A 72089-nucleotide genomic window follows, 5' to 3' on the forward strand; every position below is an offset into this window, starting at 1 on the left:
AAGCTAGGGCAACCATTTTGGGTGAAATTTACCTTACGTCGCCTTGCATGCTTCCCCAAACCTATCAATACATACCCACGATCAATGACAACCTACTGGACTTGGAATCGTCAAAAATAGATATCCCTAGATCCCAAAATCGAAGAAATAAAATGGGGGTCGGGACTGGTTCATGTGTGGTTTTAAATTAAAAGACCAGACACACAATGCATCGCAATCGCGGCCTTGGACCTCATGATCGTGAAGGTCATTGAACTATACATCATAACCACAACCACAAGACTCATGAAGGCGAAGGTCTGGGAGATAAGTCTTCACAATCACGACTCCCATGGATTGCAAATGCGATGAGCAATAGTACTTACACTAGCAAGTGTTGCACCAGCTCAAACTTGGAGCTTTGAAAAGCTCCGCCGGGGTTTTTAGGTTTCGTTTGGAACCCCATGTATGGAAAAGGACTATACGACCCCACTACATTTGATATTCTGAACTCAACAATGTAGTCAAAATTTTCATCAGAGGTCGTCCCTACAAAATGTGGGTCTCACAACTAAGCATAAATTTTGCCAATTTTATCGGGAGGCTCAAAATGAGATCGAAATCCTTGGTACACAAATGAAATGTCGTTTTAGATCAAACTTGATATTTTAGAGCAAACTGCACTGACGAAATTTCAATCCAAATGCGTTTACCAAGAATGTTGACCAAAGTCAACCTTAGGCTAAAGCTTGAAGGATAAAATGCCTAATGGCTCAAGCTTGTACCAAAAGGCTTGGGACTCGATTCGAGCATGCTCCTAGCCTAAAATGAGTATTCTATAGCTGACCGCGCTGACAACAATTCAATCTAAGTGAGTTAACAAAAAATATTGACCAAAGTCAACCTTAAGCCAAATTTCAAAGACTAAAGCACTAAATGGCTTCAAACTTGTATCGATTACCTTGATACTCATGCTGATCATGTTACTAGCCTAATTTAGCCATTTTAAAACTGATAAAATCATCAAAATTCCATTCTGAGGTCATTTTCCTAGAATTATACTGAAGTCACCCGTTTAAACTTTAAGATCTTCAGAATAGGGAATCGACCATAAAACTTAAATGAATGACCAGGCAATCAAACTGTAAGTGCCAGCAAGTCATAAATGATTTTGAGTCACCATAGAAAGGCTCTAAATGCTAAAAAGATTGGGAAAAAGATAAAAATGACCTTGAGGGTCATTATATATTGGCATTTGTAAACCTCTGTGGGGAACATAGTTATGGGATAGTGGGAGCTTCTACGTATCTCTTGCCTCAACTATGGGAGAGAATGCCTATTCGAAGGTCCACTCGATGCATAGTCATTATTCCAATAGAACTTTCATAAAACATCATAGGGAAAGATAGTAATAAATATCAGTCCATATTTATAAGATAGCATAAGAATAGCTCGTCTATCAACATCATAATAAAATCGTAGGATTAGCTCATGTATCATATAACTCATGTATTATAGGTGTAGGCCTTCCATCATTACATATCTTTTACTCATAAAATATCTTTAGGGTCTAACTTACCCTATCATTAACTTGCTTGGAACATCATAGAATTATCTTTCACAAACTTAATAACATAAAGCATGTTTAAACTCATTCATAAAGCTTTCACTCAAATAACTTAAAAATCATGATCATATCTGATAAATCATACTTGAAACTAGAACATAGCATGGGTCATTGAAATTCAAATTGAAATCTTGCAATATGATGTGAATTATGCATAATTAGGCTTATATCATTGAAGTATATCATAATTGAGAAGACCCAATATAAATCATGAAATTAGGGCTTTTAAATAAGGAAATCATAAGAGAATTTGGGAAGAAATCTTTGGGATTCTATGGGTGAAAGGTACCCATGAATGAAGTCTCATATACCTTGAACTTTGTGAGCCCTTAATTGAAGAGAATGAAAACTTGACCTTGAAGAAATCCTTTGAATTTCTTGGAGAAGAAGAACACCTTTTGAGAGAAAGCTTGGGAGAGAAGACTTTGGATTTGGGGAATTATGGTGATATGAGAGGGTTAGGGGAATTTAGGTTCGTTAATAAGTAGGAATCTTGCCTCAAAAATCGTCCACATTCATTAATAAAAAATAGAGAAATTACCAAAATAACCCCAACTTAAACTAAATCTGAAACCCGGGATGAACCATCACCATAGACTATTATGGACAATAGGTCTGTGGTACCCTCCGTGGTAAGGAACATAAAATTTTGGAAGAAGGAGTTTTGGAAGGTTGCCCATAGCGAGACCCACCATGGTTCACTATGGGCCCTACGACCCATGGTGGGCATCCCCGAGGATGTCCTTGTGCTAAAGTCTGAGGGTCTTTGGGGAGGTGTCCACCACAGAGGGCACTACGGCTCATGGTGAACATCTCTGGTCATCAACTGGTGCCAAAAGCTGCAATTTTCTGGAAATTCATCTTTTGAACCTCATTTTAGGACTTTCTAACTTTCGGAATCTTACAGTATTTTGCATGCTAAATTTTGATTTCCTTCATTATCGAATTTATGATACTATATGTTGTTTGATTTTTTGGAATTAGTGTTCATGCTTTTGATAACATGAACCATAGTTATTGATAATTTGATTTAAAATATGTGTGGAATTATTTTAATGCATTGATCTTGGAAATTTAAGTGACTTCACAAATACTTTTAAAGTCCCATTGAAAAGGATATTTACATAGTACAAATGATCCCAATCATATCATTTTGCATTGACAAAAGAAGTCTATTTTTAGAAGACCATAGATGGTTTTCAGAAAGCATTTAAATCAAGTAAATCTATGTAAATATCATATTTTCCTAAATAGGGATTTTTGAGTACTATCTCAGCAAAGACGTTACATGAGCATTATTGTTTATTGCATTATTTTAGGAGTAATATTGAGCACTGATTTGGGTAAGAATCATATAACTCTAAGCATAATAAACTATATATCCATAGTAGGATAGGATCGCACCGCACGACGAGCGACTCCTCATTGCCTCAGAGAAGGCCTATTAGATGGATCCATAAGTTAAAGTTGTTGTCCTATATCTTAGAAAGGAATAGGATGGCTCTGGAAATGTGGGTAAGACATTGTAGCATCAGGAGGCTCATAGTGATGGTTATAAGATAGAGAAACTCCCCAATAAAGTAAAGTTATCTTAATTTAATGTTTTGCGTCTACTGCATGTTTCATTCTAAAGTTTGAATAGTTTTTACCTAATGTGTTATGTATTATCTTAAGTTGAGTTATGTTCATCCTTTCTGTTCAGTTATCTGTTTTACTCAGTCATCTTACATATCATACTTTCCATGTATTGATGTGATTCGACACAGTATTTTTCAAGATGAAGCTATAGATATTAAGGACCATCAATAGGCGCATTATTGAGATCACTCATCCATTAGCTTTGATGAGACCTCCTTGCTCTGGTGGGACTCTTTTATGTTATTTTGAGTATTTTGAGCATTAGTTGTCACTAGGATTTGGTTGTAACTGGAGTTCTTGTTCTGGTACCAATAATCAGTTTATAGAGGCTTCATGGACACAGTTAGAGAGTCAGTTTAATGTTATCTTTTAAACTATTTTTGACATACTTTTCAGTATTATATCGGTTATTTTCGGACAATTATTTTATGTTCTCTTTAAATTTTTAAATGCTCATCTATTTTAGCTTTCGCGAGTTACATTAAGTTAATTATTCTGTAGTAGCCAGGCCAAGGGTTCGCTTGAGACCAAAAATAGTTTTTGAGTGCCGGCCACATCCAGGATGTAGACTCGGGGCGTGACAGTTATTATCTTTATTTAACCTTATTACATACCATATATTTTATGTACTGACATGGTGTAATACTTTATCATTTCATGATGCAGATACATATATTCAGGATCATCAACATGCTCTCCATTGAGATCACTTTTCATCAGCTGTTGGTGAGATTTCCTTACTTTCGGAGGACTACATTTTTTGTTATACTTTCAATTTTAGTAGTTCATTTTGAGGTAGTTGTGGGTATTGTCCTGGCGGCTATTCATAGTTAGTAGAGGCTTCATAAATAGAGTTGAGTTAGTTCAGCCTTTTTAAAGTTATGATTTGAGACATTATATTTTTATCATATTCAGCTTATTTCAGACAGATGCAGGAATGTTACTTAAAGTATTTAAAATTCTCATCCTTTAAAACTTTCGCATTAAGTTTATTGTTCCGCTTAGTAGTCAGCCAGGCCAAGAGTTCGCTTGGGACCAGCAATGGTTTTCAAGTGCAAGTGCCTAGGGTGTAGACTCAGGAAATAACACAAAAACTTTAAATTTGGAAAGAAAACTCACCCCAACACTCTCCCAACCACCTTGAGCAGTGTGTCATCCATCCCAACAAGTCAAAAGCACAACACAAAAGCTACGGAAATAGGCAAAAACAGTAAAAATACACAAATATAATCAAATGACCACGAGGGTCATTACAGAATTACTCCCTTCGGTATTATTCATATGTGAGGCTGCGACAATAATACTTAGATTTATCTCGGAAAAATAGTATTTGTTGCTCCCGATGATACATTACTTACTACAACAAGCGAAACTAGATAGATAATGTAAAAACTAATTACATTGACAATATTATTACTAAGAAAGCCATCACCGACTTAATCTTCGGGAAAATAAAGATTCTATAATATGCAAGAAATTCTAGTTAGTTGAAAGAAGAAGCTACGACTAAAAGTTTGAGTGAGAAGTCTAAAAAGAACAACTCCAAAAATAATTAGAGGTATAATTCTAGAAGAAAAAATGAAGTTAGAAATATTTTAGAAAAGAGTAGTAGTACTCAGATTAGATCTTTCCCTCATCAACTATTAATATGGGTGGTTCATTTTAGTTGTTGTTGTGCTAAAATAAGAAGTGCTCAAGTAAAGAGTGAATGCTCAATTATGCAAAAAAAATTGAGTCATTGGGTAAGAAATGCGAGAGCAAGTGAGAAATAATATAGAGAAATAAACAAGATTGCTAGAGTGTGGGTGAAACATAATATTGAATGTAGAGTCTTGTAACGCCAAAGTTAATACGGAATATTAAAATTCAAGTTGTGAGCAATAAATAGTGTCCAAAAATATTCAATACATTACTTAATTTGTGATGTGATCATTGTGAAGTAAATGATTAATCACTTAAAATTTGAAGAAAATCTCCATAGAGATTACCTCAAATATAATTGAGTGCAATAAAAAAGTGTATTACATTGATGTTAATGTACACCAAATATTATACTAAATTGAGATGCAATTGATCCCATAAATAATCGATATCACATATACTATTTGATCGGTCAATTAAAAGGTTACGTAATGCCATAATAAATGAATTTGATACTAAACAAAATGATAATCCCAAATAAAGAAAATAACGAAAGCATGCAATTTAATACTGATAATTAGATTCACATGGAAAGACAAAATAAAATACCAGTAGTTGCAACAACCCAAGTCATATGAAACAAAATATTCTCAAGAAAAAAATGTAATTTCCATGTGAGAAAACAACTTTGTAACTTCAAAAAGTCCTTATGAGAGTTGTCACTTATATTCTCGATAATATTGGATCATCATGTTGACGATTCATCAGAATAATTTGTTATTCTTGGAATCTTAACACTCAGAGGCGCTACCACCTGCATAGGTAGGTTTAAGGTAACTGTGAGATATTACATGTTTGAAAAAAAATACTTTCTTAAAAAATAAGTTGGTATTAAGTTATCGAATTATAATGTTAGGGAAAATATTTTTTATTTAAAAAAGTACAAAAATAATTTATTTCACTTTTAGGCCAAAGTTGGTTTGTTTCACAATTCCTAACTTCATAATACTGAAAAATTTCATCAAAATACTATTCGATTTGCCAAAGAGTCATTTGATTCAAAACAAGGATAAAGAGATTGTAATCCCAATGAAATACCAATAAAATGGAATTTAATCTCACATTATGTACGGATATAAAATTGAAAAAAAAATTGCATTAAATTTATATTGATTTTAGCTAATATCAATAATCAAACACAAAATAAATATTATATCAAACTCGATTGAAGCACTAACCTGATCATCAGAATAAACTTGATCAAACTCACTATCATATGAATTGGGTATGTTAGTACCTAGAGGTCCAAGATTTATGATCAGATAACCCATATTATTGAAATTGAAATATGCACCACAATCTTCCTCCTCATTTGAATCACTTCCTTCTATATCACTCTTATATGTTGTCACGCTAATATTGCTTGAAAAAGACATGTTTGGTTCAGCAATATGTTGCTAAAAATTAGAATTTATTGTTCCAAGTTCATTACTAGTCACATTTCCAACATCAATAGCAGACATCGTTGTGCCACTTGCATATGTGTTTACATTGTACGCAATGACATTCAAGTTGTAGCCATTAATTGTCATATTTCCAACACCCGTACGAGACATTATTTTGCTACCTGAATATGCTTTTTTGTGAGCCACATTTAGCTCCAAGTTGTACTCACTTTGAATATGACGATTTCAATTCTTAAATGCCGAGTCAGACCTATAACTAGTGTTTTCAATAATTGAGCCTTGTAGTCTTTGTGAACTGAACATTCCAAATAATGATCTATGTTGTTATTTTTGAAGCACACCACCATCATTATTTTGTACCGATAAAAATGGGTTGTTGAATGAATTGTCAATGTTGACGTAGTGGGGTTAAACCTAAATTGTGGAGGATAGAGTTTCTCTTGAATTGAACTCTCCCCTATAGCAAAAATATTGTTGGTATTGAGTGTTGGAAATGGAAACTCTAGTCCTCTTTGAATTTGATTAGGAATATTATTTTGAAGACAGGGCATTGTCCCAAATTTTCTGATGCTACATTTTTGTTGAGAACCACTTAAAGATCCTTGCCCTAATGGACGATGAGTATAATTACACTCTTCTGGAGGTCTCCAATTATTGACACGACATTTCTGAGTGATGTTAAAATAAAAAAATGAAAGGAGAGTTACACCATGGATATATTGAATTATCATGATAAATGACGGAAGTCATTTTTAATTAAAAAAAATATTGTTGTGTTTTGTAATTGTGAACTATAAAAGTCTTTTTGAAAAAAATAATTAAAGATTGATAGTAACATTATTTCATTGAATATTCACTAAAAATAATTAAATTAGCGATAAATAATTAACCTTTTTCATTATAACTAAGATCAATCGCTAATCCTCTTTAATTTGTGAGTTTTTGATAAAATATTTCAGTACCTAAGATTGATAATAATGTTTAAATAGTTGTAGACAAAAGTGATAGAAAATAAATTATTTTGTTCTTCTTCCAATATAAAATTATAATTAAGATAGTTGTGGAAAAAATAACTTCTTACACAAGTGTTTGATTAAAAAATTTTCCAAACAAAATACTTTCTACTAACCAAACATCAAAAAATAACTATAAAAAATAGGTTTTTTTGCCTAGTAACTTTTCACATACCAAACACACACATATAATACATAATTAACCACATAAATCTTTTTTAATGATATACGTTGTAAAAATTAAAATTATTTTGGATTTAAATTCGTAAATTAATTTGGACTATATTAAATTCAAGAAAATAGTCCAAATGATGTCGCAATCCAAGTCAAATAAATGATCCACTAAAAGCACACCATGTGTCAAAGTTATGTGGCAATTCAAGTCAAATTAAACGAGCCACTAAAATCACACCATGTGTCAAAATTATATGGAAATCCAAGTCAAATTAAATGAGCCATTAGAATCATGCCATGTGCCAAAATTATGTAGCAATTCAAGTCAAATTAAATAAGCTACTAAAATTGTCACGACCCAAGCCTAGGGCCTAGACGTGACATGGCGAATGAGGAACCCGAAAGTACCTCAAACAAGACTCTTAGCATTCTTTTAGCCTTTCATAGGTAATGATGATAAATAAACAAGCGGAAATCATAATAAATCTTCAACTTACATATGTCCAACAATACCTCTAACTATTAGATTTAACGGGGCTAAGACAAGTCCCTAGCTCACCCTCAATCATAATAGAAGAAATGCCATAGTAAAATATCTTAACATATCATAAACTAGAAAGACAAAGGAGTATTGTTCCCGGAACATGGGAACTCACCAAAAGTAGTCTTTAATGGAATACCAACTAGCCACGTGGAGGAGAACGAGGAGGAGCACTGATCCCTACATGGTGATATCATGTAGGCAAAAGAGTATGTGTTAGTACTTTGAATGTACTAAGTATGTAAGGATGCATGAACATTGAGGAAACATTAAGCGTTTATGTAATATGGAACATAATTTAATGTATGCATAATAAATCATATATATATTCTTTAAAACATTCATTTTGTGGGAAATTAACCATAACCGACATTTAAGACCATGCGAGCTATTACATGGAATCCAACATAACCCCCTACGTTAGCCGGGGAGACTACTTGCCGGGTAGAACTCCGTCAACTTCATTCATTTCTTTAACTTTAACTTTAAGGGCTATTTATGGATCCATTAGCCTAAGCCTACAAGGGCTCCTATGTTGGCACATAGTTAATGAGACAAGGGGTTGCTACTAGGATTCCCTTACCGAATCCCACTTCAATGCCTCATTCGGTGCTAAGTCAATCCCACGGAATAGTTTAATACTTCAAAATATAGCATATAACTTGAGAATTCAAACATCATATTCGGTAGAATAGCTCATTAAAACATATGATAATTCAAATATGCAAGAATTGTCCTTATTGCATAAAGAATCCATGATTCATATCAGTTCATCATTCTTTCATTTCATAAGACTCCTTTTTTGATCATAGATATTACTTTCATAAATATTTATTTGGAGTCAAAGCTTTCATGTCAAACTTTATTAAAAACATAGTAAAACTAGGTGGGTTCAAATTACTTCAACTTGCAAATATGTATGTAAATAAATATACATAAATACTTTGAAATCCATTAATTAAAAATCATGCTTTAAACAACCCACCATGAATTTCAAGAACCTTTAAATAGATAAATAAAAGAATTAGTTGTAAACCATCAATTCATACATATGAAATTATGTTGCATCAAAATAGAGCAATAATCATTAGTTTAACCATGATTCATACTATTAAGTAAAATTAGGAATTACCATAAGAAAATATTACTTGAAATCAAGAGACTTAATCGAAAGAGTTTTTGGACTACATGGGTGGAAGAACCCATGGATAAATACCCACATAACTTAGAGTAAAGCTTAAAGAAAATAAATATACTTTATCATATAATCAAAATAATTTAGGCATGAGAGTGGAAGGAAACTCTCATTGAAACCTTACATACCTGGAAACCGAAGCTTTAGTTGGTATCGGAAGACTTAATGAACACTCTTGAGTCCTAGCTTCTCTCCTTGCCAGAACGTTTTGTGTACTACCCGGAATATATGAATCACCGGAATAGTATTTCTTCACTACTAAGAACTAAAACTATATTTGAGAATGTGTATAGAGAGAAGATTTGTTTGAGAAAGCTTGATGAATAAAATGAGGAAATAAGATGGGTATTTATAGGTGGAAAAGATGACCTAACAATAAATAAAATAATTATAAATAAAAATCTGAAAATTTAGTGGAATATATTGATGTCATGGATGATATTAAATGGAGGACAATTTATATCATGAGTGATGTCAAATGTATCTAGATCTTTCTATGGTAGGTGAAATGAGTTATCTTTGACAGAATACTCTTTTTGGGAGCTGCGTTTGAATAAGATAAATTCCTTATTAGGATTTGGTGTATTCATAAGAATTGTAGATATGGAAGTCTAGTTTTATATCGTTCAAGAATCAACCAATTTGGATACACCTACAGTGAGATATGATTTTTCTTCTATAAACACTCATTTCCGTAACAGCATCCTACCTTACAAAGATTAATTTATTTGACCTACTTAAACTCCGAATCTTAAAATATGGTCTTCCTAAACGTTGTAGGTAATGATCCTGTGGTTACTCAGAAATTTGAATCACTCAATTTGGATATTTCTACGAAAAGTTATGACCAAAATACAGAGGCTGTATCATGTTTAGGCAAAAATTGAAACATCATATACAACGTTTTTAGGGGATATTACAAAAATTATACCACGTGTCGAAGTTATGTGGCAATCTAAGTCAAATTAAATGAGCCACTAGAATAATGTCATGTGTATATGTGACATGTTCTGACCAATCAAATTAAAGCTCTTCACCAAAGAAATCTGATTGGTCAGTTCAAACCAACCAATCAAATCACACCCTCATACTACTCCCTATAACTATAAATAGGGGTCCTCATTATTCTCAGAGGAGGGGTTTTTCAAGAACAAGAAGCAAGAAGAGAGATCGTGGATCAAAGGCCATAAATTTTCTACAGATCTATAAAGTTCAAGTAATCAAATTCAAGCTCAAGTTCAAGATCAAGAACAAAGGAAAATATCAAGAAGTTCAAGATCAAGTTACTTGTTCATATTTATTATTCGTTATAACCATACAAGTATTTGTGATGAATAATTCAAATCTAAATTTGAAGACGAAGATTCAAGATCAAGCTATTCAAGCCCTTGACTCTAAATCAAATTCAAGTTCAATATATTCTATATTATTTGAAGAATCAGAGGATTATCAAAGAGACTGTAACACACACTACATTTTGAAATCAAATAGTACACTTCATTACTCTAATTTTCCGTTCTTGATTATTTATTTTTTTCAGCTCAAAAATTCATTGTTTACAAATTTTGGCACGCCCAGTGGGACAATTTCTACCTCTCATCTCTTTACATCGATCATCAAACTTCAAGAATACTTAAAAAGCATTTAAGAAGTTTGACTCCAGGACTATTATTACTAAGGCTACTGATTCCAAGTTTTCCTCTGAGGTGGAGAATATACTGGATGCTACTATGGAAAGTGTAGGACCCATCACTAGGAACAGAGCAAACTTTCTAGGACAACAAGTACTCCAAGTGTCGTCCGCATTAGTTCCTATTTTTGATCTTTCATCTTCAAAAGGAGAAAGATTATTTTCGAATGAATTGGAAGAAGGAGAGAATATAGCTGATATTATTGAAAAGAAATTGCCTCGACTTAGTCCTTTTAACATAAGGAATTGCACTATTCAAGATAAAGATGATGTCTTGATCACAAGATCTGCCTCAGTCACTCCATGTAACTTGTTTCAAACAAATTTCAATTTGAGAAAAAAATCCGTGCTTCACTCCATCATCCATAACGGCCATCCAAGCGATGATGACTAATGCCTTAACTGTTGAAGAACAACTCGTGAGTTTGACAAAAGCGATCGAAGGTCTAACAAAATATGTGCAAAATCAGGATAATCAAATTCTCAAGTTGACGGACAGAGTTGAAAATGTTATGGAGGGGGAATCAAGTCATGCACCTGGAAAACGTCTGATGATATAAGAAAAGGGAGATTCTGTTACAAAGCAAATAAATGTTGCTGATGAGCTGCAAGTATCTGCTGAAGGGGGAATTCTTATTCATCAACTTAAGGACTTCATTATGGGAACTATCAAAGATGAGTATGACGTGTCTTCAAAGTCATCATTTAAGTATGCAAAGACATACACTTCAAGAATCGGTGTTTTGAAGATGCCTGTAGGTTATCAATCTCCAAAATTTCAACAATTTGATAGAAAGGGAAATCCAAAGCAACACATTACCTATTTTGTTGAAACTTGCAATAATGCTAGAACATATGAAGATTATATGGTCAAACAATTTATGCGCTCCTTCCAAGGAAATGCCTTTGACTGGTATATGGATCTCGAGGCTAGCTCTATTGATAGTTGGGAACAACTTGAGCATGAATTTCTCAATTATTTCTATAGCACAAGGAGTACTGTGAGCATGGTTAAACTCATAAATACACGTCAATGGGAGGATGAACATATCATCAAGTTCATCAACTGATGGAGAAATACAAGTCTCAATTGTAAGGATAGGCTTAGTAAAACTTCCAGAATAGAAATGTGTATTCACGGAATGCATTGGGGACTTCATTATATCCTACAGGGTATTAAATCTAAATCATTTGAGGAACTAGCCACACGTTCTCATGATATGGAGTTGAGCATGTCTGCAAGCAGGATTGAAGGACTACTTATTTTTGGGCCTCACAAGGAAAAAGACAAAATAAAGGTAAAGAAAAAAGTAAAATCGGCACCTAAGTTTGGAAATAAGGAGTCGATGAATGTTAATGTCATGCCTTTGAAAGTGGCTATAAATCTAAGCAAGAATCAAAGGGTGAAGACCATGACTTTTCAGAAAAACGCTGGTAGAAAACTGACTTTGAAGGAAATGTAGGCAAAAGAGTATCCTTTCTTGGACTCAGATGTCCCAGCAATTTTTGAAGAGCTTCTAGCATTAAAACTCTTTGAGCTAATTGAAATGAAGCATCCAGATGAGACTGGGAGGACTAATGATCAAAATTACTGCAAATATCACCATTTGATAGGCCATCCTATTGAAAAGTGTTTTATCTTTAAGGAAAAGATCATGGACTTGGCCCGTGAAGGAAAGATATTGCTTGAAGACGAGAAAGAGAGTTCAAATCAAGTCTCTATCACTTTTAGTTCACTCAATCCCATAGTTCTTTGCAACTTTGTCAAAATACATGATGGTGGCAATGTCCTAGCCACATCACCACCAAAAATGATTAAATTTGGTGACTTCGAGCCGATAGACATTAACACATAATCGCTCGTTCCCTTGATGAATGAAGTAATAGGGGAAGATAAACCTTTGGAGGAAAATCAATCTTGCGGTGCTTATACTGATGATGAAGTATGGATTTTAGTAACACGAAGAAAACATTGTAAAACAAGCTCACAAACAGAGCCAAGTAAGCAAGTGACAAGAGCAAAAAAAAAAAGAAACTACCTAAAACTCAAATGGTAAAGAAGAATATGAAGAAGTCAAGAGTTGGGGGGAATTACTATCAAAAGCAACGTTCTTCGGTAATATTAGAGGAATTCTTTCCAAGATAGTTCCGTAAAAAGATTTCTCATTGTGACACCAAGGCCTCATATTGTAAGATTGATAAAGAAGAGACAACGGGAGAAGACTCATCGCCATCATTACTTCCATCACATGAAGGCCCTATCAAGTCACTCTGAAGAAGTGGACACTTGTGATGCGAAATTTACATTCACTAATGATGATCTTTTATTATGTGAAGTGTTGCATAATCGTCCTTTATATATGGTAGGTTTTATGCGTGTACATAAAGTAAATAGGATCATGGTGGATGACAGATCTGGGGTCGATATCCTCCCTATTCGAACTGTGAAGAAACTTGGAATCTCGATAAATGAACTGTCTGAAAGTCATCTGATGATTCAAGGATTTAACCAAGGGGGACAGAGAGCCATTGGCATTGTCAAATTAGATATAACGATGGGAGATATGCATTCGAGTGCATAGATGCATGTTATTGACTCAAAAACCTCATATAATATCTTGTTAGGAAGGCCATGGATATATGAGAACAAAGTAGTACCATTCACCTACCATTAATATTTCAAATACTTTAAAGATGGGGTTCAAAAGAAGGTAGTTGCTGATGATGAACCTTTCACCGAGATAGAAGCGCACTTTTCTGATGTAAAATTCTACTTAAAGAATCATGTCTCAAAAGAATTCAAAGTTGATAACGCGACACCAATCAGAAAGGCTAATATTATAAAAAGGTTGATGTAGCACCTGATAATGCGAGGGTCATGATTGAAAAGAATAAAACGCCTTCAAATATGAGTAAAATACCTAAGGCAAGTAAGGCATCTTCTAGTAAGAGAGCAATTTCTATTTCTCACTATGTCCGAAAGACAAACAAGGTCAAGATTCCACCCTCTGAGTTGCAGAGTAGCAAGTTGACATTTCCTATCAAGCAAACTGATACAATCAAATCACCTTCAAAAATAATAGAAGGATCTGTCAGACCATCAAATCATGATTCATATGAATCACTACCTAAAAAGCGTACAAATGAGAGTTTTGACCCAAATGCATATAAGTTATTGGTAAAAGCAGGGTACAATCCCAATGAAGTTTTTAAAGTAGGGAAACTTCCAAATGAAGTTATTGAAAAGGAAAATCATGGACTAAATCCAACTCAAATGATGATGATAGAGAGAGGATATGTTGTCAAGAAATCACGTGAAGGCTTGGGTTACAAACAACCGTCGCTAGTTTGAATCTCTATAAAAAGGATGAGCATCAACTATATTACCCCCATGGAAGAATCTGTGATGTTCAACAAGAAGCCTTCTATGTTTGATCCACTTAATGGCATGACACCTAATGTTTCTGCATTTGATCGGCTTATCGAATCAACTCCAAATACTTCAGTGTTTGATCGGTTGGGACCAATAAAGAAGAAATACAAGCGCCAAGGAAATTATAGAACGATGGAAGAATGGGTACATGCTCGAGATCATAATTCACCCAAGAATTGCCCAGTTTGATTCCTTCTAGAATGAGGCGAGAAACAAAACTTGTAGTTTCATATGGAAATGTCCTGAGAGCAAGAACTCACACCATAGTTCACACTAGGGAGCGAGATGAAGATGAAGAAAGTGTGGGATCATCAAATCACATCACAATTTGTGACGAGGAAAGTACTTCACTATATGCAAAAATTGAGGATGGGTTTATTGATATTCATGCATGCCATCACGTATCTTTTAATGATGGTGATCCTCAATAAGATGAGGATGCTGAAGAAGCACCACCTGAATTAGAGAAAGGGGTAAATAATATTATTGATGCATTGAAGGAACTAAATCTTGGGGTTGATGATGATATAAGGCCTACATATGTAAGTACTTCACTAGATGACGATACAGAGAAGAAATATAATGAGATGCTTATGGAATTTAGAGATATATTTGCTTGGATTTACAAAGAGATACCAAGATTAGACCCTAAAGTTGCATTTCATCGTCTTGCTGTGAAACGAGGGACTCATCCTGTTAAACAAGCTCAACGTTGCTTTAGACCTGAACTGGTTCCTTTGATTGAAACTGAAGTTAACAAGCTCATTGAAGCAGGTTTCATTCGTGAATTCAAATATCCTACATGAATTTCGAGCATTGTACTTGTAAGAAAGAAGAATGGTCAAATTCGAGTTTGTGTTAACTTTAGAGATCTTAATAATGCATGCCTAAGGATGAATTTCCTCTTCCAATCCCTGAGCTTATGATTGATGCCACGACTGGATACCAATAATGTCTTTCATGGATGGTTCATCTGGATACGATCAAATTCGCATGGCACCAAGGGATGAAGAACTTACTGCATTTTGCACTCCTAAAGGTATATATTGCTATAAAGTAATGCCTTTTGGTATAAAAAATGTTGGGGCCACTTATCAATGAGCCATGCAAAATATTTTTGATGACATGCTTCATAAAAATGTTGAGTGTTATGTCGGTGACTTAGTGGTGAAATCAAGGAAGAGTGATGACCACTTGCAAGATTTGAGAATGGTGTTCGAACGACTTCGAAGCTACCAACTCAAAATGAACCCTTTAAAATGTGTCTTTGAAGTTACTTTGGGAAGGTTTCTCAGTTTTATGGTTCGACATCGAGGAATGAAGATTGACCAAGAGAAGATAGATGCTATTTTAAAGATGCCTGAGCCAAAAAATATTCATGAGTTAAAAAGCTTATAAGGAAAATTAGCATACCTTTGGAGGTTTATCTCAAATATGGCTAGGCGATGTCAACCATTCAATCGCCTTATGAAGAAAGATGTTCCTTTTGAGTGGGACAAGCTTGTACCAATGCTTTCAAGAACATAAAGTCTTATCTGATGAATCCTCCAGTACTTGTAGCTCCTATACCTGGAAAACCATTAATTTTATACATTGCAGCATAAGAAAGGTCAGTAGGAGCATTTCTCGCACAAGAAAATAATGAAGGGAAAGAAAATGCCCTATATTATTTGAGTAGGATGATGACAGAAAATGAGATCAAGTATTTACCTATTGAGAAGTTATGTCTGGCACTCGTATTCTCGATTCAGAATATAAAGCATTACTTCCAAGCTCATATTATGCAACTTGACTCTAAAGCGAATCCTATCAAGTTTCTCATATCCAAGCCTATCTTAAGTGATCGACTAGCAAGGTGGTACCTCTAATTTCAACAATTTGAAATTGTGTATATATATCAGAAGGTGGTAAAAGGACAAGTGCTAGCATATTTCTTGGCCAATCATCCAATTCTGAATGATTGGGAGTTATCTGATGAATTACCTGATAAAGATGCAATGCTAGTGAAAATTCAGCCACCTTGGAAGATGTATTTTGATGGTGCTGTACATTGTGAAGGAGCCGGTGATGGAGTGGTATTTATCACTTCCCATGGAGAAGTTTTGTCGTACTCCTTCACTCTAACACAACACTACTCTAATAATGTTGCTGAATATCAAGCACTCTTACTTGGGCTTGAAATGGCCATTGACATGAAACAATTGCAACTACAAGTTTTTAGAGATTCCAAGTTGGTGATCAATCAAGTCTTGGGTAATTATGAAGTAAAGAAGCCTAAGTTAATCCCATACTGCAATTATGCTCAAAAGACGATAGGATGGCTTGGAGAGGTGACTATTCAACATGTCCCAAGAAAGGAAAATAAAAAAGTTGATGCGTTGGCAGCTTTAGCTTCTGCATTAGTATCGCCTGAGGAAATGCAAGTTGTGATTTGCAAAAGATGGATAACTCCGCCTCCAGATGAGCATGAAGTAGAATTTCGACAAGTTATCACCACTTTAGAGGATGAAATTGATAATTGCCGACAACCAATAATAGATTATTTGTGTTATGGAATATTGCCAGAAAACCTTTGAAGAAGGATAGAAATCCGACGATGAGACCCTCGTTTTCTTTATTATAAAAATATACTTTACAGGCGATCGTTCGATGGAGTTCTCTTACGATGATTGGGGGAAGATAAATCTACTCAAGCTATGAAAGAAGCACATTCTGGAGTATTTAGAGCGTATCAATCTGGGCCAAAACTTCATTTTCAGATAAAAAGGATGGGATATTACTGGCAAACCATGGTGAAAGATTATCTAGATTACATCCGAAGATGTAAAGCTTGCCAATTCTATGTGGATTTTGTATATCAACCCCCAGAAGTATTGCACCCAACGATTGCATCATGTCCATTTGAAGCCTGGGGTTAGGATGTTGTTGGACCGTTGCCTAAGTCCTCAGGTGGATATTTTACATCCTGGCTGCAACTGACTACTTCTCAAAATGGGTAGAAGTTATTTCTCTTAGAGAAGTGAAGAAAGAGAATGTCGCTAACTTCATTGGAGCCAATATTATCTACCATTTTGGTATTCCTTGATACATATTGACAGATAATGGCAAGCCATTTGATAACAAGTTAATAACGAAGACATGTGATCTTTTTGGATTTAAGCAATGCAATTCCTCTATGTATTATGCGGCTACTAATGGTTTCACTGTAGCATTTAACAAGACACTCTGCAACTTATTGAAGAAAGTTGTTTCCAAGTCTAAGAAATATTTGAATGAAAGAATGGAAGAGGCTCTTTGGGCATATAGGACTACGTATCGCATGACAACACAAGTGACTCCCTATTCTCTTATTTATGAAGTTGAAGCAGTTCTTCCACTTGAGCGTCAAATCCCGTCATTGGGCCTTGCCATTCAAGAAGGACTCACTGATGAAGAAAATGCTCGGTTAAGCCATGAAGAATTGGAGGCTCTTGATGAAAAAAGACTAGAGGCCCAACAAAGTCTAGAATGTTATCAAGATCGTCTAGCTCGATCTTTTAATAAGAATGTTCATCTTAGATGCTTCCAAGTGGGTGATCAAGTTCTTGTTATAAGAAGGCCCATTATTACTTCTCGTCGGTCTAGAAGCAAGTTCTCTACTAAATGGGATGATCCATATGTGGTACAAAAAGTATACTCAAGTGGCTCCTACAAACTGGTTGACTCAGAAGGATTGTGCATTGGCCCCATTAACGGAAAGTTCATAAAGAGATACTATCCTTGAAGTAAAAAAACACACTCCTTAAGGTACGAGTATAAACTGCATGTTACTCCTGGCCTGCAAAAGTATAAACTGTGCACGGCAATAAAAAAAATGTCCGCTAGGTTGAAAATCTCAAAAGAGGCGGCCTAGGCAAAAGTTAGGACACAAAACAATATATACATAAAAAAAAATTAAAAAAAAATCACTCTTTCAGAACTATGTTATGACTTGATCTTCTTCAGTGAGGTAAGTAGGCGCATGAAAATGCTTAGTTCAGTCGCATGAGTATCCAAAAAAATCATAGTCTCTCTTGACCCTCTTCATTGTGGTCCATGGAGCTTAGAGTTACATCCTAAGTTTATTCTCATAAGTACAAAAGAAATAGGCATGATATTATTTGATCATCATGATGTTCTTGTAGATTGTGATATATAATGTGTGAATTAGAGAAGGCCAATCATGACATAATTTGAATTGACTTCAAAGAAATATTCGTACAAAGCCGTAAAGCTAATAACTGTGATTATTGTACATGTTTCAGTTTTATGAATCTTCTTTTTGACTTCCCTACACTGAGCTATGAGTATCTTTTTTTAATAATATCATGCGAATATGAATCTGTCAGCTTTTCTGCATGTGAAATGCATTTTTGAAGTTTGTTTAGAATGATCCTGAAGGAGTTGAGCTATAAATTTTGGATATGTTTTAGATTAAGAAGTTTGGTTTCTGATAAATTGAGTCTTCCCTGTCTTTGGTGCTCTCATAAAATAATATATCTCTTGTACTATCGAAACATACAAGGTAATAAACAACGATGTTTAGGGGAAAGTTCACGCTTAATGCGATTACATCAATGCATCAATACGAGTAATAACTCTTGAAGCTAAAACGTAAAAGAAATACGAAATATATTGCAATCAAAAGGATTTATAAAAGAGTAACAACTAATCAATCAGAATGCTTAAAAAAAGGAGCAAAAAAAAGTTCATAATAAGCTAGTCTAAACGTAGCTTATAATTAGTTAAGTCTTGAAGAGAGATGTCTAAAACTCTCTTCTTCTCTTCCACATCATTTGAGGCATTCGCAGTAGCTAGAGAAACATCAGAACATTTGTTATACTCTTGTTCAGCTGCTGAGACTTTAGATTCGACTTCTTTCTTGGCAGCATCTCGAAGGGATTTTAACTCCTTCACCTTCTTCCTCGCCTCCTTAAGAGATTGACAAATGTCAGACAATTCTTCAAATTTCTCATTATTTTCATTCAAGACAAGATCAAGGTGTTTTTTAGCATTTAGATATGGCTTGGATTCTTTAATTTTCAAGGCTTTATCAGCAAGGAATGATCGTTCTTGATCATAGGAGGTGGAAAGTTCAAACAGAGACTCCAATAAGTTCTTCAAACGAGAAATATCCACCCCCATTTTATCTACATCATTCAGAATTACTTGGACCTCATCCTTAAGAGAAGAAACACGTTCTGCAGTGAGATTAGCGAGAATTTTATTCCAAGCACCTTCGACAAAATTCATTTGAAGTTCTGAGATGACTTGCTTTCCGTCAAAAATGGACACGGATATTATCGGTTTTTTATGGGGAGGATATTCTACATTTGATGTAGTCCTTTCATGTGGGAAAAAATTAGCCTCTCTCTCTAATTTGGGTGACAGAATTGATTTTCTTAAAGTTGGCCCCTCTACAGATTCATTATTATCTTGTGGCTTGCTTTGGTAAGAAGTCTCCAACATTCTAACATCGTTTGCCTACAAAAAATGAAATAATAATAGTAAAAAAAATAATATATATATATATATATGTATATGAATAAATAAAAGAAGAAATATCATAGTTAGTAGAATCATATGGTATCATGGAGTGAAAAAAAATCATTACCTCTTTAATAGCTGTTAAAGTCTTTGAAGTACTAACATCATTGTCGAAAATCTCTATGGGTGCTACTACTTTTGTCTTGAGATGGCCGCTTGTGAGAGGTCCATTGAATTGGAGCTGAATACTTTTCTTTTTGAACTTCCTTAAGGGAAGATCCCTTGATCTTGTCTGGAACAACAACTTTAGACTTCAAAATAATAGGTTGACTCACAATTAAGACCTCCTCATCTTGCTTTTGAAGAACATTACTATCCAGACCAACAACACTCATCAAGGATTGTATATAATTTTCAAGAAACTTTCCATGCATCTTTTCCCACCAAGACTTGTAATTCAGCGAAAAGAATTTCTTCAAGTTGGACCCACTAGGAGGAAATGTTGCTCTTGCCCTAGAGTTTGTCAGCACACAAATTCGTGCAAGCCTTAAGCCCTCAGCTAATAAAGCTTCATGAAAATCTCAATCTAATCGACCAGGAGCATCTTGGAAAAAGCCAAATTGATGACTGAATCTATGGGGACTATAAGGCTCCACAATAAAGATATTTTTGTTCCTTAAAGTGAGATAGTTTAAACGAAGGCTCAAAAAGAAATTCTATTGAAATTCCTTTTCACTATCGTTATCGCGGTAGTGGTGAAAATTAGGCCTTTTGATCAATATTGCATCCCAAGCAATGGTTCCCCCTCCATGTATACACTTCCTCGCATTATCTTTTTCAAAATACTTGGCAGCACCTTCGCCAGAAAAAGAAGCCAGAAGAGGATCAGCCGGTCCACCTACTAATGGTTAATGAGTTTTGAAGTAATAGGCCAACCAACCATACACGTAATGAATTAGAAAACAAGTTTGAATGAGATCAAGTCGTGAGCATCTTAAAATCGTGTTTGACCTTTGTAAATACTGGCTAAGACTGGAGCTGCAAGGCTTACTCTTCATCCACATGCTAAATGACAGGCGATTCAGAAGACGCCCGAACGAATAAAGCCATCCTCCTTCGTAGGAAGCACAAATACACACAACCAGCAAGATAAAAAGGCTACCAAGTATATTTTATTTTTCTTATGACTCTTAACTTCCAACTTGTGAAATAAAGCTTCTTCTGCAGGAGACCAATTAATAGATTCACCAATTACGCCATTTGGGTTATGCGATGACTTAACACGGCATACTTCTTTCTCTTCTTGGTGGGGGTTGTCTATATTTTGTATCTTTCTTACACCAAAACTCTACCCATCTTTCCACAGAAATATTCGGGTCATGATTATTTTCTACTCGGATCCGATGAAAGGCATCAAATAAATGCTTAGTAGAGTGATGGAGAAACCTTTTTCCCTTATCAAGTGTGCCGTAAAAGTTCTGCAATATTTGACATGACTTCCTTGTAAAGACTCCCTGCTATGGGTAGACCACCAATCACGTGTAAATTCCAAAATGATATAGATAATTCTCTGACTAAAGTAAGCAGTGTATTTGTAATAGGACACCAAGCTTTGCAGAAGGCTTGCAAGATGTTAGTGTTACGATCATAAGTAAAAAGTGAACCATACACAACATTATATATTTTTGCATCCTTCAAAGTCTGGCGATTCCTACTAAGGATATCTTCAGCCCACTCCCAATAGCCTGGAATATAGTGAAACTCTCCATCAAGTGTGAAAGTGTTATCCCATCGAGTCTCTCCATTAATGATTCATCTCCCCAAACATAGTAAAGAAGTTGCAATATTTTTGGTACGATGATTAGGAGTGCAAAGTACCCACGTCTTGGGAGGATGGCTGTTATATTCAAGAGTCCAATTATCTAAACCAGGAAGTTCCCCCAAAGATGTCCATGGAGCATATTGGCCAGCTAAGGGTGTACTTACAATTAGTTTGGTCTCCACCTCACTATCTTTATGATCTGATATCATAAGATATCGCAGCTCTGAAGAAGAAGAAGTCAAATTTCTAAAGTAAACTATGATTAAATCTGCAAAATATATATATATGTTTTGTTAGCTCTTAAATTAGTAATTCAATAATCATGGTCATGAATCTCAATAATGAACGATTATATTCTTTGAGCAAGACCTATGCCTAATCTAGATGGTGGAAAGTCTTTACAAATCATATAAAGTCTTTGCCTTAGACGGTGTAAAGTCTTTAGCTCAGACGATGAAATGTTTTTGACTCAGACGGTGTAAAGTCTTTGCCACAAGTTATGTAAAGTCTTTGCCTTAGACGGTGTAAAGTCTTTAGCTCAGACTATGGAATGTCTTTGACTCAGACGGCGTAAAGTATTTACCATAAATCATGTAAAATCTTTGCCTTAGACGGTGTAAAGTCTTTATCTTGGTCTGTGGAATGCCTTTGACTCAAATGGTGTAAATTCTTTTCCACAAATCATGTAAAGTCTTTGCCTTAGACGGTGTAAAGTCTTTAACTCAGACTATGGAATGCCTTTGACTCAGATGGTGTAAAGTCTTTGCCACAAGTTATGTAAAGTGTTTGCCTTAGATGGTGTAAAGTCTTTATCTCGGAATATAGAATGCCTTTGACTTAGACGGTGTAAAGTCTTTGCCACAAATCATGTAAAGTCTTTGCCTTAGACGGTGTAAAGTCTTTAGATTGGACTATGGAATGCCTTTGACTCAGACGGTGTAAAGTTTTTGCCACAAATCATATAAAGTCTTTGCCTTAGACTGTGTATCGTCTTTAACTTGGACTATGGAATGCCTTTGACTGAGACGGTGTAAAGTCATTGCCACAAATTATGTAAAGTCTTTACCTTAGATGGTGTAAAGTGTTTAGTTTGGACTATGGAATGTCTTTGACTCAGATGGTGTAAAGTCTTTGCCTTAGAAGGTGTAAAGTTTTTAGCTTGGACTATGGAATACCTTTGAATCAGATGGTGTAAAGTGTTTGCCAAAAATCATGTAAAGTCTTTTTCTCAGATGGTGTAAAGTCTTTGGCTTGGACTATGGGATGCCTTTGACTCAGACGATGTAAAGTCTTTGCCACAAATCATGTAAAGTATTTGTCTTAGACAGTGTAAAGACTTTGGCTCGAATAATGAGGCACCTTCAGATCAAACGGTATAAAGTCTTTGTCAAGAGTAATGTAAAATTATTGGTTTCAAACAATGCAACACATTTGACTCCAATAGAGTAAAAGTTCATTGCATATGAAGTAATATTTTTACTTGAAAAAAAAATTAAAAAAAATATACCTCGTATCTTGATGAACTCAAGAGTGTATGCAAAAGGAACATCAAAATTGCAAATGCCAATGATAAAAATAAATAAAAGGAGAGAGTCTATTTATAGATAAATAGTGATGGTGAGGAAGTCCTCTCCCAAAGTAACTATAATTACTTTTTGGGTTAGGACTCTAGTGAAATGGTATAAATTTATTCTCTCCACTAAAAAAAATGTACCTCGTATCTTTATGAACTCAAGAGTGTATGCAAAAAGGAGCATCAAAATTATCAATGTCAATGATACAAATAAATAAAAGGAGAGAGTCTATTTATAGACAAATAGTAATGGTGAGGAAGTCCTCTCCCAAAGTAACTATAATTACTTTTTGGGTTAGACCTCTAGTGGAATGGTATAAATTTATTCTCTCCACTAAAAAAAACGTACCTCGTATCTTGATGAACTCAAGAGTGTATGCAAAAAGGAGCATCAAAATTGTCAATGCCAATGATACAAATAAATAAAAGGAGAGAGTCTATTTATAAACAAATAGTGATAGTGAGGAAGTCCTCCCAAAGTAACTATAATTACTTTTTAGGTTAGAACTCTAGTGGAATGGTACAAATTTATTCTCTCTACTAAAAAAATAGTCTAAAAAAATGTACCTCGTATCTTGATGAACTCAAGAATGTATGCAAAAAGAAGCATGAAAATTGTCAATGCCAATGATAAAAAATAAATAAAATAAGAGAATCTATTTATAGACAAGTAGTGATGGTGAGGAAGTCCTTCCAAAGTAACTATAATTACTTTTTGGGTTAGAACTCTAGTGAAACGGTATAAATTTATTCTCTCCGCTAAAAAAAAGCCAAAAAATGGCCTAAAAAACGTACTGCGTATCTTGATAAACTCAAGAGTGTATGCAAAAATAAGAATCAAAATTATCATTGCCAATGATAAAAAATAAATAAAATGAGAGAATCTATTTATAAACAAATAGTGATGGTGAGGAAGCCCTTCTGCCAAAGTAACTATAATTACTTTTTGGGTTAGGACTCTAGTGGAATGGTATAAATTTATTCTCTCCGCTAAAAAAAGCCTAAAAACGGCCTAAAAAAATATACTGCGTATTTTGATGAACTCAAGAGTGTATGCAAAAAGAAGCATCAAAATTGTCAATGCCAATGATAAAAAATAAATAAAAGGAGAGAATTTATATATAGACAAATAGTGATGGTGATGAATTCCTTCTGCCGAAGTAACTGTAATTACTTTTTGGGTTAGGACTCTAGTGGAATGGTACAAATTTATTCTCTCCTAAAAAAGGCTTAAAAAAGGGGAGGAAAAGAAATTATCTTATATTATGCTCCCTCGTTGTGGCTTGCAACACTGCAATTGATGCAAAATATGAAGAGCATATCTCTATTTATAGAGATCCCTAAGGTTGCTGTGGAAGTATTTATTTCCATGTGAAACACTTAAACCAATTATACTCCTAAAAAGATTTGAATTATTGGACTACTAATTATAGTCATTGACCGACATTAACTATCCCTCTAAGTAGATTATGATTTCAAGCTTAAAGAATATACTAATAATTATTATTATAACTTCGATCATCATGCTTCTATAAGGTCCTTCAATTTTTGGTCTTTATCTGATTATGGCGTGTAAGATTTACATGTATAATTTAATATTGATCTCAATTAAAATGATACTTCAAGCCCAGTCTTCAAAAAAATAATATTTTGACAAGACTTGAAGTAGGGGGCATTTATAAACATTAAAATTATATTGAATTTAAATCCATAAATTAATTTGTACTATATTAAATTCAAGAAAATAGTCCAAATGATGTGGCAATCCAAGTGAAATAAATGATCCAATAAAAGCACACCATGTGTCAAAGTTATGTGGCAATCCATGTCAAATTAAATGAGGCACTAAAATCACACCACATGTCAAATTTATATGGCATCCAAGTCAAATTAAATGAGCCATTAGAATCATGCCATGTGCCAAAATTATGTGGCAATCCAAGTCAAATTAAATGAGCCACTAGAATAATGTCACGTGTATATGTGACATGTTCTGACCAATCAAATTAAAGATCTTCACCAAAGAAATCTGATTGGTCAATTCAAACCAACCAATCAAAGCACACCCTTATACTACTGCCTACAACTATAAATAGGGGTCCTCATTATTCTCATAGGAGTGGTTTTTCAAGAACAAGAAGCAAGAAGAGAGCTCGTGGATCAAAGGACATAAATTTTCTACAAAGCTACAAAGTTCAAGTAATCAAATTCAAGCTCAAGTTCAAGATGAAGAACGAAGAAAAATATCAAGAAATTCAAGATCAAGTTAGTTGTTCATATTTATTATTCTTCATAACCATATAAGTGTTCGTGATGAATAATTAAAATCCAAATTTGAAGACGAAAATTCAAGATCAAGCTATTCAAGCCCTTGACTCTAAATCAAATTCAAGTTCAACATATTCCATATTATTTGAAGAATCGGAGGATTATCATAGAGATTATAACACACACTACATTTTAAAATCAAATATTACACTTTGTTACTCCAATTTTCTGGTCTTGATTATTTATTTTTCTCGGCTCAAAATTTCATTGTTTACATACATACCTGTAGATGACCAACTGCATCCTAGTAAGACCAGGCACATTCATAATCTCCACTATGTCCTTTGGGAAACATCCTACATGCTCCATAAGAATATAAATTTAATATACTAACTATAATATTTCTAAATAAATACATGGTACATGTAAATACAATAGTCATTATGCCTTAATTTCAAACAAGATGACATTAGTTATAAGTATGGATTCTTATTGTTCATACCGCTCTATAGTAATGAATTATAAAGAAATTTAACTATCTATAAGATAAACTTACTTCCTTCACCAAGTTCTTGCAATTTTTCTGTGATATTCGCATGAAGATGCGCAGTCCACTCTATACAATCCATTTGCTTAATAATGTTATTTTCTTTTATATCTTTTCTACTGTTCTTCCTCCTCCACTTGTACTTTCCATTCGATACGATGTTGTTTTCGACTTCATGAATATTATTTCTATGTTCCTTTGTATTAGGCACAATATTTGTTTCTCCAGATAATTCTTCATTAACTCCATCACTTTTTTTCTTACCAACATCATCAACAATCATCTTATCTCCATCTTCTGAGTTGCTTTCTCTCTTTTTATTTTTCCGTCAATACAAATTGCCACAAGTATTTCACAATTTCTTCATTTAGTGGCCTTTTAAAAAAAAGGTGTGCTACTTCTTTCAAAGCCCTGTTTGCTAAGAGTTTGTTGTAATCATCACATACAACTGCATGATTATTTCAATAAGTTAGTAATTCAAATTCAATTGTATTAAACACTATGTGAATAGTTAATTTCAAGTGTACTATCATGACCCGCCACTTGATCATGAAGAAGGGAGAAGAACCTAGAGTCTTGGAGAGGTTAGTGGATGACTCTAAATTCTTTTAGAAACTTGTAGAGAAGTCTTGAAAGACTTAAAATTCTCTAGAATGTGTAGAGAATTCTAGAGTAGGAACTTCTTTGTAAATATCGAAGGATTTGTATAGCAATTTTTATTCATACTTGAGCCCCTTAGGAGTAGTATAAATAGAGGGGGCATTCATTTGTAGCAAACCATCAAAAAATCAAGCATTCTTCCAAGTAATACCAAGCCTTCTTAAAAAAAAGCTCTCTTGTCTTTCTTACAATATAGCATTCCCTTAGCGATCTAGTCTTAAAGGCTTACTTCAGCTTGCAAAATCGTAAAAGATTCGTGAGTAAGTTGTCATGTACCGCATAGAGGTCTTAGTTGAAGTCTAAGTCTGTGACAACATGGTATTAGAGCAAGGTTCTACTAAGGGATATGGAAAGTGAGGGAGACATCAACGCCAACACCACCATTAAAGTCAAGCAATATGTTGGAAGGAAGCACCGCTAGGGAAAGAAGAACTCTAAGAGAAATAAGGAGGTGCCGCTTGAGCCTACACCAAGTGAGGCCCTAACACCCTACACACCCTCGGCCACTGAGATGAGTGATAATGAGCGAGGTGAGGTTCCCATAGATGTCACACCCGGCATGGAGTGGATCACAAGGGTGGATGCTGTCCGGCAGGCCATAGAGATATTGAGCAAGCGCTTGAACAAGTTCGATGACAAGTTCAAGTCTCTAGAAGAATTCACCCTTGAGAAGAATGACAACATCCAAAAAGAGTTGGATGTACGCAAGGAGGCCGAGTATGAGATGAAAAAGTGATCACTTCCTTGGAGTTTCAGCTCATGGATGCGCTAAGCACGATAGAGACCATGAAGGACAAGATAGCAGCACTCAAGGTAGACGTAGAAGAAAGGAGATGCGTGACGTCCAGCATGGACAAGGAGGCCAATATTGCGGATCCCAAGCCATCTATGTTCAAAGGTGCCCGTGATGCACAAGAGGTGGAGAACTTTCTTTGGCACTTGGAGAATTACTTCAAGTGTAAAAAACTAAAGAACAATGAGACAAGTATCAACACAACCGTGCTATACCTTTCGAAGATGTCCATGTTATGGTGGAAGTGCAAGGAGTCCGAGATCGGGAAGGGTCGATGCACCATCAACACCGGGGAGCAATTCCGGGACGAGCTTAAGAAGGCCTTCTTCCCCAACAACATCATCTATGAGGTCAAATGCAAGTTCTGGTAATTAAAGCAAACGGGTAGCATATGGGCCTATGTGAAGGAGTTCACTACCCTTATGCTTCAAATCCCCAACCTCACGGATGAAGACACGCTCTTCCACTTCATGGATGGGCTACAAAGCTAGGCCAAGATAGAGTTGGAGCATCGCCAAGTAAGCAGCATTGACCAGGACATCACCAAAGCTGAAGCCCTAATGGACTTTAGGCAAGACAGGCATGACAGGAGCAAGAGCAAAGAAACAAGAATTAGTCATGCCAAAGGTGAGGGAGATCGAAACAAGGGTAAGGAGCAACATAACCCACCAAGAGTCATGATGCCAATAAGTTCGATAACAGGAGGTTCAGATGGCAGGGCTATGCCGAGAGGAAGGAGTAGACCACGAAGGGCAGTGGCTTCTATATATGTGGAGGTCCTCACGAGTATGCTAGGTGCCTAGAGATGAAGAACCTTGGTGCCGTACTACGGGAAAGAAAGGACAAGGAAGTGGACCAAGAGAAGAGTTCGGGCACGACCCAATTAGGCATGATCGGTTATGAGAAGCCATCACGAAGCAATCTAAGAAGGTGGGAGATTACTCCGCACAATATGTTGACATATCCATCAACAGACGGCCATCTCGTGCTATGGTGGACTCTGGAGCGGAAACCAACATCATGACCAAGAAAGAGGCAACAAGGTTGGGGTTAAGTTATGGACCAAGCAACACCCACCTGAAGATGGTCAATACCCCATTGACTCCCATGTGCGGAGTCGCTCATGGAGTGGACATCATGTTGGGCAAGTGACAAGGTAAGACCAACTTCACTGTTGCCCCATTAGATATCTTTCATGTAATACTTGGGAAAGAATTCTTCCAACGGAACCACACGATGATCGATACATATCTCCAATAACTCTTGGTGATGGAGCGAGAAGGACCCTGCATGGTACCTCTAGTCAAGATGCCGAAGAAGGAAGGACAAACCCACCTGTCGGCCATGCAACTTGTGAAAGGCCTAAAGAAGGAGAAGCCGTCATTCGTAGCTACCATTGTGAGCTTGGATGAAGACAATAGTCCTAAAGAGGAATTGCCACCTTGTATAGAGAAGGTGCTTGAAGAAAACAAGGATGTGATACCCAAATAGTTGCCGAGACATCTACCTCTAAGGCGTGAGGTAGACCACAGGATCGAGCTGGAGTTAGGATCAAGGCCTCCTACATACCCGTCATACTGCATGGCTCTACCCGAGTTAGAGGAGCTAAGGAAGAAATTGAAGGAGCTCCTCAAGGACGGTCATATCCTTTTATCTAAGGAACCTTATGGAGCGCCGGTTGTATTTCAAAATAAGAAGGATGGATCATTATGCCTACGCATAGACTACCGAGCGCTCAACAAAGTGACCGTGAAGAACAAATATCCCATCCCGCTCATTGCCGATTTATTTGATAGACTTGGATAGACCAAGTACTTCACCAAGGTGGATATAAGGAAGGGATACTACTAGGTATCCATAGCGGAGGGACATGAACCGAAGACAACATGTGTGATGAGATACAGAGCTTACAAGGGTTGGTAATGCCCTTCGGCTTAACTAATGCACCCGCCACCTTTTACACAATAATGAACAAGATCTTCCACCCCTACTTGGATCATTTCGTGGTAGTCTACTTTGATGACATAATCATATATAGCAACACCTTGGAGGAGAATGTGGAGCACTTGAAGAAAGTGTTCCAAGTCTTACGCGAGAATGAACTTTTTATCAAGCGAGAGAAGTGTGAGTTCGCCCAACATGAAGTGCACTTCTTGGGACATGTCATCAGCCAGGGAGAACTACGGGTGGACAAGGCAAAAGTTTAGGCCATCAAGGAGTGGGAGGCACCTACAAAGGTAACCGAACTTAGATCTTTTCTTAGACTTGCTAACTATTACTGCAGGCTAATAAGTGCCTACTCCGCCCAAAGCCGCTCAACTTACCGAACTATTGAAGAAGAATAATCCATGGGTTTGGAGCATGGAGTGTAGGAAGGCCTTCGAAGACCTCAAGGCTTCCATGATAGAGGAGCCGATCCTAGCATTGCCTGACTTCTCCAAGACATTCGAGGTGCATACGGATGCCTCTAACTATGCCATTGGAGGAGTATTGATGAAAGAGAGGCACCCTATTTCCTTTGAGAGCCACAAGCTAAACGAAATGGAATGACGGTACACCATGCAGGAGAAGGAGATGACAACCATCGTCTATTGCCTATGCATGTAGAGATACTACCTACTTGGCTCCAAGTTCTTGGTCAAGACCGACAATGTGGCCAATAGATACTTCCAATCACAAAAGAAGCTCACACCGAAGCAAGCTAGGTGGAAGGACTTTTTAGCCAAGTTTGACTATGAGCTGGAGTATAAGCCAAGCAAAGGAAATATTGTGGCCGATGCCTTGAGCAGGAAGTTCGAGCTAGCTTCCATCACTACAACATATTGTGACATCCAAGATGAAATCAAGGATCGTCTGCAGCACGATTCTGAGGCAAAGAGGCTTATGGAGTTAGCCGTTTAGGGCAAGACAAGACGCTTCTAGATAGAAGGCAGACTCCTTCTTACCGTCGGGAGGAGGATCTACGTGCCAAAATTTGGAACCATCAGGCGGTGGATCATGAAGGAAAGCCATGACACACTTTGGGCCGGGCATCCAAGGAAGTTTCATATAAGGGCTTTGATTGAGGCAATCTACTACTAGCCACGCATGCATGACGATATTGAGTGCTATGAGCAGACTTGTCATGTGTCCCAGCAAGACAAGGTGGAGCAGCGCCAATCAGGAGGGCTCTTGGAGCCTCTGCCCGTGGCGGAGCATCTATGGGAGAGCATGGCCATGGACTTCACCACTTGTCTGCCGAAGTCCCATGGGTACGAGACGATTATGGTCATAGTGGATAGGTTCTCCAAGTATACTAGCTTCATGCCCACCACGGCAGGTTGTACTGCTAAGGAGGCTGCCAAACTATTTTTCAAAAACATGGTGAAGTATTGGGGATTGCCTAGGCACATCATTAGCGATAGAGACCCATGCTTCACCGGGAACTTTTGGAGAGATTTGTTTGAGATTCTTGGCATGAAATTACATTTCTCCACTAGTTTTCACCCATAGACAGACGACCAGATGAAGCGAGTCAATGCCTTGCTAGAGTGCTACTTGAGAAACTTTGTGATCTCCCATCAGAAGGATTGGGCGAGGCTATTGGACGTAGCCCAATTCTCATACAACCTGCAGCGGAGTGAAGCCACAGGGCGAACATCGTTTGAGCTAGCTATAGGCCAACAGCCACAAACTCCACATTCACTACCGGCCGCGTTTGAAGGCAAGAGTTTGGGGACTCATCACATGGCCAGGGGCTTTAAGGAACAACTCTACACTTCCAAGTCTTATTTGGACAAGGCAGCGAAGAAGATGAAGAAGTTTGCCGACTGCAAGCGTCGTTCCACGAATTACAAAGTTGGAGACATGGTCTTGGTCAAGTTCAACCCAAGGCAATTTAAAGCATTATGAGGCATGCATCAAAACATGGTGCAAAAGTATGAGGGACCATTCAGGATTGTTGCCAAGGTTGGAAAGATCTCATATAGGTTGGAGGTACCACCGCATCTTAAGTTTCATCCTGTCTTCCATGCTAGTGTCATTAAGCCATTCTATGAGGAAAAGAATGATCCTAGTCCAAGAGAATCAAGTCGGGCGCCACTCACTGTTACTGCCTTCCATGATCGAGAAATAGAGGCCATCATGGACTACCAAGCTAGGCAAAAATAGGGACAACAGGCCACTGCTATGTTCTTAGTCCACTGGAAGGGACAATCTCCGGAGAAGGCCACCTAGGAGAGATATGAAGACCTGTGGCAATTTAAAGAAAACATCCGGGGGTTCTTTTAGCAGCAGTGCACCGTGGTCTTCGCCACATCAGGTGGGGGAGAATGTTATGACCCGCCACTTGATCATGAAGAAGGGAGAAGAGCCTAGAGTCTTGGAGAGGTTAGTGGATGACTCTAGATTCTTGTAGAAACTTCTAGAGAAGTCTTGAAAGACTTGGAATTCTCTAGAGTGTGTAGAGAATTCTAGAGTAGGGACTTCTTTGTAAATATCAAAAGACTTGTATAACAATTTTTATTTATACTTAAGCCCCTTAGGAGTAGTATAAATAGAGGGGGCATTCATTTGTAGCAAACCATCAAGAAATCAAGCTTTCTTACAAGTAATACCAAGCCTTCTTCAAAAAAAAAGTTCTCTTGTCTTTCTTACAATCTAACGTTTCCTTAGCGATCTAATCTTAAAGGTTTACTTGAGTTTGCAAGATCGTGAAAGATTCATGAGTAAGTTGTCAAGTGCCGCACGAAGGTCTTAGTTGAAGTCTAAGTCCGTGACAGTACGCACTATAAAATTTATGCTACAAAACAATAATTTATCATATACTAAATAAAATAGCCATTAGCAATAAATAATTAATGTTACTAAACAACCAAAAATTCATTGCTATTCACTCATATTTGACGATGAATTGCACCAATATTTTTTAGCTCTAAAGAATTTAACTACATATTAATAGAAAATTTTGTAGTTGATTTTTGTTGTGTATTTATAAACATAACTGACTTTTTCGCATAGTAGATGTCATAAGTTTTAGAATAATATAAATACCTACATAGTAAAACTATATCCAAGGCCATAGCTTGAGCTAAGAGTTTAAAAGAACCCAGATTCGGTGAATGGACGTTGATTATAATCACATCAATTTTTTTTCTTTTCTTTGGAGAGAATTGTCATTGCTTTTGAAGATGTACCAACCATAGTAACTGCATCAATGCATCTTAGAAGTCAGAAAAGAAAATTATACACAAAATTACCATGAGGGTTTGTTTGTTTCTCATATACAAAGTCAATTATAATTTTCAAGTTATATTGCTACTCTTTTGTTTATGTAGTTGGACATATTAAACAACTTATATTGTAATAGATGTGTACAATCTTATATAGGTTTACCTAAAAAAACTATTTACAATATTATGTAGGATAAATAATTGAATCTATTCATGTAGAGTAGGAAAAGAAAAATAAAATTATGATAAAAAGTGCTATCACCAAAATATTTCAAGTTTGAACATTACTTTGTAGCATTTACTTGTTTTTTCAAATGTTATGAAAATTGCCTACTGTCTAAACATATTGAAATGGAGGAAGAAATTGAATGATCGTTAAAGTTGACCCAAAATAAACGTAATATTTGACAAATATTCATCAAAGTAAATTTAAATTTGTTCCTTTCAAATTAAGAGAAAAAATAAAAATAATTTAAAATTCAAGATAGGAGCTATCAAAAGAATAAAATAATAGGTGTATGTTGTGCATGTCTTTTTTGGTGAGTGACAAAGGAACAAAAAAGACTCCTTCAAATTAAAAAGGAAATTTTTAATTAAAAAAGGAAAAAGGAAAATTATCCTCCATTTTTTTCCTCATAAATACCCACACTTTAATGTAGTGCCACCAATCCACATGGCCAGTCCACATCAGCATTCACCATGGAAAATCAGACAATTTAATACTCATTAATCTGTCCCGTTTAAAATTTGCCCCAATCATTACTCAAATTAAAGGGCAAAAATAAGACCAGACCCCCTGTTCTACTAGTAGAGGACACCATTCTTAGACCTTGACATTGATCTTCCATAATTTCAAAAGGGAATACAACAAGACCACCAAAGACTCATAATACAAAAAATATAGGTGGCACACATGATTTTTGGGGAAAGAATATCATGGGTAAAATACCAAAAAGAACCATATTTCATTTTACAATTCCACAAAAGCATAACAACAACAACAGCGCAATAACAACAAACTCATAGACCTCTATCCATTTTCCTTTTCCAGTGAACAACAAGAAGATCCCCCTCCCATTTTTTTAATTATTCCAACAATAAATTCCCCCTTCGTTCCAATTTTTTTCATACACATAAGAATACAATTTTCACCAAATTCACACATCCCAACAAATTCCATGAACACTCCTAATATACACTATTTTCACACCTAAAACCACACACAATCTCAATACACTCAACGCAGAGTAAAATCCAAGAAAATTGGAGATTCACGTGGGGCGGATTTAAATGGGGCGGGCTGATGGGTATTAAATTGAATAATTATTCATGGTGGATGCCTATGTAGACTGGCCACATGGTAAGTTTTTTTTCAAGTGACGTGCTTGTTGGCACTCCGTTAAAGTGAGGGGTATTTATCCGTCAAAACAACAAACAGAGAAGTAGTTTTGTAGACAAAAAATTAATGGAGGTTATTTTTGCTCCATTTTAGAAAGTTCAGGGATAGTTTTGATCCTTGTCAAATTAAAAAATTAAGAAACAAAGACATAGAAAAATATTTTTTTAAAAAAAACTTGAACCACCCCATTTTTTTTCTACATATAATAAATAAAATAAAAAGTTGTCTTAAGGTAAATAATAATAATAATGGTCAGATCCGTTCTTATCTTGCTCTTTCTCTTCCCTCTTCGTTACCCTAATTTTGTTTTGCCTCTGCCACACAATCAATATTTTTTAAAGTGATTAAGAGATTTATATAATTCAAAGATCAACATCTTCAAAAATCATTTTTGATGGGTTTAATTAATTTTCTCCTCCGACTTTCTGTCACGGGGCCAATTATAAAAGAGCAGGTTTTCCTTATTCTAAAGAAATATCAAGTGTAAAACACATATATACAAGTTGATTAAATAATTAAAATTAACATAAAATTGTGTCACTTCTAGAACATCTGATAAAAATTGGAGTGACATATATTAACATAAAATTATCGACCCCTTTTGAAAAATCATATGTATCTTTATGGATGATGCTAATCAAGTGTGTGACATGCTTATAACAAGAATAAAGACTAAAGAATCTAATTTTATTATTTATAAACACACAAAACTCATTTATTAATTGATAAAATAACATAAACAAGTATATAAATGGTCTTACGACAACAAAGAAAAGAGGAATTAAATATTTACTAGACAAAAAATAAAATCTAAAACGTAATCGATGATAAAATCACAACAAGCATCATATTAGTTAAATCTATTCTGAAAAGGTAATCACAAAGCAAAGAAGCAAAGGTTATAACTTAAAAATATATTTTTAAATATGTCACCTTCATAGTCGTAAGACTTCAGCAAATCAACCATTTCAGTAGTATTCTCTTGTTCGTGATCAACTAGCACCACATGAAGTTCTTCTATCATACCATAATAACCAGTTGCCATTGAATTTCTTTTCCTTCAATACTTTGAGAAGAAGAGATACAAAAAAGCAAAATTTCTATATAGAAGCTTGCATTTATCGGAGACACACCTAACCCATTTGGGGGTGTTATATAATACTTACAATGGCTTGTGAGTATGTTTAAATAGTGGTTTAGTCCCTATAGTATAGATTTAGTCCAATATTGGTTCATGTATAATTCGAATTTCCATAATTAATTTTTAATTAATATAATCATTAGGTTTTGATCCTCATACTAACGAAAGTTGAGTATTTAACAGCATCATTTATTTTTACAACCTGGGATTAAAATCCCACAGTTTATTTAATTGAAGGTTAATGATGTTTACTCTAAACTTTATAGGGGTAAAAACAGAATATATTTATAACTCAGGGATCAAAATAAAGTAATTTTCCATATGAATAAATTTTATTTGACCTATTAATTACTTTTTTCCTTTCTTAAATCAAGACAAAGGTATACTTTTGTCGTTTATTCCTTTCACGGATTTAGTATGAAGGGCAATGATTTCTTGAAAAAAATATCTTTAATTTTAGTTTCTGAAACATAGTTTCCAAGGAAACATTTACTTGTTACAAGGAAAAATCACTTTTCTAAGACCCAAAATCCCAAAAGTCATGATCACACATATTCTAATCCATCGGTAGGTACACTCCACCCAAAGATAAAATTAAAATGATATGCGGAAGTGATTAAATAATGAAGAACTTAAAGTCTCAACCCCAGCTTTCTGTAACACGGTAACGCCACACAACTTTTAAGCAAAGATTCTAATAGTTCTCTGTATGCGTATAGGCCCGAACCCAATGATTTATAAGTTATACATATATATTAAGGTCCCATACTAAGTTTAGTAACTGTATCGACTGTGTTTTAGGGTCGTAACTTTCTTCAAAAACTAAGACGATTTCATTGTGGTTCTATCGGTTAAATTTTTGCACAAGTTTATATAAGGATCAACTTCAAAAGGCCATATCTCTCATCATATAAATTGTTGATGGAACATTAACTATTAAATTAAAGGTGTATGAATCTTTTTTCTAATGCCACCAAGTCTCCATCAATAAGAGTTTGGAGTAGAAAGCTATGGTTGTTTTACTAGAATATGTCTGTACTGAAAAATTCGGCAATGGCACATGTACATTAGGCGAATCGCCGAATAATTTGGCGCATCATCAAGTTGCATTGCTGAAATGACTTGGAATTTTTAGAAACTGTTAAATTTGGCAATTCTAATCCCCACTTTGGAGATCCACTAAATATTTTGGCGGAAAAAAAATTCCAATCTCAACTTCAAAATCCAAAAACCCAACTATTAGTATCTCTCTGTCATCAAAGTATTAGTTTAACTCTGTTAAAAGGGCAATTTAGTCACAAAAACGGAAATGGGGTGGGACCCACCTCCCGATACTGAAAAATTTCGTTCGAAAGATGGAACTGTAGATTCCGTCGAGACGAACACAACAAAAGTTACCACATTACCAGATTCCATCTACAGCTCCTCAAATCTCCAAAATACTGAAGAGATCACTTTTCAAGTTTCTCGGGAGGAGCTGCTGAATGCTGAAAAAATTATTGCTTTGAAAAATTGTGGATTGCTGCAGGTTACAAGTAATATAGGAGATGCATCCTCATCTCATATACTACATACAGTGCAAAAATCCGACACAAAAACAGTCCAGATTGAGAGCAATGAAGAGGCGCATATTGACACCACTGTGCAACCACTGCGCCTTCACGTTTTAGGTGGTTCCGGCGACATTCGAGTCATCACACCACCTGGGCTCTGTTCTTAAGGATATGGCGCCCCTCAGGGAACAAAAATCTCCGGCGAAATCATCGCCGGCGAACAGTTCGGCGTCGGCGGCGGAGCTCCGGCGAACAAAACTGAACAAGATGAATACCAAAATGATCCTCAAGCTATTTCCCATCCTCCCAGCCATGAGCGCCAACTCGAATATACTCCAATTATTTCGAATTCCCATTTGAGCTCTGACAACAATGGAGTCGCCGGAGCTCCGGCGACTGAATTCATCCAAGACCAATACCAAAAGGTGCGTAACAGTGTGGAGAGGCATTCTAACAATAATACATGTCTCGAATCTCCACAAACAAGTTCAAATTCAAAAAGTCGTCAAGACGACTTTGGGGGTGCCGGAGCTCCAGTGAACCAATTGGCACAAGACCAATTCCAAAAGGTCCATCAAGGTGTTAGGAGGTTCCCAAGCTATATAGAGTGCCTCGAATCACAACCAACAAGCTCAAACTCAAAAAGTCGCAAAGACACTCATCTTAATGAAGAACACTGTGATAGTGTTCTTCAATCTGAATTTGTAACTGGTGCGATGGATCATGATAAATATGACCAACAAGAAAATAGAATGGGAACATTGGAAGGCATTGAAGAGTATGATCAAGTCCCCAAAGAAAATTCAAAGGGGAATTTCGTTGTTAAGCAAGGGAACAGTGCCCCTATAGTGGTTCCTCCAGGTAAGTCCTCTAACTATTTCAATCAATATATAATAGAACGTACTAGTCATAATCACAATGTTGATCAAATGCATATTGATACTGTCAAATTTCATGAAGTTAGTCTAACTGATAATAATACTCAAAAAGAAAATGTAGCTAATGCAGCTACTGTTAAGTCTACTGATATGCATCTTGTTATGTCCAAGAATAATGAAGTACTGCAGACTTCTACTCACAATGTTGATGTTGATCTTGTTGATAAACACAAGGAGCAGGGGAACATATTACTTGGAAATGTTGAAAAAACCAAACAAACTGCCCAGTTGAGCAGGGGTCTCAATGTGAAATTTCAACATGTCCAAAAACCTTATGTTCCTAATAGTAACCCAATGAAAGTGTCTAATAACTTTGATGCTTTCAAATCCAATAATAAATCTGCTACTATGAATACTGGAAGCAATTTAGGTCCCAAATATCCAAACCAACTTATAGCTCCAACTTTTAATACTTCTATTTCTACTAATCATGTGGTGTCCCCTACTAATCAGTTACATGTCAAACAAAACAAGCATCCCATTACTAATATTCCAACCCCTCCAAATCCTGTCATCCATCAGACCTTGGCTACTAAGCTAAGAGCCCAAAAAGCCATTAAAACAACCATTATTGATATTACACCCCCCAAAATTACTATAAAACAAGGCTATCCAGCTATAGTATTTACAGAAGAAGATTTCTTGGTGAAATTGGCTAGTGATTGTAAGTATACTCTGATAGGAAAATTCACTAATACTATGCCTAAGATAGAAACCATTAGAAAGGAATTCATCTTGCAAACAGAGCTCAGAGGAGGAGTGAAAATTACTCATTTTAACTCTAGGCATCTGTACATAGACTTGGACAATGAATATGATCACTCTACTGTATGGTCCAAAGGAAGAATGTACATAAATGGACAGCTTATGAGACTCCATCTATGGACCCCCACCTTCAAGCCTGAAGAAGAAACCTCTCTGGTTCCTATATGGGCTATATTACCAGAACTACCTTGGCACTGTTATCGTCTTGAAGTGGTAACCCCTTTACTGTCCCCAATTGGAAAGGTGTTGTTCTTGGATTTGGCAACCTACAAGAAAACAAGGGGTAGTGTTGCCAAAGTCAAAGTACAAATTGACCTTACAAAAGAAAGACCACAGCATGTATGGATGGGCTATGGTGAAGATGAAAATGGAGCAGGAAGGTGGCAGTCTATTCAATATGAAGGAGTGCCAGATTACTGTCAACACTGAAAACATCAAGGTCACACCATTCATGTTTGTACTGTTAAAAGAAGGGATGAGGATAAGCAGAAAAAGCAAGTTCAAGAAGAAGAAGCAAGACACAAAGATAAGGACAGCACTGACAAGAATAAGGAACAACAGAAAAATGAGCTAAAGCACCAAGAAGATAAACAAAGTAAGGAACAACAAAATACTAGCAGGGCTGCAGCTGAAAAAAGAGACCAAGAACATGCAGGTTGGCAAATTCAAAGGAGGAAAGGTAAAAAAAAAGAACAACACTACCAACAACAACCACAACAACATAAAACACAAGTATACATGACAAAAGGGGAAACTTCAGCACCCTATCAGCATAATATCAGCATCAGCAGAGAAGGGAAAACTCCACAGCAGGCAGGTATGGTTAATAGCTCTAAATTTAATACTTGTACTAACCAAACTTGTAATGTAGACTCTGGAGTCCAGAGCTTACTCCCTACTCCCCATACAACATTGGATCCCATCCCCCATAAGCCTATACAGCAGGTTCTATATGGTACTGGAAGTAGCAGACCTGCAGACAAACAAAAAGAGCAAAATATTACAGCTATTTGTGCACCAAGTACTGCTGTGAACAATGTGGAATGCAACAATGCCTATGGAAAAATCCCAGGTATTGACTCAGTGCTCCCACACCCCCATGGCTCCCCCAATTACTTTAATGTCTTAAATGGTATTACTGTTGTGGCTGATGAAGTCTGTGGAGGTGAGGATGGGGGAATACAGAAGAAAACCACTAATCTGCAGGAAGGGGAAACCAAGGGGAAGGAAAATTTGGCTGAACATAGAAAAGATCCTAGAACCCCTGTCAACACTCTTCCAACAGAAATAAGGTCCTCTATGCAATGGCAACAAGATGATATTCAACAAGTTCCAGAACACAGGTTACAGCTCACTGAAATGGATAAGAGAGGTGCAGAATCTCCAAATAGCTGTGAAGGAAATATGGGTGCAGTTACTAAGCTCCTGAATAATAAATATACTCTATCTCTGAGTAAGGAGAAGAGGGATGCAATGAAGAAAAAGTTAGCTTAGAAACAAAAAAAATCTCTTTCTGGAAAAACACAACACAGAGTGAACTATGTGTTGGTTGATGAACAAGCAGGGATTCATGTGACACCTCTTCAAATTCAATCCAGTTCTACTGAAGTGTGTGTTCTTAATAAGAGAGCCATATCAGATGATAATGAGGATGAATACAGACCTATTCAATCTAAAGATGAAGAGGATCTGGACCAAAGGGAACAATCTCAAGATGAGGATGAGGAAACTAGTGCCTCTCCCTTTAGAGCATTGGAGGATATCACAGATACTACAATATAGGAGAAGGTGCTGCAGGTCACTGAGGAGAAGGGTTTATCACCCAGGGGTCAGCAAGATCAGAACAAGAAGAAAAAGAAACAAGACATCTCCACCAGTTCAGATAATGCTACTTGTAAGAGTGGCATCAAAACAAGGTCCAAATCCATGAAACCTTGATGATGAATACAATATGCTGGAATGCAAGGAGTATTGATACTCAAGGTGCTTTAGATAGACTCCAAAAACTCAAGGATTATCATAGTCTCTCTATGTTGGCAATTCTTGAACCATTTGCTCATCAATCACAGATCAACCAATATAAAATCAGGTTAGAATGAATAATGCCTGTCATAATCCTAATAACAAGATTTGGCTATTCTGGAATCAGGATGTGGACTGTCACATTAGAGACCAGGATGAACAACAGGTGGCTGATATTAATACCTACCTGGATACTGTTAAAACATATTGGGATAGGCATATGGAAGGAAATCCTATGAGAATTTTCCACCAAGGGCTACATCAAGCTGGAAAAGATAGGGATGGCAAACTTCAGGAGAAAAAGATTAAAAAGGATCAAACAACCTCCTTGAACTATTTTTATCTTCAATGTTCTAACTTACTCTTCAAATTGGATATCAATATGACTAGTGATAACCACTTTGAAGGTTCTACAGTTAGGACCATTATAAAGGGGAGAGTCTCCCCTGCATCTTACCTACCTAGGATTAGAGTAGCCTTTTTCTTTTTCTTTCCTTTCCTTCTACTTTTTGACTGTGCAGGAACTTGTACACATGCAACATATCAATCCACAGTTGGAGGGCCAGCTATGTGTGCTGCATATTACAGCAGTGGCATGATGGAGCACTTCACCATTTGGAGCTTGTAGCTTGTGGAATTCCTCCATGCAACCAGAACTTACATCAAGGGGCTGGTGCTGGAGTGTCAGCAACTGAGCTTGGAATTCCAACAACATGCAGCATACAAGGAGAAACTACAGCACAGTTTTTGCTGTGCAAAAATTTTCTTGTTCTTTTACTTGTGCAGGTACAATACACAACTGCAATCTCTAAGAACAAGTTCTTCAGCATACAACAACTCACTAGAACATAAAGCAACATCAAGACATACCTACAACAGATGGACTACAGCTGCAGCAACAGCCATCAAAATTCCAGCACAGGCCACAGCTGCAGCCCCCAACAAAAGCATCATGAAACATCAAATTGACTCCAAACTAGGCAGGAATACAGAAAATATAGTAGTTGCAAAGCCCAAGAAGTTTCAGCTCAAACGGATATTTGGAGACGTTAGTCGAGCGACCTTGAAAAAGTTAGCCGAATTAAGTCTCCAAATGGAACACTTCACTACTTGGAGCTTCCAGCTTGTCCAAAAGGCCTCCAAATGTTGCAAGAACACAGAAAATACAGTATTTGCAAAGCCCAAGAAGTTTTACCTCAAACGGATAATTGGAGACGTTAGTCGAGCGACTTTGAAAAAGTTAGCCGACTTAACTCTCCAAATGAAGCACTTCACTACTTGGAGCTTCCAGCTTGTCCAAAAGGCCTCCAAATGTTGCAAGAACATAGAAAATACTGTAATTACAAATCCTAAGAAGTTTCATCCCAAACGGATAATTGGAGACGTTAGTCGAGCGACCTTGAAAAAGTTAGCCGACTTAAGTCTTCAAATGGAGCAATTCACTACTTGGAGCTTCCAGCTTGTCCAAAAGGCCTCCAAATGTTGCAAGAACACAGAAAATACAGTAACTACAAGGCCCAAGAAGTTCCACCTCAAATGGATAATTGGAAACGTTAGTCGAGTGACCTTGAAAAAGTTAGCCGACGTAAGCATAATGAGGAGCTTGGTGTCTATTTGTTTTTGGTCTTGTTGGCTTGTCTCTATGCATTTGCAGGTATCTGGAGATACATTAAAGCATGTTATAGTTGGGGACATGTTTACAAGCCACAACACACAAAAACTCCAACAACATGCAGCATACAAGGACAAACTACAAGTCCACAATGGACCTGCAGAACCACAGCATAGTGTTTGCTGTGCAGGAGTATTGGAGGTACTTTTCTTCTTGTTCTTTTACTTGTGCAGGTACAATACACAACTACAATCCCCAAGAACAAGTACTTCAGCATACAACCACTCACTAGAACATAAAGCAACATCAAGACAGACCTGCAACAGATGGGCTACAGCTGCAGCAACAGCAGTGGCAACAGGGTTGTTTTTCTTTGTAGATGCAGGGATTACAAAGTGCATGGTTGCACTTGTAGATGCAGCCAACAGCTACCATGCTACAACACGTGCAACAGCCCTCTTGGATTCTGTGCAGGCACACAAGAACCCTCCAATATCTAAGGCACCATCTGTTAAATCTCCTAGCAGCAGCAGCACCCATCAACACTCATTATGGGAGTCTAATCTGGGAGGCCATTGTTCTTGTTTGTGTGGTTGTTTATTTGAGTATGCAGGCTGCTGGAACATCAGAAGCTGCAAAATCCATGAAGCTGCAGTTGCAGATATCATGCCACAGAGTGCTGAAGCTGAATTTGATTAGAAGTAACAACAAATTCACAGCTGTGGAATGTAGCAGCTACAAACACCATCAACAAGAGGAGTTGCAACCAGCCACAGCACCTTGGAGCTTAGAAGATACACCAGCAACCTTACAACTACAACAATCCAACACCAACAATCTTCAACTTCCATCTACTTGCAATTGAGGAGCCCTCCAATGGGCACCACAGAACCCCCACACACTGGTTTGATTCCTTGGCTATTTCCTTGTGCAGGTCCACAAAGAACCAAACAAAGGGAGACAACAACCATTCATGCAGGGGCCTTCTTGCAGCAGCTCCAAGTCACTTTGAGCTCCTTGTTTGTTTGTTTGTGGGTATGTAGGTACAATCATGCAAAATGCAAGAAAACACCCAAGCAACTGCTCATGCCATGGCTGCATCACCTACAAGTTACAATTTGCTGCTCTTTAGTCACTCCTTTTTTCAACAACAACTCCAACGTTGCTGGTTATTATAGCTCTATATACTTCCTCTCGTTTCATCCTCCTTAGCTGATAATCATGATTGTGATGCTGTTGCATACTTCCCTTGGACTTACTTGGTACGACAAGACGAAAAAGGGCAAAGATGAAAAGAGCTTCTTCACCCCATGCGAGATAGAAGGTTCATATACTTGTTCTTCCTCAATTTAGCTATGTATGGTACATAGCATAGTTGAATAGGACTAGTGTAGGTTACTTTTTTGTCTTCTCATGGAAGGGGAGAGTCTCCCTCATTTATGCTTTTTTAGTCGACTTGTATCGGGATGAGTCCTCTCATAGGTTTACTGCTTTCTAGTTATAGATAGCTCCTTTTGCTACGGGGATGAGTTAGCCGACCTTAATAGGTTAGCCGACTTATGAACCAACATAGGATCGGAGGTAAGGTTTATGTCCCCCTCCTTGTATTTTTCTGTTTTATTTTATGTTAAGGCTTGGGGGTGATGCTCAACCCCTGACTGTGCACGAGAGGTGGGAGCCTCGTGTAGGGTCTGTTCCCATAAAAAAAAAACTAAATATTTTGGCGATGGTGCCTCCCAATTGCCGATTTGGCCGACGGATTCATTAAAAGGTCATTTTTTTCGATTTTCCTAGTCTTCTTACGTTCCTAGAGGGTATTCTTTCCCTTTTACTTTTCATTAACTTCTCTTAATCATCTTATAACTTAATAACATCCTTATATGTATAGCAACTATCAAAATCACTAATTCTCTCCTAAAGATCAAAAACTTCAAGAAATAAATTCTCCAATTTTGCAAGATTTAAAGTCTCCAAGTTGAGGATTATGTTCAAGAATTCTAAGATCTTCAGTCAAAATTCTTCTTGAAACTTCATCTCAAAGAAATCGTGTTCAAGAGTTTCTCAAGTTGAAGCTATAAGGTTCCAAGCTCAAAGCATTTATCTAATAATTCCTACGATTCAGGTATGTAGGACTCCAATGAGGAATTCCTTTCATCCCCATGTCAAAGATTCATCAGTTTACATGAATTCAATTTTATGGTTAGGGTATATAAACACACTTTCAAATTCAGCATTTTTATGACCCAATTGCATTTCTTGAATTACTTACTCATGATTATGGATTTTGTCTATTGTATTGTTTTTTTATGCTTAACAAGGTTTTTCATTTTCATATTTACTATTTCATGACATAATTTTTATTTATGATTCTTGAAGCTTATATTTCAAAGCATGATTTTAGAGCCTTTATGTTATTATGAAAGTTATTTTTGAGAAATCACAAGTTATGCATGTTCTAAAACTTTCTCATGATCTGAAAGATATTTTTTAGAAAGAAATTTTAGCATATAATATTAGAAAGAAAGATTTGAGCTTCGTCTCATAAATTTGAGCATAATCTCACAGCAAGATATGTTATAGAAAGAGATTTTGAGCAAGACTCATAATAATCTTAACATATATTTTTTATGAGCTATATGGATAGCATTTTTGGGAAGTAGTATTTAGTAGAGAGTAAACGAGGGATCTAGATAGCCCAAGTTCAAGAACTACGTTTACCCTTTTGTAAGTTGACCATTTGGCCCTTTGAGGCAATTAGTGGATCCTGTAATGATCCTCATGGTCATTTTGTGGTAATGCATCCTTTTCATCATTTAGAGGATTCCTAAACCGGTCCCAAGTCATTTATGACTTAATAGTGCTGACTGTTTGATTTCCTAATCGTTGTTTGGATTTTATGCACGTTTCCCCGATTTGGATCTTTTAAAAATTAAAAAATTGATTTCGGTCATAACTTTAGATAAATAACCTCAGAATAAAATTCTAACAGTTCCATCAACTATGAAATGGTCATTTAAGGCTAGTACCATAAACGACACAATTCTTGAGGCTTTCATAGCTAATTTGTACCATTAGGTGTTTTAGCCTTTGAAATTTGGCCTAAGTTTGACTTTTGTCAACATTCTTGGAAAATGCGCTGCGGTGAATTTTTTTTCAGCGTGGTTATTTCTAAGATGTCAAGTTTGGTCTAGAATGATCTTTCATGTAGTTCTTGAGGTTTGCAGTCTAATCCCGAGGTCCATTGTGAAATTGGCTAAAAATGAAAATTGAGTGTGGCACTCATTTTTACAAAAATGATCTCGTATGAAAATTTTCACAGTGTCGTTGAGTCCGAAATATCGTATTTTATGGGGTAGCATTGTATTTTTTTCCTGCATGGGATTTTGAATGAATCTTGAGTATCACGTCGAAGACTTGGGCACTTCTAAAACTCAGCTGCACTAGTTATGTTTAGAGCCTTCATTAAAGAGAACCCTGGCTCGCTAAAACGACCCTCACTTGCTAAAATGACCAGGTGTGTTGCTAAAGCGAGGCAGACTCTTATGTGGGTGTCACGAAAGTGACAGTCCACTCGCTAAACTGGCCCCCATTTTAGCGGCATGGGTCTTGCTTTAGCGAAGAACACCTCTTAGGGGGTGGTCTCTTAAGAAACCTTTTTGGTCTATTTTGTGATGCATGGGGGATTATCTTATACCCATTCATCTGTTATTTCTCCCAACTTCAAATATTGATTTCTTTCCCGCATCAAGTAGTATTTTAGTGATTTAATGGCTAGATTATATGTAATTACTTGGAGAATCTGTCGTGGTGATTGGATAGTGTCGGGAACCTTTGTTAAAGGTAAAGTCGAGCTTGAACCTTCTAACGTACCCCTTTTCTTAGCTTAATTTGTGATTTTGATGCATGTTCAAATTTTCATTGTTCCAAGTATCGAATTATATTTCATTTTGGAACACAAATTTAGGGAGGTGAATTGGATTCTTTCACGGAGTCAATTCCAGAATCCTCGGAGTGGGTCCCATATTTCTTTTTTATATTTTGAAATTGTTTTGTCTTTATTTTTAGCAATTTTAGTGTCTAAAAGATCGTATTAACATTGTGGACCTATTTTTGATAGCATGGCAGTGTTCGACGGCCGTGTGAAGGGGAATTCTCTGGTATCTTGATTTTTGAGAGCGCATGATTGGCCTACAAGTAAGATACGACTTCCCTCTATCTAGGTTGGACTTGTTTATGTGAAAGCATGAATAATACTTAGAATTTTGGTTGGTCGAGTTCTGGTTTATGCCTAATAGTGTAGAAATCCTCTTTTAGGCTATTTTTGGATAGTAATGGGTTCTTGTGAGCATATTGCCATTTTTAATGTGATCATCCATACCTCGTGGCTTTGCGTATTAATATGCTCTGTTGGTATTGAGAATGTTGGACTTAGTCTAGGTTAATACTGTTGTTTGCCTTAAACTTGTGATAATCGAATCCTTTAGGCTTTGCTCTAACTCCGATATGGATTCAAACGACATAGCTCCCTATAGACAGGAATAAGATACTCAGTTTTGGTAGATTGATCCTTTTATTAGGTGTTGCTTTAGCTTTGACGACCTTCTACCCATTTTCCCCTCTTCCTCTATCTCATACGCGGACGAATTGAGCTTTTAGGCCATGTTTGATGATTTAGGATCGGGTATGATTTAAGCTTGGAGTGATGAGTTAATTATCTAAGAGTGGACATCGATACATAGTGGTTTCACAATGACGAGATAAGATGATATCATTTGGCAGCTGCTATCATCACAGATTCAAGGTCTGGTCATGCTGTCCTCTTATAATCTATGGAGATGATTCACACCTAGCATCAGACTATTGCCCCATTGAGACTCATCCTATCATGATCCAAAAATTGAGGTAATTATGGAACACACCCTAAAATCCAACCTAATGTGTAAGCCTAATAATAATTCACATACAAGAATCCCAAAGGGGAAGTCGGGCCACAAATGAAAAGAGAAGAAGTATAATGAAGAATTTCCCAAAACCTGATGTCATAAGTATAAAGATCATCTAATACAACTGTGAAATTTGAAATACATCATAAGTCTTCAAAGAATAATAAAGACTGAAATAAGAGATGGAACTAATGACTATCCGAAACACAGGATCTCACCACAAATTTAAAATGAGTGTATCTGCTAGTGCAAAGTCCCAGTATTTATTACCGATCAGAATTGGACCATAAGGGAATTTTGGTCTATACTGATACCATACTATCAATTGGGGGGAATCCAGATGGAGGGTTTTTTCTTGGTTGAATAGTGATCAATCGTCTTGTGTGTTACCCTGACTAGAATCTACATCAAAAGTGACACAGAAGTTGAGTTGAGTACAATCCACATGTACTCATTAAATTTGACCAACAGAGTATAAGGAATAAATCATACTAATGAAATAATCTAAGGAATGGTAAAACCTGCATACAAACAAATCCTACTCCGGTATTGGTGCTGCCAATTTATGAGAAACTGTGTAATTAAAGTAAACACATAAGGTCATCAACATCATATATTATCAAACAAGTCAAATAACTCAAAAAATTGATGCAATGCAAAGAAATGATGCAATGATATAGTGGTATGGTGGAAGCAAAGTTGTCGCACAACCTGTCGTATACACCTTATCGAGCTAAGGCTTCCAGACAAGGACCCATGGAGGATTTGCAGTCCATATATCAAATCACAATATCAATATCTCATCAACTAGTCAATTAACTCATTTGTCAATGATATAAAAGGTGTCTCATTTTCTTTCGCAAAAAGAATTTCCATATTTCTCAACTTTCCAAGATCAATGATATGATGAATGAGGATAAATGTATCATAACACATATGGAATGGAGGAAATATTCAATTCAATATGCAATATAAGGTTCAAAGTACTAAAAACTCAATCAAAACATGATACACACCCTCAAATAGTTAGTAGTGGGAAGGAATACATTGAAATAAGTGTTCACTCTTTATAAAAGTGTGTCATTACTCAAGTATGCCCAAAAACCCTAACTCAAACCCTCACATAGGTATTACAAGTCAAATAGTGTTATAATCCTCTATTACAGAAAAATCATGAATCACATGCTCACAAGGCAATGCAATAACAAATAAGGCCCCCACACAGGCTAAACTACATAAATAAGACCCACACAAGCCTCACAATATAAGCAATAGTCTCAAATCATATTACGACCCCATCACAAAGTTTATAACATAAGAACGATCAATTACCCAATACTATTCTCAAAGAAGGATAGTCAAACCTACCTCGAAGGCCAAAACTTCACTCGAACACTCCAACTGAAGCTTTACTCTCAAATAAAAAATCTAAAATGATCCCAAACTATCAAAAATAGAAAGAGGTCATCAAAAGGAGTTCAAAGATACCCATATTGCAAGGTTTTAGAATCGGGGTTAAAGTCATCAAAAAATCACCTAGGAAATGAAAGGGGTAAAATTGAAATTTTAGTGGAAATTCAGATATTACACATCAAGAGGAGATTGTTGTAATACCCCAACTTTTTGAAACGTCTAAATTAACTCATACCTTTGTAATAAGCCAAATAATGGGAGTAATAAATTAGGAATGATGTGGTATGTCATATTTTAAGTGTTGAAGGGTTTTATCTCAAGTTTTGAAGTTAAGCAAGTGGCAAAATAAAAGTTAGCGAAAGTTATCGTAAGTTCCTTTATAACGGTTTATCTGAAATTTGGGTCAAATGTCTCGTAGATATTTTCTCAATGTATAAGGATTTCTGGGGCACACAGCCTAGAATATCAAAGTTCTACAAGTCTAGTTTCCAATGAACTAAATCGTTTGTCTATACGACTTCAGAATAGAGAGTTATGCATATTTCCGTGAGACTACACAAGTAGGAAAGTCAACATGGTCCCTAGTCCCTATGTCGGTTTAGATTTAAATAAGCTGCTCAAGCTTCTTTTTAACTCATAAAAATCAGCCAAAATTCATATAAAATCAGAGGTAAAGTCCCTAAATTCTCCTGGATATTAATTTTTTCAACTCGGAAGTTTAACAGAAGTTGCTCTACATAGCTTTGTCATCATTTCAGTATAGTTTTCCCCAGCGATATTGTGGAGTATCTTAAGGGGTATGGTGGTACAGAGATAGGAGGTGTTTATTGAGTATTTTGCAGTACCTATGGATATATATTGTCAAGGTAAGTATCTTGTACACATCTATTTGTTGAATTGAGATTATAATCTTCTAGTTACGAAAGTTGTAGTTGCCAATGACTTGTAGTTGTTTCTTGTTGATTTTGGCTTTGGCTATTGTAACTTCTAAGTGTTAGATTGTATAGATTAGTATTTCAAAGGTTTTTTTCAAGGAAATCTGTTACACCCCACATTCTTGAGCTCAGAATGTCCCTTAAGATTCTTAGAAGTTAGCAAGTGAGTCGGATAATCTACCACACTATCAAACGACTTTAAGGAAGAGAGAATGTGGTACCCCATAGTAGAGAATGTTGGAAATAGAGTCAGGAGAATCCGAAAAGAGTTTGAGGCCAAGAAATGAGTCGTAGGACTCGATTTACCTATGTAAGCTACTAATTTAGAAGTCTTATACACTTGAGATATTTGAGTACATACCAAGCTTGCGTAGCATGGATTACATAGCCTCTTAAAATAAGACGAGATTACGAACCCACAAGGAAGAAAAAAAAGGACATATGGCAGACAAAGAGGGAGTGACACATGGCAGCACCTCAAGCAAGCAGGTGACCCACCTGCTTGAGGGAGGTGGGCCCCATTGCTACATGGCAGCCCCACCTTGCTTGCATAGACACGATGGCCCAATAGGGGCTGGACACATGTACCCCTTAGGGGATGACACGTGTCCCCCTTGGGAACACCCATATAGGTGTATATGTATTACATACTTTAGTTTTATCCCTTAAACTTCAGCAGCAATAAGAGAAAACAAACTCTAATTTGGAGAGAACAGTGTGGCGACCTAGGAGACAAAATAAGGTACGTTTCGATTTCGCTCCATAAATTAATTATCCAGAGTATACCAAGATGATATGGAGGTATTAGAAGTATAAAATCATAGCTTGGTGCAGCCAAAACGGACAGCAAACAGTCCACACAGTTTCAGCGCAACTAAAGAAATTCCGAGGCACAATTTTGGCTAGTTTTAGCCAATTTCGGGTAAGATAAGGCTTCTTCCTTAAATTTAGACTTTATGGGGTTGTTATGTAGTGTATTATATACCTTTTATACTTATGTGAGTGTAAAAAAAGTCGTGGAAATGCTCAACGGTAGAAACAATCATAATTGAAGTCGTCATAGTAAAATTGTAGTCGAAATGAGGCGTTGTGTGTGTGGAGGATGCTGCTAGTTGTGTGGTGTGTTTTTGGTCTAAATGTGTCCTAATATAGGTGGTGGATCTGATGGTTTCATCCACACGACCCCCTCTTTGTACGATTAAAGGTTTTACAAAATGGAAACCAAAAACCCTATTTTGGTACCATAGTTCGAGCGAGTCGTTTGGAGTTGTATTTTGTAATATTGAGGTGAATTAATTGTATATGTAAGTCTGGTTGTTTTTGTTTATATGGTTGTTGACACTGTGGATGAGTTGGAATCTCGGGTATATTTAAGTTATAGAGGAGGTGCTGCCCAATTTTCGTTAACTCTTTAACTAGTTAAGGAACTAGTCGAGAAAGCAAGAGAAGGGTTGAGTTCTATGAATATTTATTTGTAGCCTAAGGTGACGGAAATCCAAGGGTTTTTAATACTCATATTGCTTTTATGTTACTTATGTTTAAAGGACGACGAGATGAATAGGATAAGAAGTAACCCGTAACAGGTATGTGAAGCTTTCCCTTGGCATGTTTTGGAGTAAGTATGTAAAGGTATTTTTCATTCCTTTTGGGCATGTCTTCGCCTCAAGTAAATTGTATGTGAAATTAGGGGATAATTCCATTCCTAAACCTCCAAGTATGCCTCATAATCCCTGTCCACTGCTTAGTATTGGAACTCCGGCAAGAATTGAGTATTACCTATTAAGGCTTTTACATGTTAGAAAGTAGTGTGTGGAAAACTATCTCTTCCTTCTTTTGATAGGTACTTGGTATGAAAATGAGATCATGATGCCATATTTTTTCACCGAGCCCTAGGATGGGCCGATACAAAATATACACGATGACCATATGAAGGGAAGTATAGACTATATAGAGCTTATTCTCTTTCTTTTTTGGCATGTCGTAGTTGTAAGTGAAATATGATATGAGCTCCGGGGTAACTCCATTCTTAGCATCTCTTATTTACTTCTGAATATCGAATTCCTATAATAGTTGAACTATTTCCCTGGAAACTTCTATATGTTAAAGAGGTACCAAACATACAGGCTCCAAGTCTTAAAGACTATACGATACTATGTGTTTTTGATTCTAAAAATGATTTGGCCCTATGTTAATACATGTCTAGGGTCCCCGAGATCACAATTGAGATAGCCTATAATAGCATTTAGAGGACACTCGAGATGACTACACCACTACTCGGGTCATCAGGCAAAAGCTTAACTTTCTTATTCTATCGAATCTCAGATATGATTTAAATTGCATATAGTTACTCACTACTCTATTCGTGTATACTGTAATACTTCATCGCCAAGTCCCGGGCCGGTTATCAGATTCGTGCAATTCACTGCATTGTCCACCGTCCCTCAGTAGAGGGCTGGGTACATATGTATATATATGATAATGTATTGTAATAAGGTGGTGATGGCACTGGGGCCATGATGGTTTTATAGATATGATTCACCGAACCCCTGAAAGGGTCGGCTATATTGTATGATATGAGCCTGCATGCTTTTGTAATTCACAGAGTACATGTACAGGTTTTTGATTTGATAATTTGTTCCCTTGCTTTTCTATTTCGGATATACCTCCAGTTGTATTATGTTACGTTTTACATACTCAGTACATATGTCGTACTGATCCCCTTTCTTCGAGGGGCTGCGTTTCATGTCCGCAGGTATAGGTACAGGTTTTTGGAGTCCGTCAGCTTAGGATTTTGCTCAGCTCAGCTGCAGGAGGCTCTATTATATTGGATCCTAGTTTTTGATACTAACCATTGATGTATACAATTTCTTTGTCTATTCAGGGGTATGGTGGAGGCCTTGTCCCACCATATGTTGTCGTTAATATTTTTAGAGATCTGCATACATGTATATGTGGGTTGTGTATGTCAGTTTCATTCAGTTGGGTCTACGTGATGTATGAAATATGTTATTATGTTATGGCAGCCTTATCGGCTTGCGTGCCCTTTCATGAAGTGATACAAATGAAAAAGGCTACAGGTTTATAAATATGTTATCGCCCAATAGGGTTCTGATGCATGGCGTTGTGTTATTTGTCATTTGGTTTGACTACACTTGATTTATATGCATTGCATGTCTATAGTTTGACTTGACCACAACTGATAGATATTTTTATACGGAGGTCCAGGTCGGACCCCAGTCGCGGCCTACGGGGTTGGGTCGTGATAGAAGTGGTATCAGAGCAGTTCATCCTTAGAGTGTCTGCAGACCGTGTCTAGTAGAGTCTTGATTATCGATGTGTTGCGCGCCACATTTATAAACATGAGGCTATAAGACAATTAGGATGTTACCTTTGTTTTACATCTGAGATCGTGCTATAGATCTGAGTCATAGAAAAATTCCTTATACTAATCTTGGATCTTAAGAGAAGGACGACATCAACTGAAGGAAGTAATTGACGACATGGGACATTACAAAGCACGCAGGTAAGTAAAGTAAAGGCACGGAAGATATCTATTGGGTAAGGTATTGTAGTAATATTGAAATGTAAAGTTGAAACCTGAAAGGAAAGCAAAAAGAAAGTGCAACAGATGCAGTTTGAAGTTGGACATACGAGGTAAGTCCAGTATTTTTATATTATTGTTGACGTTGAAAGCCCTGTGTGGCTATGATATGAGATGATATTGAAAGCCCTGTGTGGTTGTGATATAATATGAATATATATATATATATATATATATATATGTGTGTGTGTGTGTGTGTGCGTGTTGGCCCTATGAGGCATTGTTGGTATTTTCTACGTGCAGGTTGTCGGATAGTAAGAAGTGTAGAGGAAACTCTGTCGAAATTTTCCCAAAATAAGAAAAAGGGAATAAAACATAGCTTTAAAACATATCTTGGAAATTGATACCGAGTACCCATATTATGCCAAATTAAAGTTGTAAGAGGTACTCTTCATGTCGTCAATAAGGGATACCCTTTTTACTTGAGGAAGTTTATTTCGAAGAAACAAAAGTCTGTCTGAGCAATACAGTTCAGACCACAGTATCTCCAGCCATAATTATGCTATAAAAAAAAGAAGCTCAGGTTGAATGGTAAGATGTCCAGTAATTGAGTTTTAATCATTTTGAAAGTACCAAGCCCCCAACTCCTAATTGTAAATTAGATAAGTTGTTCATAACTTGAGGATAAACTCAGAAGGAGACCAGGTAGGTCAAGTATTAAAAGAAGTACTGTAAGGTTTAAGAGATTCTAGTTTCTTCCAACAATGGTTGGAAAATGGTTTACGATAACAGTTTATAGTCCTCCATAGACTAATTGGGGAAAGAGCTTCAAACAGAAGCACCTCAAAGAGATGTCAAAAACTGAATATGAGTACGAACTAAAAGGGGGATATGTAAGTATGAATTGAACGATGTGATACAATTATATAGGGATAAAGTTGGACTACTAGTAAGGCATACTTGGTATATGTTAATTAAGTTAAAAGCCTGTGTTGGGTACACAGTAAGGGTTAGGCTATAAGGTGTAAAGGAGTAATGCACGTACACAACGTCGCCCCAAAAATAATGGAACTCTTAAGAGACAAAGACGACAAACTTAAGGAATAAATGGCGCAACTTCCATTCATCTCAAGAAACAAAGGATATAGGTTGGGAAAGCCACTACTCCAAGAGAACCTGGGACAATAAATGTCGGATACAAATGTTGCCTAGTTAAAAGAAAATTTGGAACGACTACAAGTGTATATTAACATTTTATAAAGATAAGTAGAATGTGGCCTCAAACGAGTTGTTCCATGGGTCCCATTACTCAAGTACAGATTAATAGATGAGGTGTCGCACTATGTATGAAAAGGGTTCTTGACGCTTCATAATTTACCCAAGGTTTCATACATGGATAATCAGGTTGGCAAAAAGAAAAAAATGTAGAAAGACGAGGACATGATATAGTACCAAGTAGACTGAGAAAGGAGACTGGACAAATTTGAAACTAGGCATAGAGACATAGAGTAAGATATAAGCGGATGAAGGTATAAGTACCCTCTAAAGGGGGGGAAGCAAATGAGAAAACTACAAGGGTAAGATGGAGGCAATTGATATGAAAACATGCTTGAGATGGATGGTTAAACTTCAATAACATCCCTTGCTGAACCAAGATAGAAAGATGTGGAAGCCATCAGTAATTGGATAGAAGTCAGAATAGTATGTAAGACAGCGTTAAGAAGTTTTGACGAGACCCTGAATGGTATAACACTGGAAGGTGGGTGCGTATAAAAGCAAAAAAAATAGCAATGAAAGGATATCGAATAACACAAGGGACACTACAAAAGATAATGAAAGCATGCTAGACAAAAGCCAAAATGTTAGTTATAGAGTTGGTCGCAAATGATGTTATGATAGATATATGACCAAGGACAAAAGAATAGAAAGCCTCCTATGGTAGAAAATAAGAAAAACATATAGTGAATAGGGGAAAGGAAAGAAGTGCGACAAGGTAGGACGAGCGAGACGACGCTAAGGTAAATCTTAGGCTAAGTTGAGTACCCCGCACATTATCGCAAGGATTACAATAAAAAATGACTCGAAGACTTCCTAGGGAGGTCACCTATCCCAGTATTACTCTCATCCAAGAATGCTTAACTTCGAAATTCTGATGGAATTTAGTGTATTATTGTTGGTATGATCGCGCAAGGTAGAAGAATCTAAACTAACGGAGGAGAAATGACATTGGATTATGTACCTATGGTACTATAAGTTACGTTAAGGGAATTGTAAAAAGGGCTAAGGGAATTCAGCAGGATTAGCTAATTACGAACTAATGGCGCACTTGAATGCCATAGTTCTTCAATATGGTACCAGTTAGTGTCATTTACGGAAGGCAGGAAGTAATACGCGAGGTCGAAGATTCCACAATATGACCTGGGCTACAAGACTCAGTTCACACTCTAGCGCCAGATGACTCTAGAGGGAATGTTACCTATAGATTAACAATATTAGCCCCTGCTCCTTCGATCGAAGGCTACCTACTCAGCCAAGAAGGACTATATGAGGTTAAGGATTCCTAAATTATTAATGTCATTACGCACCTATTCTATACTCTTTAAAAGTAGGGTGTTATACAGGTTATTGCGAGTAGGCCAATGAATTAGCCTATTTGCTTTCAATCAAGACCACCTATGCAGCTGAAATTAGGTGGAGTTATAGGACATGGAAGTGGTAAGGTTCTGTGAGGTTTCCCCATCTAATATCCCAAATAGAAGGACTTCAATTATAATTAATGTCTGAAGATCAGCCTAAGAAGAGATCGGGAACACAGGTAGGTCTTAGTACCCTATTTTTCCCTCGAACTGTTGGACAGACTGAGCGCACTATCCAAATGCTAGAAGATATGTTGCGAGCCTGCATAGTTGGCTTCAAGAGTAACTGGGATGATCGTCTACCACTTATTGAGATCGCCTACAAGAATGGCTATCATTCCAGTATCTAGGTGACCCCGTACGAGACTGGTAGGGCAGGAAGTATAAGTCCCCTATGGGTTGAGTCGATGTTAGAAAAACTAAGCTAATAAGCCAGACATGATTAAGCAAGCTATTGACTAACAACCCAGAGTTGGCAAAAATGATATACAGATAATCGACATCGACATTCAGAGTTCAAATTGATGATTGCGTGTTCATAACAAAGTCACCCAGAAAAGGAAACTTAACCCAAAATACATTAGGCCTTATCAAGTTGCTTGTAAGATGGACAAAGTTTCCTGTAAGTTAGACTTACCGCCTGATTGCGAAACTATACGCCTAGTACGTCTGATACAGATACTTCACAATGTACTAGTGATCCACCCAGGATATGTCCCATAAAGGATAGCCACGAAATAGAAGAGTTACCCTGCAAGGAGCAACCCATCGCCATCCTGGATCAATAGATCAAAAGATTGTAAACTAAGGACGTAGCTTCTGCCAAAGTGTTATAGCAAAATAAGAATCATGAAGAAATGACCTGAAAAGCTAAAAAGGACATAAAACACAAGTATTCATACCTATTCCCAATGTTTACAGGTTACCCCAACTCCTGAAATGCGTATACTAACTACTTGGATGAAAGTATATGTCATCACAATGGAAAGGAATCTCCCTACAATCTGTATAAAGCCTTGAGGGAAGTTTTGTTTAACATTCGGGGATGAATGTTCTAAAGGGGGGAAGGATATTACACCCAACATTCTTAAGTTTGTAATGTCCCTTAAGCTTCTTAGAAGTTAGCAAGTGAGTCGGATAATCTACCATACTATCAAACGACTCTAAGGAGGGGAGAATGTGGTACCCTATAGCAGAGAAGGTTGGAAATAGAGTTAGGAGAATCCAGAAAGAGTTGGAGGCCAAGAAATGAGTCGTAGGACTCGATTTACCTACGTAAGCTACTAATTTAGAATTCTTACACAATTGATCTATTTGAGTATAGACCAAGCTTGCGTAGCACAGATTACATAAGCTCTTAAAATAAGACGAAATTACGAACCCACAAGGAAGAAAAAAAAATAACACGTGGCAGCCAATGAGGGAGTGACACATGTCAGCACCTTAAGCAAGGAGGTGACCCACCTGCTTGGGTTCAAGTAGATAACCCACCCGCTTGGGGGAGGAGGGCCCCACTACCACGTGGCAGCCCCACCTTGCTTGCATGGACATGGTGGCCCAATAGGGGCTGGACACGTGTCCTCCTTAGGGGCTGACACGTGTCACCCCATGGGACCACCCATATTGGTGTATATGTATTACATACTTTAGTTTTATCCCTTAAACTTCAGCACCAATAAGAGAAAACAAACTCTAATTTGGAGAGAAAAATGTGGTGGCCTAGGAGAAAAAATAAGGTACGTTCCGATTTTGATCAGTAAATTAATTATCCAGAATATACCATGATGATATGGAGGTATTATAAGTATAAAATCATGGCTTGGTGCATCCAAAACGGACAGAAAACAGTCCACACAGTTTCAGCGCGACTAAAGAAATTTCTAGGCGCAATTTTGGCCAATTTCAGGTAATGTAAGGCTTCTCCTTTAAATTTGGACTTTATGGGGTTTTTATGTAGTGTATTATATACCATTTATACTTCTGGGAGTATAAAAAAAGTTGTGGAAATGCTCGACGGTAGAAACAATCGAAATTGAAGTCGTCGTAGTAAAATTGTAGTCGAAATGAGGCATTGTGGGTGTGGAGGCTGCTGCTGGTAGTGTGTTGTGTGTTCCAGGTTATAAATGTGTCCTAAAATATGTGGGTGATATTCTTATTGCATCCACACGACCCTCGCTTCATACGATTAAAGGTTTTACAAAACGCAAACCAAAAACCCTATTTTGGTACCATAGTTCGAGCGAGTCATTTGGAGTTGTATTTTGTAATATTGAGGTGAATTAATTGTATATGTACAGTGGGTTGTTGTTGTTGATATGGTTGTTGACACTGTGGCCAAGTTGGAATCTCGGGGATGTTGAAGTTATAGAGGAGGTGCTGCCCGATTTTCGTTAACTCTTTAACTAGTTAAGGAACTAGTCGAGAAAGTGAGCGAAGGGTTGAGTTCTATGAATATTTATGTATAGCCTAAGGTGATGTAAAGGCAAGGGTTTTTAATACTCGTATTGATTTTATGTTACTTAGGTTTAAAGGACAACGAGACGAACGAGATAAGAAGTAACTCGTAACAGGTATGTGAAGCTTTCCTTTGGCATATTTTGGAGTAAGTATGTAAAGCTATTTTTCATTCCTTTTGGGCATGTCTTAGCCTCAAGTAAATTGTATGTGAAATGAGGGGATAATTCCATTCCCATAACTCCAAGTACGCCTTATAATCCCTGTCCACTGCTTAGTATTGGAACTCCGGCAAGAATTGAGTATTGCCTATTAAGGCTTCTACATGTTAGAAAGTAGTGTGTGGAAAACTCTCTCTTCCTTATTTTGATAGGTACTTGGTATGAAAATGAGATGATGATGCCATAGTTGTTCACCGAGCCCCAGTATGGACCGGGTACGAAATATACATGATGGCCATATGAAGGGAAGTATAGACTATATAGAGCTTATTCTCTTTCTTTTCTGGCATGTCGTAGTTGTAAGTGAAATATGATATGAGCTCCAGGATAACTCCATTTTTACCATCTCTTATTTACTTCTGATTATCGAACTCTTATAATAGTTGAACTATTTTCCTAGAAACTTCTATATGTTAAAGAGGTACCAAACGTACAGGCCCCAAGTCTTAAAGACTATACGATACCAAGTATTTTTGATTCTATAAATGATTTGGCCCTATGTTAATACATGTATAAGGTCCCCGAGATCAAAATTAAGACAGTCCATAATAGTATTTAGAGGACACTCAAGATGACTACACCACTACTCGGGTCCTCAGGCAAAAGCTTAACTTTCTTATTCTGTTGAGTCTCAGATATGATTTAAATTGCATATAGTTACTCACTACTCTATTCGTGTATATTTTAACACTTTTTTGCCGAGTCCCGGGCCAGTTATCAGATTTGTGAAATTCACTGCATTGTCCACCACCCCTCACTAGAGGGCCAGGTACGTATGTATATATATGATGATGTGTTGTAATAAGGTGGTGATGGCACTGGGCCATGATGGTTTTACAGATATGATTCATCGGACCGCTGAAAGGGCCGGCTATATTGTATGATATGAGCATGCATGCTTTTGAAATTCACAAAGTACAGGTATAGGTTTTTGATTTGATAATTTGTTCCCCTGCTTGTCTATTTTGGATATACCTCCAGTTGTATTATGTTACATTTTACATACTTAGTACATATGTCGAACTAACCCCCTTTCTTCGGGGGGCTGCGTTTCATGCCCGCAGGTACAGGTACAGGTTTTTGGAGTCCGTCAGCTTAGGATTCCATTCATCTCAGCTGGAGGAGGCTCCATTATATCGGAGCCTAGTTTTTTATACTAACCATTGATGTATAAAATTGTTTTGTCTATTTAGGGGTACGGCGGGGGCTCTGTCCCGCCATATATTATCGTTAATATTTTTAGAGGTCTGCAAATATATATATGTGGGTTGTATATGTCAGTTTGATTCAGTTGGGTCTACGTGATGTATGATATATGTTATTATGTTATGGCAGCTTTGTCGGCTTACGTTCCCTTTTATGAAGTGATACAAATGAAAGAGGCTACAGGTTTATAAAAATATTATCACCCAATAGGGCTCTGATGCATGGCATTGTGTTGTTTGTAGTCTGGTTCGACTATACTTGATTTATATGCATTGTATGTTTATAGTTCGACTTGACCACAATTGATAAATATGTATACGGGGGTCTAGGTCGGACCCCAGTCGTGGCCTATGGGGTTGGGTCATGACAAAATCATTCCCCTATGACCCTTCTTCATAATCCTATGTTCTAGTGTCATTTTTATAGATTTTTGAGCCATGAAGTGGTGTTTGGATATTGTTGCTCCGGGTAGCCCTTTTGTCTTATTTATTTGAGTTATTATTATTATATATTAATGGCATTAAAGTGTTGGAGGGACTGGGGAGTGTTTGCTTCTTATTAGATCTATGTAAGAAGGTTGTTGGATCGAATTGATGTGAAGCACGCTTAGGAATAATTCTATGAGAGCTCGTCTCTCCTTTAAGATGTGGTTAGTGTTATATTGTTGGATTTAGATGCTATTTATTACTTTTAATGGCCTAATTTTATGCTTTGGATTTGGCTGGTCGTGAGTTGCCATTAATATTTTATTAGCTGTCTATGAATTGTTCTTATGGCCTTGTTGATTCAAACAATTTTTATGTTATGATAGGTTGGTTGAGATCCATACAGACACCTTTCAGGCTTCAGTTTAAAGGTATGTTAAGGCTATTCCCTTTTTTCGGCATGTTTCCTTAAATCTTAGGAGCTATACAAGAAGGTTGTTGTTATCGTTGATATACTTGTAGTTATGTTTGTTGATTGTTGGCTGCTCGAGTTGTTATAGTTCTCTATTGTCGGAATTCTTGTTCTATTAGTAGTGGCCCTATGTTGGGCATGATTTAGAGAATATTTGAATAGGTTCTTATAGCTAAATTGCTCGTTTTTATCCTATTGAATTATTATTGTTTTTCTTGGGGATATTGTGGTTAGCTGCATGAATGTGCTTATTGTCTAAGAGGTCTATGACTTTCCTATGGGACTATATTGATTCCTAAGAAGGCTATGTTCTACCTATAGGGCTATGTTCTTACCTAACAGGTCTATGAGTTTCCTATGAGGCTATATTTATGCCTGAGAAGGCTATGTGCTACATATAAGGCTATGTTATTACCAAAGAGGGATATGAGTTTCCTCTGGGATATATTGATGCTTAAGAAGTCTATGTGTTGTCTATAGGGCTATATTGTTGCCGATGGGGCTATATTGATTCCTAAAAAGGTTATGTCTTGCCTACGGGCCTAGGTTGTTGCCTAAGAGGGCTATGAGTTGACAACGAGGTTATATTTATGCCTAATATGGATATGCACTGCCTATAGGGCTATATTGCTGCCTAAGAGGGCTATATGAATACCTATGGGGTTATAGGACTACTAATAGGGGTATATAGATTGATTTGGCACCTTCTGGGCTTATGGGGGCCTCAACAAGTGTTTTTGTTGCTTGGTTAGGTGAATGTTTGGTTATTTTTTATATCTTTCGAATCCGTAGCAGGTCTATATGCTTAATTTATTCTTGATTTATTTATTTGATTATTCTCAGTATATCATGATACCTACTCATAGTTTATTGCCTTCCATACTTTATATATTATTTTATATTGATGCCTCATTATTTGGGGGCACTACATTAATGCCTGCAGGTCCCAACAGATGACCCAGTAGACCTCCTCAGCAATAGGATTGACTTTTAGCAAGTTTGCTAGCCCCCTTCTTCTGGAGTTGGTAGCTTTTGTTATATTTATTATAGGGTAGGTCGGGGCCCTGCCCCGCCAAACTTTACTACTCCTAGAGGCTTGCAGACTAGTATATGGGTTGTATAGCTACATTATGGTTAGGTTGTCCTGGTTTGTTGGATTGCTGGGCTTGATAGTGGTTTGATATATTGTCTTTTTATATACCTGCGTTTAGCTTTTATATAGATATCATGTTAGCCTCAGCGGCCCAATCAAAACTTGTGTGCTAATTGGCTATTTCTTTATATGAATTGTTTGGAGTAGCTCTTTCTTTTATAAAGTTGTTGATAGGGGCCTTGCCGGCCAAGGGCTTAATTTTAAGTTGAGATATACTTGTCTATTTTCTTGATATTGTGGGGCTACCATGCACTAGTAGCAAATGATTTAGCAGGATCTGCTCGAGCCTTAGTTTTGGCATTAGGCGTCAGTTACATCTCTTTAGTTTGGGATGTGACAAACTTGTTATTAGAGCAATGTTGTATCGTAGGGAATCAACAAGTCATGTTTAGTAGAGTCTTTTTTATAAATCTATAGTGCACCACATTCTATAAGTAGGAAGCTACATGGCATGGTAGAATGATTACTTTTTTTCTTACTCAAATCATGCCATAGAGCTAAGTCATAAGGGTTGAGTTCTTTGGCTTACGATTGTTGTCAGGCTTATTCTCAAACTGCCTACAATGATAGTATTGATATCACGTGAATTCATGCCATGGCGTATATCATAGTGGTTCTTTGATATTAGCAGTATATGATTGAGAAAGTTGAGAGAAGGTATTAAAGGAAGGCTAGGTCCATGGGTTTTAGATAGAGGCCCAAGGTTTCTCTATACCTCGAGATTTAGGGGGATCAATTACACCTCCACAATAGAAGTCCCAGGGTAGTAGGTTGATCTTCGAGGGAGATCAGGTCTGGGTAAGAGCTCACAAGCACCAAGCTCATAATAAAGCGTGGACCCAGAGCAATTTAGATCAATTATTCTAAATTATGATACATGTAGTAAACACATGTCAAAAGATGCCAACAAGGCTCCACAATTTGATATTTTTGTGGCCTAGAGGGACAAATACAAATGTATTATCCGTTTAGGGACAAGCAAGGTTCAACAAAGATAGAAAAATTACCAATATGATCATCTTCCTCAGTATATATTGTAAAGTGAGGTTCCAGATTTTATCAGGTAGAGGTCGATGTGAAGGAGGCTCGTTGTCTCCATACCTGAGATTCTTCTATGTGTAGGATCATATAAGGCATCATGGACCATTAACTTCATCACCAGTCATGGTGTTGTTCGTGGTTCCAAAATTTAAAAAAAAATATTTTGGGAAAATCCCTGAAGCTTGGACATGGGAAGTCACTATCGAATCCTTAAGGGTCCGTGAAACCCTTCATGACCCATGAAGGTCCACCGTATAGAAAAACTTAATTTTTTTATTGAAAAACTAGAATGTCTCAAAAAAAGAGTTTTATTTGCATTTTAGCTTATGATCACCCTATGATAGATTGAGTGACGTCATTTCTTAAAGATTATTGCTATTCTTGTATAATTATGATGAAGTCCTAGTACCCATTTAAATTCATTGCACTTTCTTATTTGAATACAAATCGCTTGTCGTCTTTTCAGGTATTATGGTTCCCAAACACACAAAGACCAAGTCCCAACTGCATGACTTGCCTTCCCAAGAATCTGAGAAAGTCAGGAGAAGAAACATCTAGTGGGTCCAAAGTACATCGTGATACGACCGTCTCACCTTACTCACCACCTTCTACTATAGCAATGGATGTCATCGAGATTGAAGACATATATTCCTAGTGAGGAGGTGATAAGGTCGAGAAATGAGCAAAATAGTGAGGGTGAATAGTCCAGGGATGAGGCAAATGGTTTTAGACGTAGAGAGGAAGAAGTTAAGAGTGAAGATAGTATTGAGAGGTATGTAGCGACTTAAATGTATGATCCAATCAAATAGAGAGCTCTTATAAACTTCTTATAGATTAGATGGTCAGTGCTGGAAGCCTAAAAAATATTCGATGATGGTCTATCTAATTAGTCCAGCGGCCTAAGCAAATGGGCCATAGTTTTAGAGATTCAGGTTGTCATCAACAACCTATCCTCAACGCCCAAAATCTAGGCCTTGTTCGATAGCCATCAGTTTGACTGGATTAGTAGACTTTAGGAGCATTAGTATCAGCGCTCACTCAGGAGTACTATTCTACCTATATTGCCACCATCCTAAATTCCATCACCGGTGAGACCTCCCGAAAGAAGAAGAAAGCCTTATCTTTGAAGCTAACTCCTTTGGATGAAGTAAAGTTGAGAGGTTCTCAGGTGAATATCTCATATCCTACAATTATTTGGTGTCTACATGGTCCTGATTACATTCCACGCCCAGGAACATACAAATATAGGCATCACTTAGTAACAAAAGATGAGCGAATGTATAATCCCATATTCTGGGCTTAGATTATGAGATAGATAGAACAAATTATTACTATCGAGGGGGCTAAGGCATATTGGGTGACTAACCTGAGATAGTTAATCATAAAGGCATCCCTTACCTTCATGGCTAAATTCTAGTGGGTTATAGTTTGTGCCCGATTAAGACCAACGATTAATGATAATACTATTCTCCCATCTCATGCATCTTTGGTGTCTTGCATCATGTCATGATATTCTTTGAATTTGGTCCATTTGTTAGCGATAGATATGCGAGACCGGGCACTTAATGAAAAAGTCAGGATCCTCTCTCTTTGCCTGATTTAGCGACTATGCGTTCACTTCAAATTTCCTCTTCGCCGGTTCTTAGATAAGCACACCACAATCACCATGTCCAATAATATTACACAGATAAAGGATTTTGAGGACCCACTCTATAAGGTCAATACATCCTAAGAAACTTTCTAATACTAGCATGCCGGGTCCACTACAATAAATCTATGATTAGAGGGGGTCTCTCCTACCCTACCGACTGACTAGGCTTGTGAGAAGCTAAATGGAAAGAGCCAGCCTCCTCCAACTGCAATTATTACTAAGATAGTGATAGTGCCGTATGATTTCCTTGCATGTATGGTAGCTGATCAGCGTCAGAGTAGGGCTCTAATGGACCAGGTCATCGAGCGTCTTCCACAAGTTGTCCATACTTAAGTTTAGCATATTGAGACTCGACTGTGCACCGACCTCAGATAGGATATTTCTATATTACATGATAAATTTGATAGCCTATAGGCCCACATTACTGAGTAGATGGCTAGCCAAGGGTCCATAGAGACACAGTCCATACAGGTTCTGTTGGTAGATTTACGTAGGGACATAATTATGTTGCAAGAGAGGTCTACCATTGCTACATCTTTGATTATTGTTGATGTATTGATACAGTTGTTTGCTACTCCTTCTAAGACCACTCGGTTGGATGAGGTATGAGGATCTACTTTGGCACCTAAGTCCATTTAAAAGTCAACAGAAAGAAGCATCGATATAGAGATTGCTCCCCTGATAATGCTGAAAAAGGTAGAAAGGCTGAGGAAAAGAGTGTCCGCAGAGCTAAGAGTGCTTCCATAAAGAAAGCTTGAGAAAGAGAGGAGCTAGAGAGACAGCAGCTTGAGGCTACAAAGGTTAAAGTATTGGCTAGTGGAATTGCTCCTCCAAAGGCTACTAAGATCCCAGTTCCAGTCGGTACTACTAGTGAGGTGACTTACAACACACTCACCCCTACTACAAGCAATGACCCTTCGGGTGAGTCCACATCATTGAGTGCACCGTCTATTGCTGGTGCCACGGTACCTCCACCGACTTATGCCTAGGGCGTCGCAAGTATGATCGCCTCCTTTGTATATATTTTTCAATATTTTGACGTGCAATTAAGGATAGTACATAATGTTTTGATAGTGGTGGGGAATTCTGATGCTTGGGAGTTTTTGTTGCAATGATTCTTTTCTTTCAAGCAAATTATCTAGTAGAACTAGCATGTTTAGGTTGTTTCTGTATAAATTCAAGAGTCTATATAAGTATATAGTAGCCTGTGATAATGAATGTTATGAAATGAACAAAAATGATCCCTGATTTTTTTGAAATACTATGGGATTGTGCCTAAACTATGAAAACTAACTTGTTAGGATCTTCATATCACATTACACATATTGACTTGTCAATCAAATGCTAGTTAGAACATGATTATGTTGATTGGAGCTGAATAATATAACATATGTGCCACGTGTGTGTGAGCGGAACTACCTAGTTCAAACAATGTATCTGTAGGCTAGAACTTGCCTAGTTAGTCTCACTGAAATAATTAAATAGATTGATTAGGGCAGGATCATAGGCCTTTGTTGAAAATGAGTCACTTAGCCTAAAAATGACCAACCAAATGAAGTTGTACCCTTTGAGCCAAAAGCTTGAGCCTGAAAAAGTCCTTTCTTTGTAATGACATAATTCACATTTCCTACCTGACTGTAGACCTTTATTTTGGCCCTAGTCCCTCCTAGGATAGTGTGCACCTGAATTTGGGCTAAAAGCATAAGTTGGGGGTGGCTACTCTAAAGAGAAGCAGAGAAGTTAGGCATGGAAAAATTTGTGTGATGAGAGGAAAAAGAATATCATTGGGGTATGGCCTCTAAAGAAATAAAAGAACAGGTGTAATGCATGAAAGGATTCAAATTGCAATGATAAATGCACCTAGAAAAAAAGGAGAAGAACAAAAGGAGAAACCATACCCAGGCGTAAATAAGGAACGAAAAAAGAGGATAAACTAATTTGCGGTTGAAAAAGAAGCAGTTAAGTCAAAGTACATTCATGGAGGGACAAGATAGTCAATTAAATCCAAAATGTATCCTACTAGCAAAGAATATCCTAATGAGATCCTAAAAGAGCTATTTAAAAGTTGAAGTGTACAAAATAAGGGAAACTCTGCATTGATTGAACATCATTTGAGAGTGTGACTGAGTTTATTTCATTCTATTTGTTATTATTTCATGTTGTGTGAGAGTCTTCTTTGTGGCAAGAAAAATGTGATTTTACTGTTGAGTTGCTATATTGACTAGTACATTGTTATTTGCATTTGCTTTGTTGACTGTGAGTAGTGTGATGTAATAAATAAATCCTTGTGAGTTAGTTGGACTATCAGTGCATTGCAAAGTAGATTTGGTTGAAGAAGAGGGTCATAGTTTTGTGTGTTGGGCTGCTATATGTTATCTTATAGACGTTTGTGTTTGCACATCGTGTTGTTTTGTTTTATGTCATTTCTTGAGGAAACATAATGGTTATAATTTGAGAGTTTGATGTGTCATATATTTATGACACTTTCAAAGTTCAAAATGGTGGATTAGTGTGAGTTCCAATTGTGTTTTGTAAATATGATATGTGTTTTGGTTGTTTTTCAGGAAAATGGAGTCAAAAATGATTTTTGGATTGATTGATAAGTTTTTGCTATGAAATTAGTTACAAGTGTTGGTTCACGAGTGCTTTCATAGATCATGGACCAGTGAAAGATTTATAGAAATCAGTCATGAAAAGAGTGTTGAACATTGCGTTGAAAGGTTTTTGCCAAAGTTAATCCTCATGACACTCTTCACGGGGCATGTAGGATTGTTCAAACCATGAAAAATATGCATGTATGATGAGATAAAATGGATTCAGGAAATGTCAAAGGAGATTTCAACAAACCTGACCATGGGGAGGTTTAAAGTACCACGAGTGGTGGGTGTTGCCAGTGAAGAAATCGCTGATGATTCAAAGAATAATCTAAGGGGATTTCTATAAGCCTGTTCACGGGGGCGTGGTTTCCTAAGAGGATGGTTAATGTATATCGTGAGGTGGTGAAGTAGGAAACAGATTTTCCATGGAGATGAACATGACTGCTCTCCATGGACAGTGAATCATATCACGGCTTGTGAAAAGCCTTCGCGACATGCACCGACCCTATTTTCCTAGTTGGTTTAGGAGTAGGTTTTGCACTTCTATAAATACCTGAACTTGTTATATTTTAAGGGTTACACATTTTTTCTAATGGTTGAATATTGTAAATATTGTGAAACTATACGCTGACTACTTTTCAAGATTCAAACGTGCAATCTAATCTTTTGTTCGTTCTTGATTCGTTCTTCAACTTGTGATTCAAGGTTTACTTTTCCATAAATGTGAGTATTGTCTTATGAATTCTATATGGATTCTTGATTAATTCCTTGTGAATATGAGTAACTAAACCCCATAACTAGGGTTGTAGGAACCATGACACAATAATAAAGTAGCCAAACGTAGAGGTAATTGTCATTAAGTGTTAAGCATTGCATTGTATTTTTCTTCATCTTGTTTTAATTTTAACGAGTGCATGCATTAAAACTCGCATGTATTTATTACTTCCTCGGGAGAGGGATAGTGATTAGGAAAACAAAACTACAATAGAAATTCAGAGTTGAAACTTTCATCTAAAACTTGACCAGGAAAGGGGATAATGTTCTAAGATCAAAATCAGCGGTTAGTTGGTAATACACTTTTAGAAGGGGAGGTGACGAGTGAAATACATTTAATAGTACCGGGAGTTGTTTAGATGTACATAACTTGCTATATTTTGTATGTGATGCACTAATACAATATAAACAATACCTAATGACTACTGAGTTACATGTCATGGGAAACACAATCCTAGTTAAAATGGCACATTATTTACAGCCTTAAATCTATTTTATTTAGTTAATGAGAACATTTACTTACTAAAACAACGAATCCCCCCATTTACTTTATGCATGTTTATTATGTGGAAATATTGACTACAACTGAGTTTAAGTACTAGTAGACTTATTTTCTCGGCATTCCTTGTGGGTTCGACCCCAACTTAGCTGAGTTCTATATTTGACAGAGACCGTTTTACACTTGTTCATTGAAGTGTAAGTTTAGGCATATCAAATTTTGGTGCCATTGCCAGGAAATATGGCTTTAAAATATTCTATTAGTATTTAATTCAGTTTGTAGTCTTATTTTTTAATTTTATTTTTATTTCTTGGTTTTGTTCATACAAGGTACATGTTAGTGCATGTCAAATACCCGATGTAAGGGTGAAACACTGTTCCCTTATGATTCTGAGCTATAGAAGTTTATTTCAAAAATAAATGCACAAGAGTGCCAGGAACAAAGGTTTTGAGAGCTTGGAGAAGCTCAAGCCAGAGGTCAGTCGAGTAAAGCAAAGTAATTTAAAGATCAATTTTCCCTAACTATGGCCTTTTGAGTATTATCTCAACATAGATATCACATGATCATTATTATTTATTGTATTATTTTAGGAGTAGTATAAAGCACCGATTTGGGTAAGAGTGATATAACTCAAATCCCCATAAACAACTTAGCCAGCGTAGCATAGGATCACAATACAATACTGGCGACTCCTCATTGCCCCTGAGAGGGCCTACCAGATAGATCCATATGTTAAAGTTGTTGTTCTATATCTTGACATGATATAGGATGGCTCTAGTAATGTGGGCAGGAAATTGTATAATCATGAGGCTCATAGTGATGGTTGTCCTTAAAGAAACTACTCATTAAAGTAAAGTTATCTTATTTTAATATTTTACTTCATTGCATGTTTCATTGTAAAGTTTTAATGGTTTTTACCTCATGTTTATGTCGTATTTTAGATTGAGTTATGTTCAGCCTTTAAGTTTACTTATCTCTTTACCTAACCATCTTACATATCGTACTTTTCTTATACTGACATCATTCGATGCTGCATGTTTTCATAAGAAGATACATGTATTCAATATCATCAATAGGTACATCGTTGAGGTCACTCATCCATCAACTTTGGTGAGACCTCATTGCTTTGGTGATTCTTTCCAGTTATATTGGGTATTTTTTAGCATTAGTAGTCACTAGGATTTGGTGGTAGCCAGAGGTCTTGTTCCGGTACCAATAATAAGTTTATAGAGGCTTCATAGACATTGTTAGATAGTCAATTTAATGTTATCTTTTTAGATGTTTTTCAAATACTTTTTAGTAGTATATGGATTATTTTTCAGACAATTGTTTTAATTTCTCTTTAAGTGTTTAAATGCACATATATTTTAGCTTCCGTGAGTCATATTGAGTTGCTTGTCATACAGTAGCTAGCCCAAGGGTTCGCTTTGGACCATAAATGATTTCCCAGTATAGGCCACATCCAAGGTGTAGACTCGGGGCATGACCAATTTAATATCAAATTATAGAGTTTAAGTGTCCTAGGATGTCTATGAAGTCGTGTCTAATAAATTCCTCCATATTGGTGTGAAGCATGCCACATATATAATGGGGAGGCCACAAGACATTAGCAATCATCTCACTTCTTTCATACTCCAGTTCGTGTGATAGAGCTTAACTCTAATAAAGTTTCTTCTAATTCATTTGTTTGTGTAGTGCATATCATACCTCCAAAAAGAGCAGTTGGACATCCAATGCAAATAGGAATATAGGACATTAGCTAGACAAGATGAAAACTAGAAAGAGCTTCGTCCCTGAAGAAGCAGCTGGTATAGCTATACCTATTAAGCAGACACCTCAAGCTGAAGTTTTCAATGTCGAATTTCACACTGTTATTCAGATATTGGCTCAAGCTATGACAGACCAAGTTGATTCATGGGGAACAGGCTGACGGTATACTCTAAACACTTCAAGGGTTTATGTGTTTCTAAGGATGAATCCACTAAAGTTTACTAGGTCTGCACTCAATAAGGATGTAGATAACTTTATGGATGAGTTTCAAAAGGTATTTCAGGTTATGCATGTTGTTGATGCAGAGTATGTTAAGTTGGTTACTTATTAGCTCAAGGGTTTTGCAAGGTTGTGGGTTCGACCAGTGGAAAAGACTAGGGGAGAAGATGCACCATTCAAAAGCTGGTCTATGTTTGAAAATGCCTTCTTGGGATATTTCATTCCTCGAGAGCTAAGGGAAGCAAAGTTAAGAGAATTACTTAACCTGAAATAAGATTCTATGAATGTGCAGAAGTACAGTCTCAAGTTCATCCGGTTGTCCCGCTATGCTCCAAAAACAGTAGCTAATATAAGGAGCAAGATGAGCCTATTTGTGTCAAGACTCTCCCGTTTATCGAATAAGGAGGAAAAGGAAACTATGCTGATTGGGGTTATGGAAATAACTAGACTAATGATTCATGTAAAGTAGGTTGAGGAGGATAAGTTAAAATACAAGGAGGAGTTTCTCAATAATAGAGCTAAGACATCAAACTATGAGTCTAGCAAGTAGAGGTCAAACAAGTAGAGGACCAAAAATACAAACTGACCATCTTTTCAACAAAAGTCATCTAGGCCCGCATCATCATTAGCTAATGCGCCAGCACTGAGGAGAAGAAATGATAAGAGTTCTTAGAATTTTAGAGCTCAGAGTTCTCAGTCACAAGGTAGTGTAGCATACAGAGTTGCTCGGAACCCATCTCATGGTAAATATGGTAAGCCCAATTTGGGAGAGTATCATCTTGGCAATGATGATTGTTATAAGTGTGGCCAAGTGGGTCACTTTTCTAGAGAATATACAATATGGAAGTAGGGTAATGGCCGTAATAAGGCCCAAGATTCTTCAACAGCTTTATCAGGAGGGGTTGCCTAAGGGGGCGCTACTTCAGGAATAAGCGGATGTCCAAACCGTTTGTATGCTACAACTAGTTGCTAGGATAAGGAGAACTCACCAAGCATCGTCAATGGCATGCATAAAGTATTTTACATTGATTTTTATTCCTTACTTGATCCTAGTGAGAACTTATCTTTTGTGACTCTGTATATAACCATTAAATTTGAGATTAATCCCGAACTCCTTCTAGAACCTTTTAGTGTATCTACTCAAGTTGGTGAGTCCATTCTTTTTAAGAGAATCTATTGAGATTGTACCATCTCAATCTATAATAAAGAAACCATAGCTGACTTAGTCGAGTAAGTAATGGTAGATTTTGATGTCATTCAAGGCATGGACCGACTTCATGCTTGTTATGCCTCCATTTATGGTAGGACTTGAGTGGTCAAGTTATAGTTTCCAAATGAGCCAGTTTTAAAGTGGAAAGTTAATTCAATAGTTCCTAAGGGTTGTTTTATATTATATCATAAGGCTAGAAAGTTAGTTTTCAAGGGATGTATCTATCACATTATTCAAGTTACAGGCTCTAGTGTTGAGACACCATCCCTTCAGTCAGTACCAATTGTAAATGATTTTCTTGAAGTCTTTCCTGATGATTTACCTGGAGTCCTTCCCAATAGAGAGATAGACTTTGGGATATATGTTTTTTCTGATACTAAGCCTATCTCAATTCTTCCAAATAGAATGGCCACAACTGAGTTAAAATGTCTTAGATAAGGGTCTATTGACCAAATGTCTCACCTTGGGGATCTCATGTCTTGTTCGTGCCAAAGAAAGATGGTTCCCTTAGAAAATGTTTTGACTACCATCAGTTGAACAAGGTGGATAAAGTTCCATCCCGAAGAAAACTTTCAAAACCAATTATGGTTACTATGAGTTCCTGTTTATATCCTTTCATTTGACTAATGCTCTTACAATATTTATGGATCTCATGAATTGAGTATTTAAGTAGTATCTGGATATGTTTGTTATCGTGTTCAGCGATGATATCTTGATCTACTCC

The 72089-nt window shown here is 36.8% G+C and overlaps 1 protein-coding gene across 3 annotated transcripts; it reads right to left on the reverse strand.

Moving 5' to 3' along the window:
* Nucleotides 1-5477: 5477 nt before the first annotated feature.
* LOC129876881 (uncharacterized) lies at nucleotides 5478-35295 on the reverse strand. 3 transcript variants are annotated; one of them, XR_008763432.1, is made up of 4 exons: nucleotides 35108-35295; nucleotides 25849-25921; nucleotides 6124-6182; nucleotides 5478-5699 (listed from the first exon to the last, which is right to left on the reverse strand). XR_008763432.1 is itself a non-coding variant. In XM_055952358.1 (4 exons), exons 1-3 carry the CDS (start codon nucleotides 35217-35219, stop codon nucleotides 15846-15848), a joined length of 306 nt encoding a protein of 101 aa, XP_055808333.1. In that variant the 5' UTR covers nucleotides 35220-35295; the 3' UTR covers nucleotides 7928-8259; nucleotides 15811-15845. The 3 variants fall into 3 exon arrangements, 2 of the variants coding, with proteins under 2 accessions (XP_055808333.1, XP_055808334.1); XM_055952358.1 differs by lacking the exons at nucleotides 5478-5699; nucleotides 6124-6182 and adding exons at nucleotides 7928-8259; nucleotides 15811-15966; XM_055952359.1 differs by lacking the exons at nucleotides 5478-5699; nucleotides 6124-6182 and adding an exon at nucleotides 7928-8259.
* Nucleotides 35296-72089: the final 36794 nt, after the last annotated feature.

Source organism: Solanum dulcamara, chromosome 12 (assembly GCF_947179165.1).
Source record: "Solanum dulcamara chromosome 12, daSolDulc1.2, whole genome shotgun sequence".
NCBI lineage: Eukaryota > Viridiplantae > Streptophyta > Magnoliopsida > Solanales > Solanaceae > Solanum > Solanum dulcamara.

Excerpts from the sequence above, each read along its gene's own strand:
- LOC129876881 (XM_055952358.1), bottom strand. The coding sequence starts at position 35,219 with ATGGCAACTGGTTATTATGGTATGATAGAAGAACTTCATGTGGTGCTA. Across the intron at positions 25,922-35,107 it reads GAAGTCTTACGACTATGAAG|GATGTTTCCCAAAGGACATA; the intron begins GTGACATATTTA and ends TGGAGCATGTAG. Across the intron at positions 15,967-25,848 it reads ATGCAGTTGGTCATCTACAG|GTATAGGAGCTACAAGTACT; the intron begins GTATGTATGTAA and ends ATGGTTTTCCAG.